The sequence below is a fragment of the Cricetulus griseus genome, chromosome 8 (genome assembly GCF_003668045.3).
Source record: "Cricetulus griseus strain 17A/GY chromosome 8, alternate assembly CriGri-PICRH-1.0, whole genome shotgun sequence".
Lineage (NCBI taxonomy): Eukaryota > Metazoa > Chordata > Mammalia > Rodentia > Cricetidae > Cricetulus > Cricetulus griseus.
Window position 1 is genome coordinate 24,342,341 of NC_048601.1, and position 69,620 is coordinate 24,411,960.

At 48.8% G+C, this 69,620-nt stretch overlaps 3 protein-coding genes and 1 long non-coding RNA gene across 6 annotated transcripts in view; 2 read left to right on the plus strand and 2 right to left on the minus strand.

Moving 5' to 3' along the window:
* Positions 1-6,488: 6,488 nt before the first annotated feature.
* LOC118239238 lies at positions 6,489-8,142 on the minus strand. The gene is made up of 2 exons (XR_004770971.1): positions 7,717-8,142; positions 6,489-7,445 (listed from the first exon to the last, which is right to left on the minus strand). It is a non-coding gene; the product is annotated as an uncharacterized LOC118239238 (long non-coding RNA).
* Positions 8,143-8,266: 124 nt separating this feature from the next.
* On the plus strand, positions 8,267-27,722 carry Hdhd5 (haloacid dehalogenase like hydrolase domain containing 5). Of its 2 annotated transcripts, none has more exons than XM_027429311.2 (8): positions 8,267-8,422; positions 13,018-13,221; positions 15,665-15,777; positions 18,294-18,401; positions 19,913-20,007; positions 23,054-23,228; positions 26,803-26,991; positions 27,158-27,722. In XM_027429311.2, the coding sequence occupies exons 1-8, from the start codon at positions 8,297-8,299 to the stop codon at positions 27,483-27,485; spliced, it is 1,338 nt and encodes a 445-aa protein (XP_027285112.1). In that variant the 5' UTR covers positions 8,267-8,296; the 3' UTR covers positions 27,486-27,722. The 2 variants fall into 2 exon arrangements, with proteins under 2 accessions (XP_027285112.1, XP_027285113.1); XM_027429312.2 differs by having other exon boundaries at positions 18,294-18,387; positions 19,977-20,007.
* Positions 27,723-39,208: 11,486 nt separating this feature from the next.
* LOC113837055 (transmembrane protein 121B-like) lies at positions 39,209-43,904 on the plus strand. The gene is given in 8 exon segments (XM_035449025.1): positions 39,209-39,233; positions 41,832-42,290; positions 42,293-42,319; positions 42,322-42,354; positions 42,357-42,418; positions 42,420-42,519; positions 42,522-42,580; positions 42,582-43,904. Coding segments are annotated over 8 exon segments (2,088 nt in total).
* Positions 43,905-53,044: 9,140 nt separating this feature from the next.
* The window catches only part of Il17ra (interleukin 17 receptor A), a 20,079-nt gene continuing 3,503 nt past the window's right edge, over positions 53,045-69,620 (minus strand). The window contains exons 2-13 of one of the 2 annotated variants that reach the window (XM_027429309.2): positions 65,445-65,469; positions 64,501-64,647; positions 63,705-63,817; positions 63,075-63,201; positions 61,433-61,480; positions 61,158-61,321; positions 60,107-60,190; positions 59,480-59,564; positions 58,611-58,622; positions 58,312-58,413; positions 56,991-57,032; positions 53,045-56,092 (exon numbers count right to left, since the gene is read on the minus strand). In XM_027429309.2, the coding sequence (XP_027285110.1) occupies positions 54,582-56,092; positions 56,991-57,032; positions 58,312-58,413; positions 58,611-58,622; positions 59,480-59,564; positions 60,107-60,190; positions 61,158-61,321; positions 61,433-61,480; positions 63,075-63,201; positions 63,705-63,817; positions 64,501-64,647; positions 65,445-65,469 (2,460 nt within the window). In that variant the 3' untranslated portion in view covers positions 53,045-54,581. The remainder of the gene's footprint in view (positions 56,093-56,990; positions 57,033-58,311; positions 58,414-58,610; positions 58,623-59,479; positions 59,565-60,106; positions 60,191-61,157; positions 61,322-61,432; positions 61,481-63,074; positions 63,202-63,704; positions 63,818-64,500; positions 64,648-65,444; positions 65,470-69,620) is intronic. The other variant, XM_027429310.2, reaches the window with a different exon arrangement.

Consider the following 69,620-nt stretch of genomic DNA (forward strand, 5'->3'; position numbering starts at 1 on the left):
AAGAAATGGTTACTGAAGAGCAGAGACCCACTATAGAATGGGAGAAAATCTTTGTCAGCTGTAAATATGATATAAGGTTAATATCTAGAATATGGAGGCTGGAGAGATGGCTCAGTGGTTAGAGTACTGGCTGCTCCTGCAGAGGACCTGGGTTTGGTTCCCAGCACCCGCCTGGTGGCTCACAACTGTTGGGTCCCAGCCCCTATGGGGTCTCTGTGAGTTGTTTGTCAGCCAATAACTGTTAGACCCCCGGAAAACTCAGGTATCCGGGGTCCCAGGCCACGACCATGGTCACCCCAATCACCAGGTGGATTCGAGAGCTTGCTGCAAACTGCATGAGGCTTTATTTAACGAGCTAACCCCATGTTAGCTCGGGTCTTTTGTCCACCCGCCATGTCGGATGGCTAGCAAAAGACCACTCCTAGGGGCTCCCGAGAGATCTTATAGGGCAGCATAAGGGGAGTGTCTAGGGGTATGCACAGGCTCAGGATTGGTGTGCCTCCAGGCTTGGAGGGCTTGCCCTGTGTTGATTGGCCAACTGGTTGTTATGGCCCATAGGCCCTCCCAGGGTGGTTGCTATGCTCTGTGTGTCATTGCTGTGCGCTTGTCTGTAAAGTACACCAAGGGTTGTAAAGCATAGCACCACCAGCTAACTTCTGATTGGTTCCTTGTCACGAGGCAGGCATCGGACCTCTAAGTGACCAAGGCAAGGTTACTGTCATGGCTGCCAAAATGGGGAGCTGGTCCCTTCATAACCACAAGCACATCCTGTTTTCTAGTCCTGGTTTACAGCCCCGGCCTTGCCCACTGTCATAAAAAATGAGCTCTTACACCTGGAGTGTCTTCACAAGTTCTCCACGAGCTCTTGCACCTGGGGTTTCTCCACCGTGCTGTACGTGTATATAAGGCTGCTCTCTGCCTGGAAAATGGCAGACGAATAAAGATGGAAAGACGCACATAGCACAAGTGGCCGGACTTCTCTGTGTTTAGCTAAATCTCCATGCTTTCTCCCGATACTCGGGCTTAGTCGTGGCCCGGACACCACACACAACTATCTGTAACCCCAGTTCCAGGAAATCTGGTTTCCTATTATGACCTCCTCGGGCACCAGGCATGCAGGTGGTACAGATACATACATGTTGGCAAAACGCTCATACACATAAAAAGAAATTGATCTAATTAAAAAAACTTTGAGATAGAGTTTCTCTGTGTGGCCCTGGCTGTCCTGTCCTCTGTAGGCCAGACTTTCCTCCAACTCAGAGATCTGCCTGCCCCTGCCCCTTAAGTGCTAGGATTAATATGCCACCACACTAGCTTTAAAAGAACAAAAACAAAAAACCTCATAACAAGAAAACAGTCTAGCCTGGCGTTGGTGGCGCACTCCTTTAATCCCAGCATTCGGGAGGCAGAGGCAGGCAGATCTCTGTGAGTTCGAGGCCAGCCTGGTCTCCAGAGCGAGTGCTAGGATAGGCTCCAAAGCTACACAGAGAAACCCTGTCTCGAAAAACCAAAAAAAAGAAAGAAAGAAAAAAGAAAACAGTCTAATGAAGAATAGGGGTTCAACAGAGAATTCTCAAAAGAGGAAATACACAGTTTCAATAAGTATTTTTTAAGTGTTTAACACCCTTGACTATCCGGTATTGACAAAGAAAAAATGAATTCAAATAAAACTACTGTTTGGGATTGGAGAGATGGCTCAGAGGTTAAGGGCACACGCTGCTCTTCCTGAGGACCTGAGTTCAATTCCCAGCAACCACATGGTGGCTCACAGCCATCTATAATGAGATCTGGTGCCCTCTTCTGGCCTGCAGGCAAACATGCCGAAAGAACACTGTATACATAATAAATAAATCTTAAAAAAAAAAAAAAATGGGGCATTGGTGGCGCATGCCTTAAATCCCAGCACTTGGGAGGCAGAGGCAGGCAGATCTCTGTGAGTTTGAGGTCAGCCTGGTCTACAGAGTGAGTTTCAGGACAGCCAGGACTGTTACACAGAGAAACCCTATCTCAAAAAAATCAAAATCAAATAATAATAATAAGACTGAGTCAAAGGAGACGCCAACAGCCACCGGAGAAGCAAGCCACGAGCTTCGTGCTAAAATATAAACTAATAGAAATGGGTTAATTTAAATGTAAGAGCTAGCCGGTAATAAGCCCGAGCCATTGACCAAACAATTATAATTAATATTAAGCCTCTGAGGGATTATTTTATAAGTGGCTGTGGAACCAGGCGGGACACAGAAAAGCTCCAGCTACAGCTGTGAGAGTACATCTCATTTCTGCCAGAATGGCTGTCACCAAAAAAACAAAACAAAACAAAAAACAAGCAAAAAACCAAATGACAACAAATGGTGGGGAGAGCACTATAGAAGAGGAACAATTATTTAGTGGCATTGTTAATTCCTTCCCAACAGAATGCTGTGGCACAAGCAGAGACAAGGGGCCAGGGGTGTGAGAAGCCAGAGTGCCATGGGCTGAGTGAGGATGACCAAATTTTATTTTTTTCATTTAACAGTCAAAAAGGGAATGGGACTTGAATGGGAGCCATTTTATATTATTGCCATCTACTTCCTATTGACAAACTACGAGCGTTATCATTTTTTCCAGGGCTGGATAACTATGCTATAAAATACCTTGAGAACTCATTTAATCAGGAAACGTGCTCTTCATGCAGTGTCTTAGGGTGCAAGTTCCAGTTATTATTTTCCATAATTTCCCACAATTTTCTGTAGATAATTAGTCCTAGCTTTTACACTAAGAAGTGCTGGCCACTGCTCCATAGCTACTCCAGATTCCATCTGTGTTAACATTTCTTGTTTTGTGTTTTCTGTTTTTAAGCAATACATTTTCACACAGTGTACAAATATCCCATAGCACAACCTGAATCTGAATCCTTTTCAAAGCCAGGTCTTTCTTCATTTGTAGTAATTTATTTTGACATAAAGTTACACTCTATTGTCTATATTTACAGCATGGTCTCTTTTGATTCTTGAATTTGGTAGATTTTGATGAATTCATGATGAATATTGCTGTCACTGGAGACTGTGGGCTTTTGGGGAAGGTTGGGGTTGGGGAGAGGACTGACATAGTCCTGGCTGTCCTGGGACTCACTATGCACACCAGGCTGGCCTTGAACTCATAGAGATCTACTTGCATGAGCCACCACAGCTTGCCAATTGGTTTTTTACTGGCAGGGTAAAAAGAGTCAGCCTAGGGACTGGAAAGATGGCTCAGCACGTAAGGGCACTTGCTGGCAAGTTAGAAGGAAGGAGAGAGCTGACTCTTGCAACTTGTTCTCTGATTTCCACATACATGCATGAGATACATACACAATTAAAAAATGCTCTAGCATGTTAAGAGAGTTAAGGTACATTTATGACACAATGCAACAAATTAAGATTACCTACTGTCTTAGGGTTTCTCTCCTGTGAAAACACCCTTTGACCACAGCAACTCTTATAAAGGAGACATTTAATTGGGTGGCTCACTTACAGTTTCAGAGGTTCAGTCCACTATTGTCATGACCTGGAGCATGGCAGTGGTGTGCACGCAGACGTGGTGCTAGAGTAGTAGCTGAGAGTCCTACACCTTGCAGGCAACAGGAAGTCGACTGAGACACTGGACGATCTTCTGAGTATAGGAAACCTCAAAACCTGCCCCGACAGTGACAGACCATACCCACTTCAAGAAAGCCACACCTCCTAATAGTGCCACTCCCTATGAGATTATTTTCAAACTACCATACCTGTCTACGTACTGCTATAAAACACAAAGGTTTTGTCTGCTGCAAGATATGCCTTTAAACCCTGCACTCGGGTGGCAAAGGCAGGTCGATCTGTGTGAGTTTGAGGCCAGCCTGGTTTACAGAGTGAGTTCCAGGACAGTCAAGGCTACACAGAGAAACCCTGTCTCAGAAAACAAAAAAACAAAACAACAACAACAAAAAAGAAACAACAAAAGGATTTAGGCAAACGGGTTTTGTTTATTTATAATTGTGTGTGTGTGTCTGTGTGTGTGTGAACACACATTTTCCAAAAGGGCGTTGGATCACCTGGAGCTCGAGTTACAGGCAGTTGGAAAGCACCCAATATGGCTGCTGGTACCATGGAGCCATCTCTCCTGTCCCGATTCTCTCTCTCTTTCTCCTTTCTTGTCCCCAAACAAGGTTTCTCTATGCAGCCTTGGCTGTCTTGGAACTCACTCTATAGATCAGGCTGACCTAGAACTCACAGAGTTGCACTTGCCTCTGCCTTCCAAGTGGCGGGATTAAAGAAAGGTGTGTGTTATCCCACCTGACTTATTTTTGTTTGTTTTTAAGGCTCTCGGGTATGTTTTGTTTTTAGAAGGGTCTCACTATGAAGCTTTGACGGGTCAGCCTCAAACTCACAAACCTCTATTTGCTTCTGTCTCTAGTGATGGGATTAAAATATGTGCCGTTCTGTCTGGCACATTTTTTTTTTTCTCTTATAAAAGTCTGAGAGCTTGGGCTGACGTGGTGGTTAAGAGCACACACTGATCTTAGGGAGGACCCAGATCCCAGCACCGTGATCCAGTAGCTCATAATGGCCTGTAACCACAGCTCCAGGGGGGTCTGCTGCCTCTGGCTTCTGCAGATGCCTGGACTCACATACAGACACCACACAGACACACAGACACATAACAAAAATTAATTTCTCTGTGAGTTCAAGGCCAGCCTGGTCTACAAGGACAGCCAGAGCTACATAGTGAGAATCAATCTTGAAAATAATAGTCAGTCCTTTAAAAAAAATTTAACATTGAGAGTCTCAAGGAACTTGCACTATTCATTGAGAATTTACTTATTTTTTTAAGTCTGAGAGTTGCTAGACATGGTGATTCTTGCTTTTAATATCAGCACTTGGGAGGCAGAGACAGGAAGATCTCTATGGGTTCAAGGCCAGCCTCTTCTACATAGTAAGGTCCAAAGATACACAATTAGACTTCATTAAGAAAAAAAAAAAAAAAGATTAGCCGGGCGTTGGTAGCGCACACCTTTAATCCCAGCACTCGGGAGGCAGAGGCAGGCAGATCTCTGTGAGTTCGAGGCCAGCCTGGTCTCCAGAGCGAGTGCCAGGACAGGCTCCAAAGCTACACAGAGAAACCCTGTCTCGAAAAACCAAAAAAAAAAAAAAAAAAAAAAAAAAAAAAAAAAATTAAAGCAAAGCATGGTAGCACACACCTTGAAACCCAGCACTGGGAACGCAGGGGCAAGCAGATCTCTGTGAGTTTGAGGCCAGCCTGGTGGACAAAGTTTCAGGACAGCGAGGCTGTTACACAAAGAAACCCTATCTTGGGAGGAAAAAAAAAAGCTAGTAAGAGTTTAATGAAACTCAGCAGAATCTGGCCAAGATAGCAGCACTTCTAATAACCTTGAACAGAGAATTATCTTATAAGGCAGGAGAGAAAATCCACAAAGCTAAAAGACTTTTTAATTAAAAAATACATTTATTTATTTATTTATTTATTTATTTATTTACTGAGTGTGCCAATGCATGTGTGGCATGTGTGTGAGGGTATGCATGCTATGGCACATGTATGGAAGTCAGAGGACAGCTTGCAGAAGTCAGTTCCTTCCTTCCACCATGTGAGTCGTAGGGATGGGACTCAGGTCAAAGGGAGAGCCAAAAATCTCACATGTTAACCCTCTCACTGAAGTTTTGACTACTAAAGGTATCCAAAGCAGGAGAATTCAGAGGCTTGCTGCCGGGTCCAGTGATGTCATGCTTTTTCGTAGCATGCATATCGTATCTAAAATACCTAATAGGTATAAACATAGGTAAAGCATGCTAATAGCTTGCAGACATTGATGAAAAATTTTCCTTACCTACAAATTTAACTATTCATTAAAGATTAAGGCATTGTTCTAACATGCACTTAGAAACTGTGTTTATCTGTTTTATTTTTTTATTTTATTTTCATTTATGGCTCTGCTGTTAAGAACACTGACTGCTCTTCCAGAGGACCCAGGTTCAAGTCCCAGCACGCACACAGCAGCTCAGCTGTCTCTAACTCCACTTCCAGAGGATCTGACACCCTTAAACAGACATACATGCCGTATGATGCCTTTGCAAGCTTTTGATCTGCCTAAGCAAGTTCTAAAGTGATCATTTTTTCCCTTTAGTGCATTAAAAAAAAAAAAAAGATTTATATAGCAGTCTGTCTGCATGAATGCCTGCAGGCCAGAAAAGGCCACCAGATCCCACTACAGATGGTTGTGGGAATTGAACTCAGGGCCTTTGAAAGAGCAATCCGTGCTCATTTATTTATTTATTTAGGTTTTTTGAGACAGGGTTTCTCTGTGGCTTTGGAGGCTGTCCTGGCACTAGCTCTTGTAGACCACTCTGGTCTTGAACTCACAGAGATCCACCTGCCTCTGCTTTCCGAGTGCTGGGATTAAAGGTCTGCGCCACAAACGCCTGGCCAGTCGGTGCTCTTAACCTCTGAGCCATCTCTCCAGCCCCCCTTTAGTGTATTGATCCCAGATTTTTTAAACTTTATTATAAAAATCATTACCAAAAACATAAACAAAAACCAATGAAATGAACCAGATCCAAAGTCTATACAATTCAATAAACGTCCAGACTGTCAAAAGTAGCCATTCAAAACTAAAGCTGTGGTGTTTCACATTGGGTTTTTGACTTTTACTCTCAAATATGCTTCTATGCGATTATCTACTGTTGGTTTCAGAGGCTCCCCATCATCATCTGCACCCCCGTTTGGGGTTGAGAACTGAGCTCTGAAGACTCCTATCTGGCGAAAGGTAACATGTATCCTTGGTTAGATGAGCTGTCACTAGAACAAGTGTGGACACATTCGAAAACCTAATTGCTAAATCGGTTTCTATTATTATTATTATTATTATTATTATTATTATTATTATTATTACTTTTTTGTTTGTTTTTCGAGACAGGGGTTCTCTGTGTAGCTTTGGAGCCTGTCCTGCACTCGCTCTGGAGACCAGGCTGGCCTCAAACTCACAGAGATCTACCTGCCTCTGCCTCCCGAGATCTGGGATTAAAGGCGTGCGCCACCAATGTCCGGCCTATTATTACTATTGTTATTACAAGGTTTTGAAGTAGGGGCGATTCTCCCGCCATCCGCTCAAGCGCAGGTTAGCAGGAGCCACCACCACACCCTTACCTAAGTTAGTTCCTAAGTAGCTGAATAGCAGGAAAAGAGATAAAATCATCCCAAACCAGGACAGCTGCGTCTCCTGGCTGGGTTTATGTGCTGTGTGCTATGGTGGGTTTGACTAATGACAACCCATCTTCCAAGTTCTCATCAACAGCTGTTGCTCTGATTTATGGTCTTGGCCTTCAAAGCTGAGAAGCAACGCATACAACCGATGAGAGTTAGCGGAGTCCTTGTCCTTTCCGGAGCCCCCTCCTTCTCTGGTGCTAAGTACACTGTAGGCTCACTCGATTTTCCTATGAATATATCCAGGGACAGGTCAAAGAGTAAAGAAGGGAGCAACCCATCCTACACATTCCACGTAGTGGGAAGAGAGATTTCTTCCTGCAGCAAGCTCCCCCACCCCTCGTACCAAGGATGCTCAGACCCAGTTCTAGTTTTCCTCGCTCACTGACCGGAGCCCATTCTCCCCGCTGCCTGACTTCTCAGGACGGTGATCTTTTCACCTTGTTTTGTACACCTATCCCAGCCTCTCTACCAAGTGTGTGCATCCAGGAGATCATTCACCTGTGGCCGGAATTCCAGGATCTGAGCCCCCAGGAAGGTAGGACTGCCTCGCTACGCTCGTTTACAGAGTGAAGGGTTTTAAAGAGTAAGAGCTCGCACGCCATCAACATTCTTGGTGTGGATGAGGCTCAGAGGACGCGGGCCTTAAAACAAAGTTCTTCTTCCCCAGCCCGGAACTCAAGGTTCAGGTGCCTTCTTCCACCAAGGTTTCTGGAACCGGGACTTGGGCCGAGGCACGCGCCCCCGGAAGTCAGCAGGTGCACAGACGGGTCAGGCGTCGGTCCTCCCAGCCCGTCGGCTGCGCATGTCCACTTGCTGACCCCAAGTCTTCCACCGGCGAAGCGAGGGACCCAGAGCCTCTCTATTTACCAGCGAACGCCGCCCTCGGGCTCTCGGATGGGCGAGGAAAACTAGAACTGGAACCGGAGCCCGCCACCGCAGGCTCGGACTACCTCCCCCGAAAGCCCCCGCGCCGGCGGCCGCTGATTGGCTGCCTCGCAGGGCGCGGGGAGGGGGCGCGGAGCCTCGGATGGGGTGGGGGGAGGCGGCGCGCAGTGTGCGCGTGCGCGCGGCGGGCGCGATGGCTGCGCTCAGCGGGCTGGCTGCTCTCCGTGCCGGGCGCGGTGTGTGGAGGCTTCCAGCGCGCCTGTCTGCGGGGCTCCCGGGCTGCTGGCTCCGGAGAGGCTACGTCGTGGGCCGCGCTGAGGTGAGAGGACGAGCGGGCTCGGCCCAGCGCGCGGGGCTGGCGGGCGGGAGGGCCGTGCGGGTCACTGAGCATCCCGGCCTCGGGGACGCCCTCCCGGAGACCGTGGAGCCGCTGAACCCTTCGTCCTTCCCGGAGCGCCTTCCGCCCGCTGGAAAAGTCCGTGTCCGGGGAGAACGACCCATGCCAACCCCAGATCAGCCTCGGGTGGGTGCGCAGCTCCTTCCCCCGCGCCAGAAAAGTTTCTTAGCAGTTAATTTGTTCCTCCTGTTCGAGGAGCCTGCGGATTCTTATTTCGGAAAAGGTAACTGCTTTGAATGTGACCAGTACACTCTGTCCAGCTCAGTTGTGCAGCCTTCGAGGCAAAAAGAGCCATTGATTTTATTATTATTACTACTGCCTACGTGCGAGATGCATATGTGGGCATACATGTCGGAGGTTAGAGAACAACTTTGGTGTTCTTGCCTTCCAGAGTGTGTTCTGCGGTTGGAACTCTGGTCATGAGACTTGCACAGCGAGCTCTTTGAACAGCTTAGCCATCTTGTTGGCCCTTAATTTTCTTTTAAACTATGTGAGTTTCCAAAAATGGAAAGAGAGTCTCATATTTTTTAATCTTCCAAATAACCAGTCACTGTATTTTGGTACTCCTGCTTATCTCTCTACCCCTTTGTGTCTGTAAGACTTTAAATCCCTGAGTTCTTATCATTTCAGTCCTGAACTCGGCGCGGACCTCCATCCAAAAACGACGTGGTTTTTTTGTTTTTGTTTTTGTTTTTGTTTTTTCAAGATAGGGTTTCTCTGTGGCTTTGGAGGCTGTCCTGGAACTAGCTCTTGTAGACCAGGCTGGTTTTGAACTCATAGAGATCCGCCTGCCTCTGCCTCCCGAATGCTGGGATTAAAGGCATGCGCCACCAACGCCCCTCAAAACGACGTTTTGAACCAAATCACAATGTTATTGTCATGCCTAACAAATTCCAATTTATGTAGAAATTATAAGTGAATGGATTTGTTGTTTGTGTGAGATGTCTCCCTATGTTCCCTGACTGACCTGAACTCACTCTGTAGATCAGGCTGCCCTCAAATCCTTGGTGATCCTCCTGCCTCTGCCTCCTCGGTGCTAGGATTTCAGTCAGGTATGTGCCACCAGGCCTGGTTTCAAGCAAATGGATTTTAAGCTTAAACTTACCCAGTGTTGTTGCCTGCATCCAGAACAGTGTTGCCTGAGTTCACAATGGGATAAAAGTGAAATTGAACTGCTAAAAGTGATAGGTTTTCTTCCCAAGAGCCACCACCTCTTTCTTTGGGTAGCATCGTAAGGTAAAGGTTTGCTATATTTCTCCCCAGCCATCCTTGGGGTCACTTAACGGTTGTTACTGAACACCTAAAGGGTCCTAAGCACAGTGCCAGGGTCATTCATGGCAAGTGTGTGGGGAAATCGTGTCCCCTAATCTGTTCAGACCTATGTGCTGATCCTCTCCTAGCAGAGTAAGATGGTGAAATCAGAAAAGAACTATGGGAAAATAAAAATGTCAGGGCTTTTATGGCCACTCTACCAAGAGTCCTAGTTTAGGACCCCATTGGGAATATGTAGAGCAAGAGGGAAGGGCTGCTGGGACCCTGAGGGCCACTGGGTATGAATGAAGTATGCTGGTTACAAGAAGTATCCTTGCTACTAGGGGTAGAATGAGCTAGAAGCTGACAGTAGGTGAGGTGAGAGTGTCCAGGCAGAGATCTCAGCCCCGCCCGGAACCCTTGTGTGCTTCCAGGAACTGCCCAAGGAGTAGGGTTAAGGGCCCTGACTTTGCTGCTGGCTCATTGGAAGTGGAGTTGTGGGTCCAGCACTTGTAAACCAGGCCAGGAAGCCTTTGGTTCATTTCTCTCAGCAATTGGTTCTTTGATCAGGGGAAGGAGCTGAGAAAAGAACCTGGGCCTTACACAAGTTATGTTGGTCACGTTCTTTAGTCTGCTGCTTTTTTTTTTTTTTTTTATTCTTACACCTTTGTGGTACAGTTTTGCAAGGTAATACCCCATTTGAAGATAGACACCTCCTCACAGCTTGATAGAAAGAATAGACAAAAGTGTTTGTTACATGTCTGGCTTGGAGCCCAGTATACTCTGTTAGGATAAGGTGCAGAGGGATCAGCCTTGGAGGCTTTTGGCTGTTTGCATATTTCCTGCATGCATGAGAGACTTGCTAGGTGTCTCTGGCTGCTGTTTTCTGGTGGTCAGAAGCCATGGTCTTACTGATTTATCTCCTGTTTTTCCGGTTTTGCTGCCCACCTCCAACTTGGCTGATGGGCTAAGCCTAGGAGGCTGTTGTAAGCTAGGTAAAGGAGCCAAAGACCTGGGAGCTCGTACCTGCTTAGTGGAAGGAAAATGGAGTCATTACTTAAGTCACTCTACTTCCTAGTTTACCTGATACAGAAAGTCTTAATTTATACCTTCTTGTTTTCCCATCTTACCTTGACTGCTGTTTCTCTGGTGTTTATGGCTGACTTTCATGTGTCCCATCCTTAAGTGGTAGTGTTCTTCCTAGTTCCCCAAGAATAGATTTTCTTGGTTTTTTGTTTGTTTGTTTGTTTGACTTTCTTGTTTTGCTTTTTGTTTTGTGTTTGAGACAGGGTTTCTCTGTATTGCTTTGGAGGCTGTCCTAGCACTCACTCTGTAGACCAGGCTGGCCTCAAACTCATGGAGATCCACCTGCCTCTGCCTCCCGAGTGCTGGGATTAAAGAATAGACATTCAAAGTAAGTGTGTGTGTGTGTGTGTGTGTGTGTGTGTGTGTGTATGTGTAGATGTATGTGTCTGCAGGTGTACCTGAGTGCACGTGCCTTCATAGACCCGAGACATTGATTGGATCCCCTGGAGCTGAAGCACCCACTGTTGTGGGTGCTGTGAACCAACTTGGATCCTGTGGAAGAGCAACACGTGCTCTTAACCACTGAGCGTCTGTCAGGTCCTGACTTCTCCACACCTGCCACCACAGGTTCCAAACAAGATGCATCGGTTATCCTTCCCTTGCCTGTCTGCTTGCTGCTCCTCTTTGGTTCACTTAGTGTAGTGTCAGCATCAGTCATTACTTGCTCAGAATTCTTTTTCAAGAAACTGCCTGTTTAATTTGATCCTTACATTGTATGTAATTATCAAACTCAGAATGTTCAGGGCTGGGGATATAGCTCAGTGGTAGGATGCTTGCCTATCATGCATGAGGTCCAAGGTTGGTTCTCTGTCTCTGTCTCTGTCTCTGTCTCTCATTCTCTCTCTCTCTCTCTCTCTCTCTCTCTCTCTCTCTCTCCCCCCCTCTCGTTTTCCTGAGAACTTAAGAATTTTAAATGTAATGCTGCTGTTTTAGTGGCATGTTTTCTATGCTTGCTGCTGGTTTCGTCTTGTCAACTAAGAAATGGGGGACTAGAGCATTGTTCATCTGTGTTGGTGTTTTAGTCATTAAGACAGGTTTCAGCCAGGCTTTGGTGGTATGCGCCTTTAGATGGGCCTCATTGTATATCCCTGGCTGGCCGCAACCTCCCAGTGCTAGGACTAAAGGCCTGTGACACCATGCCTCTTCCTATTGTGGTTTGGATTGATTACCACTAATAGAGCTTTATGCATAGACTATGTGTATTCTAAGGGTGACTTGACCTAGTTGGCACCAACAAAAGAGAAGTGGAAGACAGGTTAGGTTAGTTCATTTGTTTTGATAATTAGGCAAGTTCACTTACCACTGAGGTATATTCCCAGCCTCTAAAACAAACTCTTAAAAGATGGCTATGGCCAGTGTTGGTGGCGCACACCTTTAATCCCAGCATTTGGGAGGCAGAGGCAGGCGGAGCTCTGTGAGTTCGAGACCAGCCTGGTCTACAAGAGCTAGTTCCAGGACAGCCTCCAAAGCCACAGAGAAACCCTGTCTTGAAAAACCAAAAAAAAAAAAAAAAAAAAAAAAGATGGCTATGGTGCCAGGCAGTGGTGGCTCTCGCCTTTAATCCAGCACTCGGGAGGCAGAGGCAGGTGGATCTCTGTGAGTTCAAGACCAGCCTGGTCTCCAGAGTGAGTTCCAAGACAAGCTTCAAAGCTACACAGAGAAACCCTGCCTCGACAAACCAAAAGAAGAAGGAGGAGGAGGAGGAGAAGAGGAGGAGGAGGAGGAGGAGGAGGAGGAGGAGGAGGAGGAGGAGGAAAGAAAGGAAAGAAATCCCATGCCTTGGTGTAGCTGAGTGGTGGAGTTCTTAGCTTCCCTGTGCAGAGTTTGATTCCTAACACTGCCGGACAGGAAAAGGAAAGAAAACAGGCATGCTTTCCTCTCTTATTCTTTCTGACAATGACCCTTTCTTTTCTTTTCTTTCTTTTCTTTTCTTTTTTTTATTTTTTTTGAGACAGGGTTTCTCTGTGTCGCTTTGGAGCCTATCCTGTCACTCGCTCTGGAGACCAGGCTGGCCTCAAACTCACAGAGATGCGCCTGCCTCTGCCTCCCGAGTGCTGGGATTAAAGGCGTGCGCCACCAATGCCCAGCTTGACGATGACCCTTTCTAAATGAGGCTCTTTTCCCTTCATTTCCTCTGTCTCTCATGCAGTGCCAATTCTCTTCTCCTCCCCTCTGTACAGAGCCCCCCCACCTTTGGCTTACTATTTGACATTGATGGAGTGCTGGTTCGAGGCCACAGAGTGATCCCAGCTGCTCTGGAAGCATTCGGGAAGCTGTTAAACTCCCAGGGGCAGCTGCGGGTACCTGTGGTTTTTGTCACAAATGCTGGGAACATCTTACAACAGAACAAAGCCCAGGAGCTGTCAGGCCTGTTGGGATACAAGGTAAGAGGCAGCTAGAGCTTTGAAACTCAAATTCAGGCTCCTGTTGTAACTTCCAGCCTTACATCCCCTTCCTTAGGTTGTGGTTTGACTGTGACAGTTGGGGTCTTAAAGTTCCAGCCTAGACCTGTGATGACATCAATAGTCTTTACACACAGGTGTACACACATGGTTGAGTGAGCATCGAAACCCTGCCCTTGGGACTGAGGGTGTAGTTCAGTGGATAAAATTTGGACCTAGCATGCATGAAGCCCTAGAGGCAGGATCCCAGTATGGCATTACTGGCTGTGGTGGTGCACACTCATTACAGACCTTTTCAAAACTAGGCTGGGCTACACTCCATGACACCCTATTTCAGGGAGGTGGGGAGAGGACAGGAGTCTGCTGCCCTTTATATTTTAGCATTTGTTTTTGAGACAGTGACTTGTGTGTCTGTACTACTGGACACCTGGCTCCACTTCACTAATTTCTAGAATCACATCTGTGCACTGCCATACGTGGTTTATGTGCTGGGGATTAAACCCTGGGCTTCATACATGCTAGGCAAGCACCCTGCCAGCTGAGCCGCATTCCCAGCTCAGGAGTTCAGTGTATTGTCTTCATGACTCTTCTGCAAGTTTGGCCCCAGAAAGAAAAGATGGCATTCCAGCATTCCACAGTACAGGTGGGGCTGTTCGATAACAGTAAGTATAAGCTGATGACAGGTACCTGAGAAGCTGAGGCAGAGGGATCGTGAGTTGTTGGTGGCTTGGGCTGCATAGTGAGACCTTGTGTCAGAGAAATAACAAAAATCCCACCCATCCACACAGCTAGCAGCTGTGCAGCTCCGTAAGTGCTGTCCTCCAAAAGCCGAGTGTCTTCCCCCCTTTGCAGTTCCTCACTGTATCCAAGATGGGTACCTGCTTGGTAAGGGTGAACTAAGTTTTGAGAAGGGGTTCTTTGTAAACAAGAGAGTCAGTAAAGGCTGATTGGTTAGGTAGTGCTGACTGAGGTTGAATCTGGGGTAGAGGCACCTTGAAACTCTTTCCATAAAGGGCCCCAAAAGCATTCTGAGGAACCTGGTGTGGTCCTGCACACCTCTAATCTTAGCACATAGGAAACTGAGGAAAGAGATTAACCACAAGTTTTAGGCCAGCCTGAGCTGTTTAGTGAGACCCCCATCTCAAAATAATAATAATTCTGGGTAAAGACTGCATTGTTGAAGATAATATAGATGTTGGAAAGCTAAATCTTGGGAGCTGAGGAGGTGGCACAGTGGGTAAAGTGCTGGGGTTTGATCTCAAGCACCCATCTAAAATGCCAGGCTTGGTGGCACTTCTGTAATTCCAGGATTGGGGAAAGGATGGAGACAACTGTATCCCCGAGGCTCACTGGCCAGCCTGTTAGCCAGTCTGGCAAAACAGGGGCCTCCAGGTGAGTGAGAGACTCAATAAGGTAGAGAGTGACTGAGAAAGACACCCAGCGCTGACCTCTGGTTCTCCACACATGCATCGCCCCACATACATATGCACACACATACACACAATACACTCTAGATTCTGGGCTGGCAGTATGAATCAACAATAGAATACTTGCTTTACCCAGCACTGGAAAGGTAAGAAAACTGGCTGGGTGTTGGTGGTGCACATCTTTAATCCCAGCACTTGGAAGGCAGAGGCAGGCAGATCTCTGTGAGTTCGAGACCAGCCTAGTCTATAAGAGCTAGTTCCAGGACAGCCTCCAAAGCCACAGAGAAACCCTGTCTCGAAAAACCAAAAAAACAAAAAAACCTGAAAACTGTTAAGGTCCAAGACAGTTTTTTTTTTTTTTTTTTTCTTCTCTTTCTTTTTGACAGTAACAAGGACAAAGAATATGTTTCCAAGTGAGGGATTAAAAAATAGTAGGGGTGGGATTGGAGAGATGTTAAGAGCACTTACTGTCTGCTCTCCCAGAGGACCCAGGTTCAATTCCCAGCACCTACATAACAGCTCATAACTGTCTGTAACTCCAGTTCCAGGGGATCTGGCACCCTCGAACAGATATACATGCAGGCAAAGCACCAATGCACATAAAAATAAATAAATCTTTAAGAAAGAAAGAAATCTCAGTAGGTCTCCCAGCTGAGCCCAGCAGTGTTGGTGGTCAGATCTTATGTCTGATAATGCTTCTCTTGTATGTTGAGAATTAATTTAGGTACCCCCCACCTCCTCCCAGGGACTGAGCCCATGCTCTCATGCATGCTGGGCTAGCACTGTGTCACTGGGCTGTATTCCCAGCCCAAGGTAAGTTCTTATGCCTATTTGTCTAAGTCTTAGAAAGTGCCATGTGCTAGGAAAAGCTTTCCAACTTTGTTTTTAGACAGCGTGCCCTCCATCCCCAGTGACAGAACCCATTTACCTGTCTGCCTGTTACTTTCTCTCAACTCTATATCATCCCCTGCTTTCCTGTTTCTTGGTTGTTTCTGTAGGTGGATCCAGACCAAGTCATTCTCTCTCACAGCCCCTTGAAACTCTTCTTGCAGTACCACAATAAGCGGATGCTAGTGTCTGGGCAGGGCCCCGTGGTGGAAAACGCCAGATCGTATCCTTTTTGTTCTGAATGGAGAGGAGAGTGTGGGCTTGGGTGCCAGAGATAGGAGGTGGCCTCTTGGGGAACAAGGATAGATCCTTTGTGCGGTCAGTCCTTGTGCCTGGTGGTGCCAGGTCTCATACCACCACATCAGAACCATCTGCAGAGGTTAATATACAAAGTCCTGTGTCTTGATCTGTTATGTCTTAAATTAAAAACTCAGGAACAAATCTCGAAGTGAACAAACACCTCCTGAGGTGACTACATGTGGGAGTTTTGCTCTGGCCTTTATCCTTTTCAGCTCCCTTTCAGTCACATGTACTCAGAAAGCAAAGGACATAATCTCTGTTCGCAGGCAGCTTGTTCATGTGCCCTGGATGCTTCCTAGGCACCATGCTGGGCTGCGCTCTAAGGCAGGTCAGGGACTCAGGTGAGAGCATTGGGAATGTGACTCTTAATCTGGGAATTCATACTTGAGAAGGGAAGAACATACCCACAACAAGTAAAAGAATGTTTAAGCTAGCAGGTGTTATTGGATTCTCTAGATGAACAGACCCAATAGAATGAACATATATTATAAATGGAGATTTATTCACTTGACTTACATAGTAGAGGCTGGGTAATTCAACAGTGGCCACCTACTACTAGAGAGCCTGAGAACTCTGTAGCAGCCCAGTCCCTAACACTCGATCCTCAGCAGTCCCCCAGTCTGGCACTGTTCTTGGAGAGAGCTTCAGTACAAGCTGGAATTCCTCAGACCTCTTATATCTGGGCCACCTCCAAAAGGTGCCCTCTACTCTGGGTAGCACCCCCCACCCCACCCCCAGTTAATTTTTTCTGATTCATGTCTCTTAGTTGAATGTAGGTCCAGGCAAGATGAGAGTCATTGAGGACTGGGAAGCTAGCTCAGCTGTGAGGGCATTGCCACCATGCCTCACCACCTGTGTGTGCGGATCAGGACCCATACAGTGAAAGTGGGGCACTGACACCATGGATTTGTTCTCTAGCTTCCATAATCACCCAAAAATAAATGTAATTTTTAAAAAATTAACTATTACAGCATGGGGGGCCGAGATGAAGCTCAGTTGTAGAGTATTTGTCTGTCATGCATGAGGCCTTGGTTTGAATCCCAAGTCCCACAAAGAAGAAAGGATGACATAGGGCCAAGGAGATGGTTCAGTAGGTAAAAGCATTTGCCTCTAAGCTTAACCAGTTGAGTTAGATCTCCAGGTCCCACACAGTGGAAGGAGAAAACTGACTACCGAAGTTAGTCAGTTAGAAGTCCACTGACATCCACATGTGCCCCATCCCCAACTGTATACATGTATTTTAAAAAATTGAAAAGATGGGGTACATCTGAAGACTGCAAAGAATGAGATAGGTTGTAGGTTCTAAGTGTCAAAGTGTAGAGGGGAACTACCTCTGCAGCAGGAGGGGCCTGTAGCTTCAGAGATAGTTTGGTGGTGCCCTAGGAGATGGTTAAGACTTCCTAGGAAGTCAAGGTAGGCAGTTGGAGTCGGGCATTAGAGAGCAGAAGGGTATGCTGGGGCTGAAAGTCTGGAGTAAACTCAGAGTAGTGTTAAGCCAGTGCAGCCTCCATTGCTGCAGGAAGAAGCCGTTAGAATAATCATCTGGGGAGATTGGTTTGAGTCATCTGAAAAATTGTGTCTAGTTAAGATTTCGGGATGGAATTAGGGACAGGAAGATGGCAGCAGATCTTAGAGAGCAGGTTGGAGTCAGCTTGGTCTTGTGCATGACAGCCCCTTCCTTGCTGAATGTGTTTGACTGACTGTTGGAGGGAACTAATTCTTTGTGGCTGTTGTGTGACCTTTCCTCCAGTGGCTTAATGAACCAGTCAGTTCACTGGGTTACCTTACAGGAGTGTGGGTGAGAGGCAGTCACTTCACCAAAGGCCCACCCAAGGAGAGCCTAGGGTAGCATGACTGGTGAAGCCGCACCCCAAGCTCTGCATAGCTTGCAAGCAGTGTGGCTGGTGGGTGTCTCAGAATGCTTATATAACCTCACAGGGGAGGGAAGTGTGAGGGGATGAGAAGGGAGCTTGTGGCTCTGGTAACTTTCAGGGATTGCCACCTCCCTCCAGGAGAGAGCATTTCAGTTCAGTTACTTGACTTTGCCCAGCTCCCAGCCACAGAGAAATCTCCTGTGAGTCCAGTATGTGGGGCTGCAGTACTCATGGAGCACCAGTTTGAATGGCCCTGAGGGAGCCATCAGCTCCTGGAGTATACAGTGGGGTTTGGCCTCTGTTCTCTGGGTCTTTAGGTCTTGCTGGTGTAGGATCTGGTACCTGGGAGGTGCCCTATTAGAGACACAAGGGATTGCACGGTTATTGCATGTATCTGCTCTGCTTATGCAGTCACAGCCTGCCACTTGGTTCCTGTAGGATTTATGACAGCTGCCTGCCTGCCGTGGTCAGGACTGGGTCTGGTTCTGCTCATTTGTGACCTGATGTGTCTATAAAAGCATCTTCCTCAGAACGGTGTAGCTTTGCTTCCCTGATCTTACTCCAGACTAGGCTTCCAGAACGTGGTGACAATAGATGAACTTCGACTAGCCTTCCCAGAGCTGGACATGGTAGACCTTGCGCGGCGGCCGAAGAACATGGTAATAAGGACAGGGTGGGTCACTTCACCCTCCACAATATTCCTAGGGTCTTTGTGTGGTTGTGTTCTTATTCCTTGTGTTGGCTCTGCATGTTGGCTCTTATGCTAGGGGCATGGGTGCTTCTGCACTGGTCTTCTTGGACAGGTGTGTCTGACCAAGGATTGTGTTCTCTGGGTAGATTAGAATGGCCCCACACCCTTAATCCCAGCACACGGGAGGCAGAGGCAGGTGGATCTTAGTGAGTTTGAGGCCAGCCTGGTCTCCAGAGAGAGTTCTAGGACAGTCAGGACTGTTACACAGAGAAATCCTATCTTGAAAAAACAAAAATTAAAAAAATAAGAATAGAAGAATGGCCGAAAGAAGCAATGGTCTCCACACTCTTGCTTTCTGCTTTGCTGTAATATTTCCTCCAGTTAGCAGTGCTGTTAGTGGTAGCTGTCCCAAGTTTTCTTCAGGGAATCAGTAACCTTTGTCACTGCTGTCCCTTTACCCTGAAGCACAGTCCAAAGAGGCTGCCTTGTGAGGAAAAAAATTGAGTCTGTGTCTTCCCACTGCCCTTGGTATCTAGCTTATCTGAAAAAAAGTAGCTTGATTTCTTTTTGCAGTTCTGGTGGTCAAACCCTGGGTTGTACCTGCTTGGGAAGTCTGTCGCTAAACCATGGCTTCTTGTTTCTTGAGATCATCAGTTCCAGGCCACTCATTAACCCTTTGGAGTATGGCTCCCCTCCCATCCCCCCCCCCCAATAGAGTTTCTCTGTGTAGCTTTGTAGACCAGGCTGGCCTCGAACTCACAGAGATCTGCCTGCCTCTGCCTCCCAAGTGCTGGGACTAAAGGTGTGTGCCACCACCACCTGGCTTGGAGTATGATTCTTGGATTGCCCCTTGACCTGTTCCTTTTGAAAAAAAAAATCTATATCTATATCTATATTAACTTATGTCAGCAATTTAGGATTTGATGTACTACAACTATAAACAAATAAGCTTACTTCATTTATTTAATAGAAAATGGATAATAAGTTCTTCCTCCAAAGCTTTCTAGTTGTAGAACAGATCCTTCGAGAGCTTTCTCTTGAGTCACTAAAATTCTGAGAAGAACTAGACTATAGAATGGGAACACATCTTGGAATTGCTCCAAGGCTGAGCCCCACACAGGAGAGGTGACTCACCTCAGAGCCAAGACTGCAATGACTCAGAGAAGAATGGCCCCAAGGTTGTCAGAGAGAAACCCTCTAGAGCTGGCATAAACATAAGAGAGCCCCTCTCTCACAGGGCACTTCCTCCTTCAGCACCCTGATTCTAGAGATCCCTGCTTGAGCAGGGCCTTGTTTTCCCGTCCTGACTGGAGACGCACAGCTGACCACTGCCCTCCTGGCCAACTTCCCTCAGCCTGTTGAGCCCAGTCTGGGCTTTGTCTTTCCCTTTGCTCATCTCCTTCCTAAGTTCTCTCTACTTCTCGGCTTGGGCTGGTCCTTGGAGGTGGTCTCTGACCTGTGTGGAACCTGTCTGTCCTGCTACTCAACTCTAGAGACTGGATACTCCAGGAGTGGAGAGTGACTAGCATTGATGGGCCTCTTCTTGTCTTTTGGCAGTGCCTGAGGAATGACTTCGCTGCCATTGAAGGTAAACGAGGCGTGTGCCTGGCTAGATGTCGGTTCCTTGTTTTCCCTCTCTGCTCTCAGATTCTTAGGCAGATGGTGTTGAGGGTGGCACTGCATATCAGGGCCTGGACACCTGGGTTCTAGCCCTGGCTGTCCTCTCAGTATCTGAGACAAGTATTGGTAATTTGTCTGTCTCCACAGTGCTCACGGTATTGTGTTGGAGAATTGTAAGCTCAGCAGCTCCAGAGTAGATAGGTACTGACAGTCTAGTCCAGTGTTGCTTAGCTCTGCCCTTGGACAACAAAGACATTGAACATCTTGTTGCCATCCTGAAGTAAAATAACTTTCCCATGACCCATATCAGAAAGTAATCAGTGGCCAGTGTGGTGGTGCATATTTGTAGTCCCCTACTTTCGGGGGCTGAGTTTTGAAGGATTTGAGTTCAAGGCTTCATAGTGAGAATCTTATCTCAAAACCAAACAAAGTATTTAGTGAGTATAATACCCTCACTGTACCCAGAGTGAAAGGAGAATGTCCTGGTGAGAAGATTGTCAATGTTTCAATATGTTATAGTTATCTGAGAAGTAAAATGATTGCTCTAAACAGAGTGAGCAGGAAATGTTCCAGCAATAGATACAGGTTGTGTTTACAGGTACAGTACAAGTATGTGGGTGGAATTACCATTGGTGCATTGTTTTCTCAATGAAGAACAATTCTTGGTAATTTTTTGTTTGTTTGTTTTTGTTTTTCGAGACTGCATTTCTCTGTGTAGCTGTGGCTGTCTTGGAACTCTCTGTAGACCAGGCTGGCCTCAAACTCAGAGATCCCACTGTTTTCTCTGACTCCTGAGTGCTGGAATTAAAGGCATGCACCACCACTGTAGATTTTTAAGAATTATTAGGAGTCTCTTGATTATATGATCTTTTTTGGGGGGGGGGTTTGGAGACAGGGTTTCTCTGTGGCTTTGGAGGCTGTCCTGTAACTAGCTCTTGTAAACCAGGCTGGTCTTGAACTCACTCGCCTGCCTCTGCCTTCCAAGTGCTGGGACTAAAGGTGTGTTCCACCACCGCCCGGCGATTATATGATCATTTAAAAGAATTGTTAAACTGTACAAAAATATTCTGTGAGGCTGGAGAGATGCCTTAGGGATTAAGAAATCTGATGCTCTTGCAGACCTAGGTTTGAGTCCCAGTACCCACATGGTAGCTCACAACCATCTGTAAATCCAATTCCAGGGGATCTAATGCCCTCTTCAGGTGTCCACAGACTTGTACCAGGTATGCACATGTATGCACATACATATATGCCAGTAAAACACTCATACACATAAAATTAAAAATAATAATCAATTAAAATGCTTTGTGATTAGATATTAGATGGAGTTGCTGACCAGGCAGTGGTGGCACATACATTTAATCCTAGCATTTGGAAGGCACAGGCTGGTGGATCTCTTGAGTTTGAAGCCACCCTAGTCTACAAGAGCGAGCTCCAGGACAGTGAGGGCTACACAGAGAAACCCTATCTTAAAAAAGAACAACAACAACAAAGCAAAACAAAGCAAAAAAAAAAAAAAAAAAAAAAAAAAAGATGGAGTTGCTCTAACAGTTATGGAAGTGCTAGTTTTCTCCATGAATGTTGGGAGGGACCGCAGATGCTGCTACAATAGGACAGTTTTTGACTGTGTAAAGTCCTCCCCTGCGGATCGTTCAATTGTGACAATCAAAATATGTCTTCTATCTTTTAATATTAACTTTATTTTTTAAACATTTGTTTGTTTTTGGTACAGGGTCTTTCTGCATAGCCCTGGTTGTCCTAGAATTCACTCTGTAGACCAGGCCAGCCTTAAACTCAGAGAGCCTCCTCCCTCTGCCTCCTAAATGGTGGGATTAAAGGGGTACACCCAGCTTTCATTTTTATTTTTATTTATGTATGTGTCTATGTACATGCCTCATGTTTTCAGGTTCCCTGGAGGCCAAAAGAGGGTATTGGGACCTTGGAGATGGAGTCACAGGTGACTGTGACCCATTGGACATGGGAGCTGGGTGTTGAATTTAGGTCCTCTGCAAGATCAGCAAGTATTTCAGTCATTGTGCTTTCTCTCCAGCCCCTTACTTTGTTTTTTTTTTTGTTTTTGTTTTTGTTTTTTTTGTTTTGAGACAGAGGTCTCCCTTTGTAGGCCAGACTGGTCTCAGCTCTGTAGTCTTCCTGCTTCAGCATTCTAAATGCTGGAATTACAGTTGTGAGCCGAGATGCCTGGCTTGAAACTTACACTTTTTTTTGGAGAAAAGATGTCGTGTAGTAACCACTGGCCCCTGATTTGTGGATAGCTGAGGGTGACCGAGCTGCTCATCATCCTGTCTCCCCCTCCTGAGTAATAGTGCTGTAGGTGTATGCCACCATGCCAGGACTTTGTTTTTATTTGTTTATTTTTTATTGCTAGGGCCGGGACTTAGGGCCTTGTTCATGCTAGGCAAGCCATACATACTGCCAGGGCCCATGGTCCTTTTCATTTCAAGTGGAGTTGAGTCAACTGAGGTTTAGCAGTGAGTAACTGCTACAGTTCCACAGAAAACTTGGCTGAGTTAGGATTAGAGCTCAGGGCTTCCCTCATTCCCAGTTCTGCGTGGCTATGAGGTTCAGAGATGTGACTGAGAGAGAGGCAGCCCCTGGAGAACAGCAGGGCTTTGTGGGGTGAGGTGAGGTGAGGTGGGGTGGGGTGGGGTAGGGTGGTGGGGTGGGGTGGGGTGGGGTGGGTAGAGTCCATTAGCAGAGACAGCAGCAGGGGATTTGCTGTTACTGTGAAGCAGCAATGGACAGAAAGCACGGTCTCAGGGTGCTCCTTGCTGGGCCCTGCCTTTGTTCACTCAGGGTGTACTGAGCCCGGCTTGGTCAGGGCTGTTCAGGGAACCGTACTCTTGCCCAGATGTGCACCTTAGTGAAGACCTCTCTCTAGCTCTGGGCAGGAATTGCTAACTGGCCTCTGTTGTCTCTGAAGGGCCTTCCACCTACCCACTACAAAGGGCAGGCCAAGTGCCCTGCTCCCTCATCCCTGTGCATTTGATTTTTAGGGATTCTCCTTCTTGGGGAACCAGTCCGCTGGGAGACAAGCCTACAGCTGATTCTGGATGTCCTCCTTAGCAATGGAAACCCTGGGACTGGCCTGGAGACAGCTCCATATCCCCACCTCCCTGTCCTGGCCAGCAACATGGACCTCCTGTGGATGGCTGAAGCCAAGATGCCCAGGTGAGGACACAGTATCCCTGATTTTTCCCTCATAAGCCCTTAGGTACCACACTAACCTGGCCTCTGAGAGCAAGAGCTTTCAAGAGTTAACTTCATGTCAATTATGAAATTAAAACTACAGATTGCTGATCATGAAGATGTGTTGAGTGGTTTTTAAGATGTGTGCATGTACCCATACATTCATCACACAGGTAGTTACATCAGTGGGGATGAATTCAAGATTCTTCCTTCTGGTACTGACTGGTTCTTTCCCGTCACTGCTTTCATATGTGAGCTCTAGGATGGGAAAGCTGGGATTATAAATCAGGGTTATTCCCATGGTGTAGAGCCAAGAACTGAGACCTAGCTGTGCGGCACCGGTGTCCTGCCCTTTTCTGGGGCTGTGCCTCTTTTTTTTTTTTGGTTTTTTTTTTTTTTTTTGGTTTTTTGAGACAGGGTTTCTCTGTGTAGCTTTGGAGCCTATCCTGGCACTCTCTCTGTAGACCAGGCTGGCCTCGAACTCACAGAGATCCGCCTGCCTCTGCCTCCCGAGTGCTCGGATTAAAGGCCACCAACGCCCGGCCTGTGCCTCTTTTGTGCCCCTCAGGGTGCCTTGCTGTGAAGCCCGCTGATAGCTGCTCTGACTGTGAGCCCAGAATCTAGTGTCTTCCTACTACTCTTCCAGAGACTGTGCATGGTCAGCAAAGGGTGTTCTAGACCCAAGATAGCCTCACAGAAAGAAGCAGGGTTTCCTTCCTGTGATGTTCTCTCTTCTATGATTGGATGGCACCATGTAGCTCAAGTTGACTTCAGCTCACTGTCTTCCTGCCTCAGCTCCCCCCAGTTCCCGTCACATTTAAAGTGTATTCTGTAGCATGAGGCTTGGTGATTTCTCTCTCGCTCTTTCTCTCTCTCTCTCTTTTTTTTTTTTTTTGGTTTTCTAGACAGGGTGTGGCTTTGGAGGCTGTCCTGAAACTAGTTCTTGTAGACCAGGCTGGTCTCGAACTCACAGAGATCCACCTGCCTCTGCCTCCTAAGTGCTGTTTAAACGATTTTATTTCTTATGTATAGTGTTCTGCCTGCATGCCAGAAGAGGGCACCAGATCTCATTCCAGATGGTTGTGAGCCACCATGTGGATGCTGGGAATTGAACTCAGGACCTCTGGAAGAACAGTCAGTGCTCCTAACCTCTGAGCCATCTCTCCAGTCTGGTGTTTTCTCTGTTATTGATAGAGTTAGGGCATGTTGATTCTATATGGGATCAGATGGGAGTTTGGGTATGTAGCTGTGAACTGAAAAGCAAGGGGAAAACCACTTTATAGACCTGAGATGAGCTTCCCAATTCAAAGAAGACAGATTTGAAGGGTTTTTTTTTGTTTGTTTGTTTGTTTGTTTTTGTTTTTGTGTTTTTCAAGACAAGGTGTCTCTGTGTAGCTTTGGAACCTGTCCTGACACTTGCTCTGTAAACCAGGCTGGCCTTGAACTCACAGAGATCCAGCTGCCTCTGCCTCCCGAGTGCTGGGATTAAAGGCTGGCACCACCTGTTGCTGGTTTTCTTTCCCACCAGGTTCCGCAGCCCTTCAGCCCCAAATAAACACATGGGTGCTATATTAATTATGAAACTGTCGGCCGATGGCTTGGGCTTCTTATTGGCTAGCTCTCTCTAAATTATTAACCATATCTGTTAATGTATGTATTGCCACAAGGCTGTGGCTTACCCGTAATCCAGCATGTTACTCCTTCAGCAGCATGGCATCTCTACTGCAGCTCTCCCTCCCCTAATTCTCCTCGTTCCCTAGCCCCACCTATCTTTCTACCTGGCCAATCAGTGTTTATTCATCAACCAATAAGAGAAACATATATATGGAAAAACATCCCCATCAGCCACCACTGCATGGCATCACATAATTACTTTTGTATTATTGGAGACAGCGTTTCTGTAGCTTTGACTTGTCTGTGACTCATAGCCTTAAACTCGTAATTGCCCTCTGCCCGCCTCCTGGGTGCTGGGATTACAGGTGTGTGCCACCATGCCCGACTGTTTACTCAATAATCTCAAAGTTAGCTGGAGGCAGTGGTTCACAGCGGCAACTCTGGCACTGGGAAGACTGAGGCAGGAGAACCACACGTTTGACACCAGCCTCAGACCAGCCTGAAATACAGCAAAACCCTGCTTCACAAAATAAAACAGACACAGAAAGAAAATGGAATTCTTTTGTTGTTGTTTTGTTTGAGATAGAGTCTTACTGTTTAGCCTTGGTTGGCCTGGAGCTCCCTGTATAAGCCAGGCCAGACTTACAGAGATCTGTCTGTCTCTTGGCTTCCCAAGTACCAGGGTTAAAGGCATGCATCACCACACCCAGCCAGAAAATGGAATTTGTATGTAAATGAGTGATACTGAATGTAACACCAAGCACAGTGACTATTAGGTTTTGGCTTAGCACTGAGGATGGAAGACAAAAATACTTTTTACAAGGTAGTTTATTGCTTTCTCGTTAAAAGAAGTCAGGTTGACAGTGGGGCCTGCATTCAGTCTCTCCTTATTAAGGACACACATGCCTTCCTGAAGCATAATCTTGAATCCTTCTGTGTAGAATCCAGAATGACTGCCTAAGCTATCGTATTTGCATTTCAGGTGGCAGGAAGCAGTATGTAGGGCTGTTAGCTTGCAACACTGACAGAGTACCTGAGTCAACAACCTAAAAGGAGGAAGATTCATTTTGGCCCTGTTGATTTGGAGCCTGTGGGGACCGGAACACTGTGATGGGTAGAACATCATGGCACAAAAAAACCCAAAAAACCCTGCTCCCCTTGTAATAGCTGTTGAGCAGGAGAGGGAGACAGGCAGGTGCATGCTGCCAATGACTTGTTTCCTATTAGGCTCCACTTTCTGAAGATTCCACCACCTCCCAGTGTGTCATCAACTAGAGACCAAGCCTTGTTGAGTTATAGAACCATGTAAGATCCAAACCATAACAAGGACAGAGAGCAGCATGCCTTCCCTTGTTTTAAGGGCACTGAGTCACAGCTAGTCCAGCACTCCTGCTTCTGATGACTGGTTAGTGGAGCTTCCTGGTGTCTGAGACATACCTACTGTCAAGGGAGCCAGTGAGCACTCTATACCTAGTAGCCAGTATGCTCTGTTGGAAATCGATGTTCACAACAACGGGAAGGGTGACAGGCGGTGGTTATAGAAACAGCATCTAATCCCACTTAGGGTGTAGGGGCCTGGTGAGGTGGTGTGGTGGTTAAATGCCGGCTACCAAGCCTGATGACCTACCAAGTGTGATCCTTGGGACCATGTAAAGGTGGAATAAGAGAATTGATTCCATACAGCTGTCCTCGGAGGCTCCTAGCAACACGTGTATGTAAGTAATAATAACTAGAAAAACAAAACAAAACCAACATCTAAATTGTAAAAGTGAAGCTATCAGGGTTTTGACCCTAGTTTTACTACCCTGGGAAAATTGCTTGCTCTTGCCTCAGTTCATGTGTAATGGCTGCAGAGAGGGGAATTGTGGTTGGATGCATGAAGACAGCTCAGAGAATAGCAGGTGGCCTGAAGGCTGGATTGCTGAGATCTCTTCTTGGGCAGGTTTGGTCATGGCACATTTCTGCTGTGCCTGGAAACCATCTACCGGAAAGTAACAGGCAAGGAGCTGAAATACGAGGGCATGACGGGCAAACCCAGCATCCTCACTTACCAGTACGCTGAGGACATAATCAGACAGCAGGCTGAGAGATGGGGCTGGTCCGCCCCCATCAGGAAGCTCTATGCTATAGGGTAAGCCCACTCTATCTTCATCTTCTATTGGCTTCCTTTTCTCGTCCACCCACACCACCCTGGCTTCCCTACAGCTGAGTCACACCACCCCAAGGCTGATCTCTGCTCTGGTGGCTTTACAACATTAAATTTGGGTTTTCTCTTTTTGGTATTGCTGCCCTACCAGTGATAACCCTGTGTCTGATGTCTATGGTGCCAACCTATTCAACCAGTACCTGCAAATGACAAAGCGTGGAGAGAAGGAGCATGGGGCTGGTGGACAGCAGAAGCAGCGGCCTTCAACAACCCAGAGCTGTGTCTCCATCCTGGTGTGTACTGGCATACACAATTGTCAGGGCCCAGGCCCCAAAGCGCCTACTTCTGGAGGGGCGGAGCTTCCGTTCCACGGTCACCGAGACTTCAGCTTCAGTCCAGAGCTCCTAGAGGCATCCCACGTTGTTCATGATGTGAATGAAGCTGTACAGCTGGTTTTCCACCAGGAGGGTTGGGCATGATAGCAAGGAGAAGGAGCGGAAGCAAGGGGCTGTTGGGACCTTCGTCTCAGGGACTCCTATGGGCCAGGTCACAGGCATCAAGTCCCAGCCTGGCCCCTTGCCACTGCTTCCTGGGATGAAGAAGACCACAGCTTCAGTAGCTATAGAATGATCCTTGGGCAGCATTTCAGAAGGGGGGATGGATTTCTGGCCCTTCCTGTGTGTCTCTTGAAATTTGACCTCATGTTGCTTCCTTTACCTCTGTGCCTCAGTGTCCTCCTCTCAGTAAGGACTTTCCCCCTCGAAAAACAGGGTCTCACTATTGTAGCTCTGACTGTCCTGGAACTTGCTTTGTAGAGCAGGCTGCCCTTGAACTCACAGACATCTGCCTTCCTCTGCCTCCTGAGTGCTGGGATCAAAGGTGTGTGCCACCACACCTGCCTCAGGGAGGACTTCTAAAAAAACAAGGCCAGTGTAAGATTATGTGGAAGCTTCAGGAGAGCCTTTGCTCTCGCTGAAGGAACCTCTGCGTGCCAGGGAGGCATGTACTAATACTCTTGATAGTTTTCACTGTTGTAGAGTTTTGTCCACAGACTTTGTGGGCTTTTTTTTTTTATTATTAAAAACTATCCTAATATTTGTTACGTTTTGTGTCAATGAAGCTTTGTCTGGGATATACTAAAAGTTCTGGGAGGGGGGTGGGGAGGGTACTGGATGGATGATGGATGGACAAGACTGGTACACATGGTACTCTTCCTGGAAGCAGAAAAGTTTGTGGCATTTCATTCCCTAAGTATGGTGTTTCCTCTTCTACTGCTGTCCTTGCTCTCAGGACAGGCGGGGCTCTGTCTAGGAATACATCACTCTGGCTTTGACATATGCTTGGCAACTTGGTGTCTGTGCTGAGGGCTCTTCCCATAGTGAACCCAGAAGTATGTCCTAGTATGTCCTGTCCTCAAAGCGTAATCCTACTCCAGTTCGGCCTTGTTTGTCTCTTCCGTAACCTTGATATTTGTCAAGTTTCCTGGTGCTATGCTTTGAATATTGACTGCCTTTCAAAGGTCCCCAGCGTGATGCTAAGAATTAGATTTGGTGGCACATGGCATTCTTAGCATTCAGAAGGCTGAGGCAGGAGGATTTTGAGTTTGAGGACAACTTAGGACACATAGTATAATACTGTCTCAAGAAGTAAAAATTACAAACAAGCCAGGCGTTGGTGGCGCACTCCTTTAATCCCAGCACTCGGGAGGCAGGTGTAGCCAAACAAAACAAAAAAACCCAACTAAGGACCTGTCTTACTACAATAGTCACTTGCATAGGACACAAACTCCTGACTCTGTTCCCTCCCTTCCCTCTTCTCTCCCCTCCCTTCTCATCCTCGTCTCCCTGTCTTCCTTCCTGGCCTTGAAGCCTGATCACCTGCTTTCGCCTCCCAGGTGCTGAGGTTACAGAGGTGTGCCACTCTGCTCGTTTTTCTTAAAATACTGTTGGCTACACCTGACTAACTTGTTGACACCTCTGGGTGCTTCGTTGTTTATTGGTGAGGGGGCAAATGCTATTGAGGGAGTGACCAGGGGGGTAGGAGAATGGAGAGCTAGCATCCTACAGGCTGAATGAAGAAGTTGTTGCATGCTCACTCCCTGAGGACCAGGCTCAAGTATACCCACTGTGGTCCCTCACAAATGACCCAGTTTCCCCTGCTGGCTCCCCAGGGCTCCTCATTGCCAGGGCCAAAGGCTTGAAGTCATGCTTGCGTCTCTGTTTCCCACATCAGCTTTGCTCTGGGTGTGTCTAGTGTGGGAGTGCTGCTCACCTTCATCACCTGCCCCTACTGAGGTCCCTGGCTGCTTGGGGTCCAGGATGGAATGAGGAAAAGAGAAACGCACAGGGAAAAAGCTTGGGCTGGGGAACCGAGCTCTGTAATGGAGAAGCTGCAGCACTCGATAAGCACAGCATGTTTAGCAGAGAATTGGGTTATTGCATACAGCCGAGCAAGGAGATGGGGTTATTGCGTACAGATAAAGAGGCAGAGTTCCTGTGTGCAGCTGAACAAGCAGGCAGCTTTAGCTACTCTGGGCAGGAGCAGTCTTGAGGCTGAGAAAGCTATGAGGGACATTTTCTGCAGATGTGTGAAGATCTGCACGTGGAACAGAGGAAAGCTTTGCTATCCTTCAGCCTCACCTGGGGGTGGGGGTGGGGTTGCACTTTTCCCACGGGTCTGAGGCTAGGTGTCCTTGACATGGCCAATTCATGTCAACAACACACATTAACTCAAGGGCTCCACACATTCCGGGCTTCCTCCACTCCTCACACAGCCCCTCACCTGTCTTCTTGTCTATTTCCTCCCTCTTTACCCCCCTTGCACTGTTCTCTCATTGAACCATAAATCAGTCAGGTTATAGATTGGATCTATTTTGTGATCACAACCCTCCTGTGACTTCCTCTTTCATTGAGTAAAAGCCGTAATTCCTTACCACAGCACAGCCACTTCTCCACCCTGCCATCCACCGCCTCACCTCGTGGCCCTTGCCTGCTGTGTTCCCTCATCTCTTCATGCTTCTCCACCGTGCACACACAGAGGTCCTTTGCGTGTCCCGATTTAGGGCCTCTGTCCCCTGGTCTACATCTGACTCTTGACATTCCTTTTTATTTTTTTCCCTGCTTGTGGGCCAGTCACTGCATAGACTTCTGTGACTTCCTCTAAGAAATAGCTCTCTCAGGCCTGGAGAGTTGGTTCAGTGGGTAAGAAGAGCACTGGCTGCTCTTCCAGAGGACCCAGATTCAATTCCCAGCACCTACATGGCAGCTCACAACCCTTTTACCTGTTGAGTTTTTCACAGGACTTACACTCCTTGACCTAAATATATCCTTCCTTATTTTATTCTGCTAAGGTAGAAGCTCCATGGGTTGGGGCTCCCACACAGGCATGACTGGCACCTAGCAGAATTCAGTCTAGATACATGTCCAATAGGTGGTCCTGCTGACCCTGCATGTTTACCTGTGAGGACCCCCTTTTCCTTGAGTATGCAGAAATAAAGACTGTAGGCCACCAGGAATGAATCTCAGCTCAGCTAACTCTCCAGCTGTATGATCCTGTACACTACTTAACTTTTTCAAAACTTTGTTTCTCTCAATGTGGGCTTTGTGTTCACAGTGTCTTTGCTGTGGCTTATGTCAGAAATAAATGACTTGTTGGAGGGCCTGGCATGCCCCTCCTAGGGGCTGGGCTCACTCCCTGGCTCCACAAACCTGGCATGTACTGTAACCCCATCACTCAGGAGGTAGCAGCAGGAGGATCTGAAGTTAAAGGTTATTTTTTACTACATTAACAAGTTCAAAGCCAGCCTTGCTACACAAAACCCCATCTCAAAGAACAAAGAGCTTTTAAAGTACAGAATTTCTCATATAGAGCCACTTTTCTAGGAAGTCCAGGCTCAGCATTTTGTGACTGCAAGAACAGCTCAGGGCTGTCCTTGAGGACTTGGGAGTTTGTCCCACCATCCTTGGTTCTGCACATTCCACGGAGGGGGTGGGGATGGGGTGGCGGGGAGAAAAGGGAACTGTCCAGAAATTCCCAGGACTTGTCATCCCGTGACTACAATGTGGTTACCTGGGCACCACTAACTTTAAGGGACAGGAACAGAATACAATGAAACTCCTAAGATTCAGGCTGTGGGACCAGAGAGATGGCTCGGTGGGTAAAGGTGCTTGCTGCCAACTCTGACAATCTGAGTTCCATCCCTGTGTGGGGGCCATGTGGTGAAAGGGGAGAACTGACTTCCTGCCCTGCCGTACATGTCCCTCACTCCCAGGGCTCTGGGATACAGAGTACAAAAGTACTTGTATCATTTTTAGCATGTTAAAGAGTCAGGCTCTGCTTAGCAAGAATGACAGTGAAATGCATTTGGACCAGAACCAAGCAATGCAACTACAGCACCTGGCACCTGGACAGCACTGAACTGATACTACTGCTGTTTATGTTGCAGGGGGCAGGGTCTGGTTGTGAATTCAACAATTCTTCTGTCTCAACATCCCAAGTTCTAGGATTAGATGAATGTGTTGTGATATCTGGGCTGTGATTATTTCTTTTTTTTCTGTGTATCTCTCTCTCTCTCTCTCTCTCTCTCTCTCTCTCTCTCTCTCTCTCTCTGTGTGTGTGTGTGTGTGTGTGTGTGTGTGCTCGTGTGTGTGCACTTGTGAGTGGGCAGGGGCATGAGTCTATGTGCATACCTATATATTTCCATGGATTTGGAAGCCAGAGGTCAATGTCTGGTGTCTTCCTCAATCTTTCTCACCTTATTTGACTTTTATTTCATGTTTAAATTTTTATTTATGTGAATGGTTGTTTTGCTTACAGCATATCTGTGTGTACCACATACCATATTTTTGTTTGGTGCCTGTGGAGGCCAGAGGATATCAGATTCCCCTGGAACTGGAATCACAGATGTTAATTTCCTTGTGGGTACTGGGAGTCAAACCTGACTCTTAACCTCTGAGCCACTTTATTTTGTAATATGGGGTCTCTTACTGACCTGTGAGCTCATGGATATGGCTGGTCCGGCTGCTAGTGAGCCCTGGACTCCTATCCCCACCTTCCCACTGCTGGTTTTATAGACAGAAGCCACCACACCTGGCTCCAAATTTTGTGACATTGTATTTACTGTGTGTGTGTGTGTGTGTGCACGCGGGAGAATTGGGGAGTTGGTTCTCTCCCACCTTCTTGTAGGTTGTAGAGATTGAAATCAGGTTGCCAGGCTTGTATGGAAAACAGTTCCCTGCTGAGCCAGCCCAGTGTTTTTAAATGACCATCAGTGGTCGTATGGTTTGGAGTCTCACAAACCCCAGTAAATGAGGCCATTCTTTCCTTTGTGTGTGTGTAAGGGGGGGCGGGTGTTACACATGGTTTCTCTGTGTAACTCTGACTGTCCTGGAATTCTCTGTAGACCAGGCTGGGCAAAAACTCAGAGATCCACCTGCCTCTGCCTCTGGAGACAGAGGCAATTCTTACCTATTCCATCTCTTACAAAGGCAGAAGCCATTCAGTTACTCATTTCAGAAATGCAAGGCATGCCATTTGGCCATGCAGCACTGGGCATCATGGTCTTTCTCCGAGCAGTGCCCTGTGGAGCCACAGTTGGGGAGCTGCTCCTTGGGCCCAGAAAATTGAGCTTGTATGGAGTGCAGCTGGATATTCAAGAGAACAGAAGGGCAAAAAACCAAGAGTGGCCATGTGAGGGCGCCAGGACTCTGGCTCAGATCCTTTGGCACAGTCCCAGGGACTGTTGTAACAGTGGTCATTTCTCCTCTCTTACTTGCTTGTATTTTGTAAAGACATCATACATGATTCCTGGTTAGGTACAGAGCTGTAGCATGTGTACTGACACGGATCTGTGGGGAAGACAGCACCACCACTCAGCAGCAGGTCAGTCCTGTCCCCAAGGGGCTTTAGCCAAAGGGAGGTGGAGACTGGAGTCATAACCATCTGCCTTCATATGTGACCCGTACATGTTTTGACAAAGTGAGAAAACAAAAGACCTCGAGGACAGCCAGGTCTATTAGATCCTGTTTCAAAAAAAACAAAACAAACACAAAAAACAACAAAATAAAGCAAAAGGGCCATATATCAATTTGAATAGCACACAAGCCTTTTAAAAACTATTTTTTGCATTGCTGAAAGTGGAACTCATTTAGGGTTTTGCACGTGCTAGGCAAGGGTTCCAACACTTGAGTTTTGTTTTGATTTTGTTGAGTTAGGGTCTTGTATCCCAGGCTAGTTTCAGGGGAGGATGACCTTGAATTCCTGAGCTGCCTGCCTTCACCTCATCAAGTGCAGGGATTGTAAGGATACACCACCACACCTGGCTCCCATGACCACCCCTCACCCCACCTGAGCACTCCATTCCACCCCACCACCTCACATCACCCGACCACACCACCTCACCCCACCCCTCCACCCCACCTCACCACCTCACCCCATCCCACTTACCTGCTTTAGCGTTGGGATCAAACTTAGAGAATCATACATGGTAGGCAATGAGCCTGCAGCTTGCTCTTATTTTATTTGAGGGGATGTGTTTCAGTATGTTGTCTTTACTAGTCTTGAACACCTGAACTCAAGTGATCCTCTGCCTCTACCTACCCAGAGCTAGGACTACAGGGTTGTGCCCCCATGCCTGATGAGCCCGTATTTTTCATGAAATTGTCAGCCTAGGACAAAGCTGCTGTCGGGCATTCACAGTGAACATATGTGATCCAGTGGTCCACTGACACTAGACCCCAGAGCTGCTGAGGAACACCTCTGAACTGCCCAACGCAGGTGCAGGGAGTATGTTGGTAATCAGGACACCCTACAGAGCCGGGGTTGCTGTAGCAACCGGATGCTGCCTTGAGGGAGGAATTTTAAAATACATTGGCTAAAATAATTTCGTGCTTTTTTTTTTTTCTTTCTTAAACATCATTCTGTCATTTCCCAGTGCTTCCTGCTCTGCTGAGGTGGGTCATGTTAGGATGCCTGTTTCTCTGCCTAGGGCTCTTGGCAGCTTCTGGGGCCTGGAGGTGGGAAGATGTCACAGAGTGTGAACCACTAGGAAGTTGACAGAGGTTTGGCAGCACTGGCTTCCAGGTTCCTTCAGCCCTTGCTTCCAAAGCCTGCCACACTTTCTCTTTGGAGGACAGGAGTCTAGCTCGATGCTCTCCCATCCCTCCCTGCATAGCCACAGTGTTCCTTGAGCCCGTCTTTGGAGGGCAGGACACATTCCTTCTTCCTCTGTGTCTGTTTCTTACTTTGCTCCTCCCGGTTCTTCATTTACTCACCCAGCAGATGCTGCAGGTGAGACAGCTAGTTGGTAGATAGATGGGAGGCTCATTAGCCAGCTCGTAAGTCAAGCTCCATATTAAATGAATATTAAGCCTATATTTGTTGTAGAAGCATCTGGTTTTAGATGGGTTTTGTGCCAAGCCCATCTTTATGTGCTTGCATTCAGTTGTAATGAGCCTATGTGTGATGGCCGTTCTTGGTTGCCAACTTGACTACATTTCAGAATTAACTAAAAACCAATCAGCTAGATACACCTATGAGGAATTTTTCTTAAATCATCTGAAGTGGGAAGACCCACCTTTAATCTGATCTTTTGAGGTAGAAAGATGCACTTTTAATCTGGGTCACACCTTCTAGTGGCAGCCTGTACAGGACATGGAAGAAGAAAGTGTTTGCTCTTGGACTGCTTGCCCTTGCTCTTGCTGGCAAGTCCATTCCTTCACTAGCATTAGAGCATATTTCTTTGGAATTCTGGCATATACTGAAGACCAGCTGAGATATCCAGCCTTGTGTACTAAACAACTACTGGATTCTTGGATTTTCTATTGGTAGACAGCCATTGTTGGACTATCTAGACCACAGCCTGTAAGCCACTCTAGTAAATTCCGTGTGTGTGTGTGTGTGTGTGTGTGTGTGTGTGTGTGTGTGTGCATTCTATCAGTTCTATTCCTCTATAACTGACTAATGAATACTCTATGCATGTCAAGTTGTTGGAGGCCCTATGTGCTGAGCCCCAAATCCACCTAACCGATGACAACAAGAAATTAATGCAATGAACAGGCCTCTGCAAACTTGGTGGAAAATGGAAAACCCTGTAAAAATGATGGGTTACAAGTTGTGCAGTGGTTAAGGATTATGGTGAGGAATCTCAGGCCAATGGTGTCATTGGAGGATACTTCAGATTCAAGAAATGAACATGAAAAATGGGTTAGTTTTCTTTAAGAGAAGAAAGGAAGGGCAGGGCCTGGAAGCTCCTGGAGAGTATTGAGTTCACATCATAAGGCCGAGAAGCTGGTGTCTGATGTTTGTGGGCCATGGCAGCGGCAAGGAGACGTATGGCTCCAGAAGAGTGGAGCTTGCACACATCTGCTGGTTTCCTCCCACAACTTTTCCATTCCCGGCCCCAGCCCGTTGTTCGAGCCATCTGCATCGGGGGCAAGCCCCCTCACTCTCAGTCACTGACCAACATATTAGTCCTCTCTGGAGATGCCACCACAGCCCTCTCTAGAGATCTTAAAGTTGACAGCTCAGACCAACCATCACACATGGCTTCTCTGATGGTTTATGCTGTCAGTTTGACAAGGTGCAGAGCCACCCATCAGGTGCTCATCAGCTTGTACTCAGGGCATGTCTGGAAGGGCTTTTCTTGGTTAGGTTATTTACAATTGGAAGACCCACCATAAATGTGGGTGGCACCTGCCAGTGGCAGCAAAAATAAAAGGCAGGGGCACCTGCCTCCCTGTCTGCCATCCTTCACAGATAACAGAACCAATCTTCTTCATTCCGTGTGAACTGGAGACCAAGTGGCTCTCCAGGAATCCTTCAGTCTTCAGTTCCAGACTGACTGCTGAGGCATCCGGCTCCATGGACTAAGCAGGTAGAGGTTCTCAGCCTCTGCAGTTTGAAGACATTCATTGTTGAACTACCCAGACTGTACCGTGCAAGCCAATCTAACAAATCCCCTTTCAGAGACCTGCAGCTAATCAGTGTGGTAGAGGCAGGATTTGAACCTAGGTGATCTGCCTTTAGAATATACTTCACTGTGATCAAATACTCCAACAAAAGCAACATACAGGAAAAAGGATTTTGCCTCACAGTTTAAGTTATAGTCCATCGTGGTATCTTATCACAGCAGTGAGATGAACAACCAATACAGAAAAATAGTATAGACATGTGGGTTGCTTGTTTCCACTGTGCCAAACCAACTGTACTTAAATGTTAGCCATTTGTGGTGGTTTGAATATGTATGGCCCCCACAGACTCACGTGAGTGTGAATGTGTGGCCCTCAGGGAGTGGCACTATTAGGAGGTATGGCCTGGTTGAAATAGGTGTGGCCTTGTTGAAGGAAGTGTGTCGCTGTAGGGGTGGGCTTTGAGGTCTCATATATGCTCAAACTACACCCGCTGTGACAGTCACTTCCTCTTGCCTGGGGATCAAGATGTGGGACTCAGCTCCTTTTCCAGCACTATGTCCTCCTGCATGCTGCCATGCTGTCACCATGATTACTGGACTAAATCTCTGAAACTATAAGCCAGCCCCAATTAAATGTTTTCCTTTAGAAGAAGAAGAAAAGAAAGAAAGAAAGAAAAGAAAAGAAAACCAGTATAGACAAGTGGGGCTGCTCACCACACAGCAGCTCCTGACTAGCTGTAACTCCAGTCTTGGGGATCAGATGCCCTCTTCCGGCCTCTAGGGCATATTCATGCACATGGCACACAGACAAGCTGAAGATAAGAGCTCAGGGGTAGAGTGCTTACTTGTCTAGCCTGTGTGAAGCCCTGTGGTTCTATCTCCTGCACCACAGAACAACACCAACAAAAAGAGCCAGGTGAAGCCGGACGTTGGTGGCGCACGCCTTTAATCCCAGCACTAGGGGAGGCAGAGGCAGGTGGATCTCTGTGAGTTCGAGGCCAGCCTGGTCTCCAGAGTGAGTGCCAGGATAGGCTCCAAAGCTACAGAGAGAAACCCTGTCTCAGAAAAAGAAGAAGAAGAAGAAGAAGAAGAAGAAGAAGAAGAGGAGGAGGAGGAGGAGGAGGAGGAGGAGGAGGAGAAGGAGGAGGAGGAGCCAGGTGTGCTGGCTCACACTTTAATTCCAGAACCTGGGACACAGAAGCAGGCAGATCTCTGGGAGCTAAAGACTAACCTGGTGTACATAATGAGTTCTAGGATAGCCAGGGGTACAAAGTGAGGCCCTATCTCAGAACAAACACAAAATTGTCCCTTGCCTTCTCATTAGAGTAAGTATACATTAAAGTGTTGTTATATGATGCCGGCAGTGGTGGCGCACGCCTTTAATCCCAGCACTTGGGAGGCAGAGGCAGAGCTTAGTCTACCATCCACACCTCTCAGTGCTTGGTGGCTTGCCTGCTTTCTCCAAGAGGAACTTGCTTCCACTTTTCAGAGGAAATCCGTGGAACCTCGGATCTAGCTCAGGGGCTGATGCATAGGGACACTGTCCCCGTGGGTGGTGCCATCACTGTGAAGCCTCCCACTGGGCAGCTCAGGGCACACCCAGGCTCTGTAAGAGCTCTGCTTTTAGGGAGATGCAGCATCAGTCTGTCCGTTCCGTTAATCCTCTGAGAGTGCTGAGTAGTTCTGAGGCTCTAAGTCCTCAAGAACTGAGTTGTATGGGCTGGCTTTCTGCTTTGCTCTCACTCTCCTGCTAGGTTTGCTCTATCTGAGCACAGTGTTTGCTAATTGTGACTGAGAACCAGAGAACTCCACCTGTCTTTCTTTTCTCTCTCATGTTCACACAGGGAACCTCTGTGGGCTCCTCAATGCTCTGACAGCTCCTTTGAATCTTGCCTTTATTGTTGCTCCAAACATGAGAGGCAGTGATTCCCAACTGAGAAAGAATCAGCTGGGAACAGGGCCCGTGGTCAGTGCAAGTAAAGGCTGCCTCATCCCACTGACCCTCCCTCCACTGCTGAGCTGGACAAGGTCACTTCTTCCTGCTGCTTTGCCTCTTGTTCCCTAGGAAGGCCACCAGCCATTGGCTTTGTAGTTCAGAAGCACGGGTGTTAGGTTGCCAGAGGAATTTTCTCCAGTGTCTAACATGTGGGGAATGCTTAGGGAAAGGCTTTGACTGACCCCTTCCTCCCAGGCCTGTGAGCTGCTGACATCCGGGTTTGTGAGGAGAGTGGCAGCCAGGCTGACAGGTAGGAGTCCAGTTAATCTGCACTTCTTCAACTAGTAGTATGACTTGGATAGATTGGGTTTGCACTCTCCATTTCAAGGTGTTGTGTGCAAAGTGTCCAGCATAGACCCCCAGGTGCTTATAACGGCTCTATGACCGTTTCTTTCCTTTTTCTAGATCCTTCTGAGATGCTTATAGTTAACTCCCCCTACCCCTGTGTGTGTGTGTAGAGAAGGCTGGATATTATCAAACCTAAAGGGAGGAGAGATGTCTCCAGTACTCTGACTACTGACATTCCGTTGTTACACCGACTTATCCTGATTATTGGTGTTTTTGTTATTCAGGGTCTGGGGTCTATGGGAAAGTCAGATGAAGAACCCCTAACAGAAAACTAACTCTATGTGGGGGCTGGAGAAGTGGTTCATTAGTTAAGAGTGCTGGCTGCTTTTCTGAGGACCCAGATTTGATTCCCAGAATCCAAATGATGGCTCATAACCACCTGTAACTCCCATGCCATGGGATCCAACACTCTCTTCTGGCCTCTGCAGGTACCAGGCACACAGGTGGTATGTAGAGATACATGCAGACAAGCCATCCATATACATAAAATAAGTTAATAATAAAGAGAAAGTCCATCCCATTGGATGATAGTACACTTCAAAAAAGATCTTGAAAATAAAACAATCTGGTCTTGGTGGACAAAAAGGTTCATCCTGGTGGGTGGGTCTGTAGCGGGAGCACCAGTGACAGGGGGACTAGCTCTTCACTTCAGTCTCCTCAGGAGTCCCAATGTTTTTTTGTTGTTTTCAGCTGCTTTTACCTCTTCATCCACCTCATTGGCTTAAGAAGGGATCTCGGGCCAGCGTCCACCTTCAGTTTCCCTGGGGAAGACTAAGACTGGCTATAATTGCTCCCATTAGAACCTGGCAATCCCCCAATCCCTTTTTCTACATGGACTGGCTCGACCCAGACATCTGTTGGACCTGGCAGGATGTCTACACATGGAGGCTGCATCTTGGAAGCTGTTATTTCTACCCTGCCCCAAGTGAGTGGCGTGGGCACCAGCTGGCATGGCGGTGCTGCCATCCATGAGGCGTATGAAGGCCAGATTTATGAGCCACTGCTTTTTTGTTGTTTGGTTCTGTTTGGTTTTTGCTTCTTGAGACGGTTTGTTTTTGACACAGAGTTTCTCTGTGTAACAGCCATAGCTGTGGTGGCTGGCATCAAACTCACAGAGATCTCTCTGCCTCTCTGGCTCTTGAGTGCAGGGATTAAAGGTGTGTGCCACTACCGCCAGGCAAGAAGCAGCAAGAAGCTCTTAACAATAGCAGCTTTCTCCCTGGTACTCGCTAAAGGGTGTAGCTGACTGCCTGGCTCAGATGACCGCCACCAAGCTATGAGTAAGTGCTCCCTGGGAAGCAAGGTGGTGGGGGGCATGACTTTAGTCCCAGCACTGGGAGGCAGAGGCAGGTGGGTCTATGTGAGTTCGAGGCCAGCCTGGTCTAAAGAGCGAGTGCCAAGACAGGCTCCAAAGCTACACAGAGAAACCCCATTTTGAAAACTAAAAAAAGGAAAAGAAAAGAAAAAAAGTGCTCCCTGAGAGGCTGAGGTGTAGACTGAGTAAGCTGAACACCAGCTTCTTTAACCGTGTCTACACTCCCAGCCAGCACAAGCCGCTCACACACATGATCTCTCAACACGAAATTCCCTTAAAGTAAGCGCTGGTCCCTTTGTTCAGATCAGCGTGAGGAAATTCAGAGAGCTGAGCTAACTGGCCTCAGCTCCCCAGGCTGTGTAGTGAATCCGGGGCCGTGGGTCCCACACTTACACCTGCTCTGCCTTCTGGACGTTAGGGCATAAGACCTTTCAAGACTGCACAAGTCATAAAGTTCTGAATTCTATATGTGCCATGGATTTGTCTGAACCATCCTTCAAGAAGCTAGAAAAAGCAGCTTTGGCTGAGGCAGATTCTTCTTTGAAAATTTTCTTTTCACGGGATGTGGTGGCACATGCTGCTAATTCCAGCACTCAGGAGGCAGAGGCAGGAGGATCTCTGTGAGTTCAAGGCCAGCCTGGTCAACAGAGTGAGTTCCAGGACAGCCAGGGTTACACAGAGAAATACTGTCTTGGGGGGGGAAGTAGAAAATTTTCTTTTTGGTTTATTTGTTTTACTTTCTGTACACGAGTGTTTTTGCTTGCATGTACATCTGTGTACCACTTGCATGCCTGGTACCAGCAGAGGTCAGAAGAGGGCGCCAGAACCGGAGTTACAGATGGTTGTGAGGCACCCTGTGTGCTGGGAACTGAATCTGGGTCCTTTGCAGAAACAGTAGGTGCTCTCCTAACCCATCTCTAGCTTCAATTCTTCTACTTAAGAGGCATATTTAAGGAAAAGGCTGTGGTCAGAAATATGGTGGTTCCCCCCCAGGCAGCAAAGCAGCAGCTTTGAGGCAGGGGACATACAATCTGTGGGACTGGGGAGTAAGTCGGGCAAGCTCCTAACTTGCTCCTATGGGCTGGGAGTAGAATTACACAGAAGTCCCAGAACCTTCTTGAGCTCCAAGTGATACAGTAGTTTTCTTCTCCCCTACCCCTAAAAGCAACACTCAGGAACTGTCCAGGCTGTCCTTGAACTTGGGATGCTCCTGTTTCAGCATCCTGAGGAGTTGGCCTGCGGAGCTCCCATATCTCTAAAGACCCTTTCCCTTCCTTGTTAAACACAGTTTCCTGTTATTTCAACTCCTGCTTAAGCGTTTTTGTTTGCCCAAGATGGCCTCAAACCTGTTATGTAGTTGAAGATGACCTTGAACTCCTGATCTTCTGCTTCAGATGTGGGCTACCACATCTAAGGGGTGTTGGTGAGGAACCCAGCACGTCATGCAAACTAGGAAAAAAAAAAAAAAAACTTTGAGAATACCAAAGATGAGCTTGGCTAAGTAAGCAAAGACTTCTCTCCGAACCACCCCCAGCCCTGGCAGTCTCCAGAGCCCTTGCATGCCTTGGCTCTAGCTTCTGCCAACTCCAGAGCTAGGCAATGGTAGGTGCGCGCGCGTTTCCTAGGCTCTCTTCTCAGCAATTATATTCAGGGAGCTTTTCCATCTACTGGAAACTGAGATCTCCCCGGGGATCGTGTTAGACGTGTAAATGTATAGTATTTGTTTGGGATTGCTTTCTGAATAATAGAGTTTGGGTATCTATCTATCTATCTATCTATCTATCTATCTATCTATTTTGGTGCTGGGGATGGAACCCAGGACTTAATGCACGCAAGGCAAAATTACTCTGCCAATTGATACACGTCATCCCGGTCCCCTTCTGGTTCTTTTTTATTTTTACTTTTTAATCACTTCCATTGAGTTATCAGGGTCTTAAGGGGAGTAGATGTAGGGTGGCCGGTGGCGCACAAGAGGGGGAAAGTTGGCCTGGCCGCGCTTCCTCCTACAAGCACTATGCAGATTAGGGGCAGAAATGAGCTTGGTTCTTGGCAAGAAGGTGTGGTCTACCCTTGAGAGCAAGGCCACCTAGCAGTTTAAGTTACGGAGTTGGCGGCTTCAAGAAACGTACGTCCTGCCAGTCCCGCTGCGCTCTCAGCTCTACTCCAGCGTCTCAGTTCTCACTCCTTTCCTTCCTGCTGATCCAGCCAGCCAGGCTTTCTCCTCCTCTGTTCTCGCCTCCTCTCCCCCTTGAATCCAGTCCTGGTTTCCCCGCTGCCAGCTCCTTCTCCTGCCTGCTGGGCTCGCTCCCCCGCCTCCGCCCCCGCCTCTCCAGTCCCGGCGGTCCGCTCGGCTCCCCGGCTCCCCTCTCGCACCCCCCACCCCGAGCCCCCGCGGCTCCGCTCGCCCAGTCCGGCCGCTCCAGTCCGGATCCCGCTGCCGCCCGAGCCGGGTGCGAGTTGCAGCAGCTGGGAGGAGGCGGCGCGGCTGGCCCGGTTCCCTCGGCCGCCTCGTCAGCCCGAGGTTGGCGGGGAGAGAGCGGCGGGCCAGCAGCCCCGGGAGCCCCTCCGAGGACAATGCACCGGCGCTGGGCCACCTCGCGCGCTCTCGTCCGCGCCGCCTCTTCCGCCGCCCCCCGCCGCCCGCTGCAGCCCCTTTTTCCTCCGGGGGGGCTCCTCCCGCGGCCGGAGAGGCTCGGGCGACAGCAGCACCAGCACCAGCCCCAGCGCGGGGGGGGCGGCGGCAGGCGCGCGGGGGCGGCGGCTCCCCGAGCAGCAGCACAGGCGCGAGCGAGAGGACGACGACGAGAGCATTAGCATCAGCAAGCCACTGGTGCCCGCCGCCGCGGACTCCCGGGCCCCCGGCTCAGGGGGGCGCCCCCGCCGCCCCCGCCGCCGCCGCCGCCGCGCCGGCCACCGCTCCTCACGTCACCGCCACCTCCTCCTCCTGCAGATGACCGCCGCGACTTCGGCGCCCGCCGCCGCCGGGGCCGTCGGGGGTCCGCGAGCCGCGGCGCGGCGCGGGCGGCGGCAGCGGGAGCGGTGGCGGCGCCTCCGCTGCTCGTGCTGCTGCCGCTGCTGCTGCGGCGGCCGCCGGGCGGCCCGGCCGCAGGGGTCGTCGGCGCCACGGCTGCTCCTCGTCAAGTCCCGGATGCCACTGGGGCTACCAGGCGCTGTCTGTGGTGCTGCTGCTGGCCCAGGGTGGTCTGCTGGACCTGTACCTCATCGCCGTCACCGACCTGTACTGGTGCTCTTGGATCGCCACCGACTTGGTGGTGGTGGTGGGCTGGGCCATCTTCTTCGCCAAGAACAGCCGGGGCCGTCGAGGCGGGCCAGCGAGCAGCGCGCACAGCCACCACCAGCTCCACCACTCGGCGCCGCCGCCGCCGCCACCGCCACCGCCACCGCCGCCGCCGCCGCCTCTGCACCTGCCGGCTGGGGCGTCCGCGGGCCGGGGCCAAGGCTCGCGGGGCCGAGGAGGCTCGGGCAGCTCCGGGGCCGGGCCGGGGACAGCCGGGGCCGCGGGCGAGTTCGCTTTTGCGTACCTGGCCTGGCTCATCTACTCCATCGCCTTCACTCCCAAGGTCGTGCTCATCCTGGGCACGTCCATCCTGGACCTCATCGAGCTGCGGGCGCCCTTCGGCACCACGGGCTTCCGCCTCACCATGGCGCTGTCCGTGCCGCTGCTCTACAGCCTGGTGCGTGCCATCAGCGAGGCGGGTTCGCCTCCGGGCTCGGCGGGTCCCCTGCTCCTGCAGCCACAGCAGCATCGCGCCGCGGGCTGTTTCCTGGGCACGTGTCTGGACCTGCTGGACAGTTTCACGCTGGTGGAGCTGATGCTGGACGGCCGCGTGCCGCTCCCCGCGCACCTGCGCTACCTGCTCATCGCCGTCTACTTCCTCACGCTTGCCTCCCCAGTGCTCTGGCTGTACGAGCTGAACACCACCGCAGCAGCAGCTCCGTCCTGGGGCCAGGCCTCCGGACCTGGAAGCTGCAGCCGCCTTTTGCGCTTGCTGGGCGGCTGCCTGGTGGACGTGCCCTTGTTGGCGCTGCGCAGCCTCCTGGTCGTGAGCTACCAACAGCCTCTGTCCATCTTCATGCTCAAAAACCTCTTTTTCCTTGGCTGCCGTGGCCTGGAGGCCTTGGAGGGCTGCTGGGACCGGGGGAGTTGGGTTTCCCCAAGTCGGGCCAGAAACAGCTATGGTGCTCCTCCCTCTGCCCCCCCACCACCTCCACCGCAGCCACCTCAGGGAGGCTCCCAGCGGGGCCACTTGGAAAACGAAGGGGGGCCTCATGGCTATGTCAACACTCTAGCTGTGGCCTCTCAGAATTGAAAAGGGTGAAGGGCAGGGGCTCTGATCTTGGTTTGAGAGTGTTGGGCCCCCTTGGCTGTGTTTTTACTGTTGTTAAGGCTAAAGGTGACGTCTTCTGCCCGCAATGGGTAGAGACTAACTTGGAAGGAGACCAGCAATGTATCGTGAGGGAGGGCGGTCCATGTCCATCGTGGTCCTTCTCCATAGTCCTGCCTGCCCTGACATACAAGGGACTGGATAAATGTGCCACCTGCTTTTCTTGCCTTCCATCCTATGTGGGAGAGTGGAGGAAAAGGGTTTTAGGCAGAGATGGTAGGTGTAGGTTGATGAAGTAAGTGTGTGTGTGTGTGTGTGTGTGCGCGCGCGCGTGCGTGTGCGCATGTGTGCAGTGTGTTTCTGGGTGTCTGTCTCATGCTCCTTGCAGTGGGAAGGAGAGGAGGCCTTGCTGCCACCACACACGACACCACCATCCTTTCCTGCCTGAATTTATGACTGGAATCCCCAGGAGTTGCTCCGTTGCTGTACTCCAAGGGAGAAGCTCACCTAGGGCCGTCCTCACTCCTGCTCCTCTGTTCTCAGCTTGGGGAGGAGAGGGTCTCTGCTGTAAGGACCAAACAACACCCTTCCTTGGGTGAGTGCGTATTTCTACCTCTGTGCTTTCAACTTTCATTGCATCACACAGTGATGCTGCTCGAGAAAAAAAAAAAAAAAGAAAAAGAAAGAAAAGAAAAAGAAAAAAAATTAAATCACTCAGAAATTGTATTCACCATGGCCACTGGATCCCTTTGGGGTTTGGTACCAGATATTACAGGGTCTGTGGAGTATCAGCCATTGGCTTGCTCTCTTTTGGTTCCTCCTCCTGCACAGGGTACTTAATCCTCTCTGTGTTGGTACTGGCTAGGTAGGAACTGGGTTCAGAGCGACTGCTTTAGTGGGTTCAAAGGGATGTGAGGTCAGGCCCCTTAGGAGCACCCTTGGGAGCACCACCTGCTCTGTTACAGAGCTCAGCATAGAGCAGAGAGGGTGGTGACCTTTCTTCTCTCTCTGCTCTGGTCTCATCAGGGAGGAGAAGGCATGCTGCAGGATCCTCCTTCCCAGCCTTCCCCCACGGGAACCTCTGGAGTGGCTAGGTTAGTCTTGACAAGATGTCACTCTTGGAGTCTCTAAGGCAGGATAAGTATTCTGAGGGGAGTCAAGGGTCGAAAACCTAGGGAGTATATGCTCACCCCCACAATGGGATTGAGTGGGGGGGAACCTTAAGAATTTTGGTTCCCTTCCCTTCTGTTTTGCAAGTTTTTTTTTGTGGTGTAATAAGCCTAGACAAGGGACCAGAAGACATGATCTATAGTTCTGCCTGTTATTTGCTAGATTTGAATGCCATGTCACTTTTGCTTTCTAGGCCTCAGTTACCTTTCTTTCTTTCTTTCTTTCTTTCTTTCTTTCTTTCTTTCTTTCTTTCTTTCTTTCTTTCTGGGCTTCTCTGTGCAGCCCTGGCTGCCCTGGAACTTTATTTGTAGACCAGATTGGCCTCGAATTCACAGAGATCCACCTGCCTCTGCTTCCTGAGTGCTGGGCTTAAAGACTTGCACCACCAGGCCCAGCTTCAGTTACCTTTCTAGGGTGGTATTCTTTGAGTTTGGGGATTGAAAGCTCTGGATATTATGCTGCCATTAGAGTCAGACATAAGAGGAGCTATGCAGGGTGTACTTGAGGACGGCTCTGCTTCTGCCCTGCATCTGCCTTGGGAAAGCTCAACGGAGGTTTGTTGTAACTAGGTTGGGGGACTGGCATTGCAGGGCCAGTTGATGGTGACCTCCTCTAAAGCCCACAACACAGGGACAGGCCCAAAGTGCCAAGCCACTGACTACTAACTCAGCCAGGCCCAAATCCCTCATCCCCTTTGGCTCTACAAGGACCTCCTGAGAACCGAGGGCTACACAGGGCCTCTTTCTCAAACTGCCTGGGGCTGTGAGCTGGGGATATCGATGTGAATGGAGACCTGAGCACTGGGGGCCTGCTCACTCTTAGAGTTGGCCCTGTGGAGGATGTTTACAGTCGATGTGTTCTTCGCTCTCGGTCTCTCGCCCTCAGCCAGTGCTGCCTGGCTGCTTTGCACAACACACCTGCCTTTTTCCCTTGCCCTGGACGACTCCTCTTCTGATTTGACTCGAGGTCCTGAACCTAAGCCCTGGACAGGGCTGGAGCTGCCCACTGTTCTGTATCTTTTCTCCAGCTTTGCTGTTTCCCGCTACCTAATTTCAATGACTGTGAAAAGAAATTGTGTCTGAGCCATGGCCAGCTCTGGCTGGCCCCAATCCACCCTCTTTCTACTGTTTGGATAGCCATCCCTCTACTGTGTGACTGCTGTCTACTGCTGAGAGACTGCCACTGGATTTAGGACGGAAGGCTGCCATTTCCCTAGTACATCAAGACACATGATCACATGGCCATTTGTGACAGAGGCCAGGACTGATGAGGGCCCAGCACTCTGCAGCCTGTCTTCTGTGAGGGCTTTGTGCTCAGGGGGCTGGTCCCTTCCTTCTGGTGTTTTTATTTTTCGTTTTTTCGCTCATTCTCCTGTCCCATTTGCACATGACCCTTAAGCCCCCCCCCTCCGCCCCTGTTGTTTAGGGTACCTATAGGGAGGGATCAAACTTGAGATATCACCAAGGTGTCATGACCAGGATAGTACACTGCCCTGAGGCGTGTGCCAGAATAATGGATCATGGAAAAGCAGCCTGGGCTCTGAATTTAGCCTTGCCTGCTCCGAGCATTTGAGTGTGATGGGGAGGGCCTATTACTCGAGTTCCAAATGGCCCCTGTTTTTTTAAAATGAGTTAATTACTTTGCAATGCTGAGGTCTAAACCCAGGGCCTCAAGCATGCTGGACAAGTGCTAGCCAACCTTCTGAGCTGCATCTCTGACACGAAGTCTTACTCAGTCTGAAGATGTTCTGTCTAAAGACATGCACCCCACCTCTTAAACATTTCTCTGTGTGTGGGGTTTCACTCTGTTCCCAGGGCTGTCCCAGAGTCTTGGGGCTCAGGTGACCCTCTTACTTCAGCCTCTCCCAAGGAAACAGGTGTGCAGTGCTATGTCCAACCACGGCCATTCCTGTTCATCATGCTGGGAACTGGGCCCGGGTGTGTGGGGCGCAGAGCTGGGAATTTGAGCCCAGAAGGAATAGAGAAGCGGCACCTTGCTAGCATTTATCACATTTTTTCTCTTTTTAAAAATAAAACCAGACTCTGTTCTGAAAATAAAAAACTTGAGACTTGTGACAAGCTTCCTGTGTGGTTTAAGACCATTCCTGTCCTGATGTCCCCATTGAATTCTTAAATGTCACTGTGACATTTGTCATCATTTTGTAGGTTGGTGTTGCTGTGATGGGCACACCTTAGCTAAGTGCTTGGTGTGTGAGTAGGGGAGGCCGTGCACTGTAGCCTAGGACTGGAGATGTCTAACTGGGCCTTCCCCTGTTCACTGAGGAATTTCCCAGTTGTGCTGGCTTATCAGGGCAGAAGGCAGGAGATATGAATCTGCTTGTTTGAGACAGATTCTTTTTTTTTTTTAAAGATTTATTTATTTATTATGTATACAGTGTTCTGTCCACATGTGTCCCTGTAGACCAGAAGAAGGCAAAAGATCTTCATGTTAGATGGTTGTGAGCCACCATGTGGTTGCTGGGAATTGAACTCAGGACCTTTGGAAGAGCAGCCAGTGCTCTCAACCTCTGAGCCATCTCTCCAGCCCCGAAACAGATTCTACACTGCTCAGGCTGGTTTCAAACACCTAAATTCAAGGAATCCTCCTGCCTCAGTCCCCAAAGTGGGTGGGACCACAGGAATGTGACCAGAAAGAAACCAACTTTAAATACTCTTTCCTATCATGTCACTCTTTCCTCAGCTAGAAGCATAATTTCCTGGTTTAAGTGAAGTCATTGTTTAAAATAACAAACAAGCTGGGCAGTGGTGGCGCACACCTTTAAGCCCAGCACTCAAGAGCAAGAAGCAGGTGGATCTCTGTGAGTTCGAGGCCAGCCTGGTCTACAGAGTGAGTTCCAGGATGGCCAGGACTGTTTCACAGAGAAACCAAATAAATAAATAAATAAATAAAACAAACAAAAACAAGAAAACAGGAGATTATTGAGTCTTAGGTAGACTGTTGGGTTTTCGCCCAAAGAAAGCTGTAGGGCTGGAGAGACGGCTCAGTGGTCAGAGTGGACTGCTCTCCAAGGGTTTGCTTCCCAGCATTCACACTGGGCAGTTCACAGTGTCCGTAATTCCAGCCCTAGACGATCGTGTATCCTTTTCTGCCCTCCTTGGGCATTGCTCTCATGTGCACAAGCATATACAAATACACACACCCATAATTAAAAGTAAAAATAGAATCTTAAAAAAAGTAAGTACTAGTAATTTTTCTTAGTGTGGAGGCAGCCAGTATTATTCAGATCACACTGTGTTGTCACCAGCAGGACTCTGGAGGCAAATGAGAGCACAGAACAGCAAGGAGCCGGGCCTGACCTCTTCCTAATTGTGACTGTGAGCAATTCTGTGCCCTCCTGGAACTATTTCATCATTTCTAACATAGCAGTTAGAAGGGGCATGTGGCACTACAGGCTTGCATTCCTAGCACTGAGGAAAGGCAGAAGGGCGAGTATTCAAGGCCAGTTTGGAGTACAGAGCAAGACGCTGTCTCAAAACAGCCTGGAGAGGAGGCTCAAAGTCAAGAGCACTGGCTGTTCTTCCAGGGGACCCAGGTTCAATTCTCAGGACAACCCTCTTCTGGCCTCCTTGAGCACTGGGCACACAAGTGTTATACAGGCATACACATTAAATAAATAAATAAAAGCTTAAACACACAACAAACAAAAAGCAAGAGCTATGGTAGCCACCTTGAAGGTATATGTTAATAATGAAATGAGAGCTGGATTGTGGTGGCACATGCCTTTTATGCTGGCACTCAGGAGGCAGAAGCAGGTGGATCTCTGTGAGTTCAAGGCCAGCCTGGTCTACCGAGCAAGTTCCAGGACAGCCAGGGCTACACAGAGAAACCCTGTCTTGAAAAAAACAAAACCACACACCACACACAAACAAAAAAAGAATGAAATGACATGGACTAGCAAGATGGCTCTGAGGGTGAAGGCATTTGCCTCTAAGCCAGGTAACATGAGTTCACGTCCCTGGCCCCACATGATGGAAAGAACTGCCCCACAAGGTGTCCCAGATCTGACTCCACAGGCTCTTACACATGCTTTTCCCTGAACTACACAGAGAATAAATACACAAATAAGAAAAGTAATAACATTAACATTTTTTAAAAGAATTAAATGAGGTGACCTATGCCAACACGGTTCTTTTCTTGAGCCTGTGATGACTCTCACAGGTTAAAACTGCATACAGGCACATGGTCATTTCTTCCTAAGTGGGGCCAGGCCACTCACACACACACACACACACACACACACACACACACACACACACACACACACACATCTTCCTGGTGAGCCAGCAGTGCCTGTTGGCTTTGATCAGCTGGAGCACCTCGGAGACACCTGGGAAGCTGGAGGAGGGCTCAGTGTGGGGACAGGGAGGCCACCAGAGGTCAAATGAAGCTGTGGTACTGGCGCCAAGGGAGAGGACAAAATCACACCTTAGGTCACCAGGTTTTTATGCACACCAGCTCATTTCCTCGACATGGTCACCTGTAAGGTGGCTTCAGTTCCTTTTCCTGAAGCACTGGAAGTAGCCGTGAAGGCTGCTAGCAGGCAGCAAGGAAGCCACTTGAAACCTGGGTCTGTCACCTCTCAGACCTTCACTCTTCAGGAGCCTTCAGATGTCAGCTGCTCAGTGGGGTCAACTTTCCCTGTGGTAAAGATCAATTGTAGCTGAAAGCAGAACTGATTCTCACTTTCTGAAAAGATCTGGTGGAAGATGAGAATAATGTCAACCAACAGGACAGTGTGGCAAAGTATCCCTTCTCAGGCCAAGGTTGCATCACTTTCCTCTCCAGTCTGAGATGAAGAATCTGGGTGCCAGCTCCTACTTAGGTATCCATGCTCAAGGGTGATTCTCTAGGAAACGTATCCAGGTGTGTGGGGGAGGGGGTAAGACTTCTACTCACCCGTAAGCAACAAAACAGAGGACATCAAGTTCCACTAACAGACAAAGGCTGGCTCCATGGGATGATCACACTTTCATTACCCAAAATGGACAGGGCTGGAGTGGGGGCCTGGTGCCAGGAGAGACCCCAATGCAGAAAGCAGGGGAAAGAGCAGGAACAAAGAGGTGGCCCTGGAAGCCACTTGGGTATGAAGCGATGTGGCAAGCCTGGGGCATGCTACCCTGCCAGCTCCTCCCACAGGCTTGAGGAAGGGTGTGGCACTTACAGTCTTCACAACAACCTTCCACAACTATCGAGCTGTGGATATCAACCTATCCCACACTCATGTATCACTCAGTCAGTAGGAGCCACTACTCACACTAATCTCAGAGGGAGAGGGCAGTAAACAGCAGGAAAAGAGGCTAAACAATGCCTCAGGAGTCACAAGCTGCTCAACCCCAGAATCAGGTCATAGGCACAGACTGAGAGAGCTGGGCTTGTTGGGAGAGGTGGCAGTGCAGTAAGGAGCCACAGAGGGGCCCAGTGGTGGTTAGCGTGTTTTTAGCACTTCCTGGGTGGGGAGACCTCAGTGCCTCTCATGTGAACTTCACCCATCTCTTACAGACCACTATGAGGGAGGAGCTATGCTGTGCCCATTTTAGAGATGGCAACCTGAAGCCTAGGAAAGATGTATCTAAAGCTGCTCAGCCGGTGAGCAGTGGGGCCGCACACTCTTTGTAAGGCACATTTATCTGACTGGTGAGATGGACTGCACCAAAGAGCACTTGGGCTGTGGCTCTCTCGCACTGGCTGAGCCCACGGTATCTGACAGCCCTTGGGTGAGCACATTTTCTCAGGAAGCATTGGTGTAGCACACAGATAACCCTGTTTATCTGCTTACTTAGAATGGGAGTCTAGGCACTCTGGAGTCACAACTGTCCACTGCATCCTAACAGCCCTTGCCTGTTTCATTTTCTAAGGTTAAGTAACAGCTAAGCAAACCCATCTTAGCCTCCATTCACAGACGCCGGCTAGAAGGGACTGCACTGGGCCTTCCAAACTAGATCTGGATACTGAAACAACACTGTAGCAAGTGATGCCCAGGTCACCCGCTAACTGTCCCTTCCTTATTCTTTCCTTGTTTATTCTGCCCACTTTCTTTCTTGATTAGGCTCAAGATAGAAAGAAGGCAAAGCCACCTCCACTGTCAGGAGTTTGCCTGGGATGCACTGAAGTACCAATTTTGAGTACATGCCCCATGTGAGTGGTGGTCACATGCTTACGGATGCTTTCAGCTCACCAGGCCTCCCCTGCTACTTTTTTTTTTTTTTTTTTTTTTTTTTTTTTTTTTTTTGGTTTTTTGAGACAGGGTTTCTCTGTATAGCTTTGGAGGCTGTCCTGGATCTAGCTCTTGTAGACCAGGCTGGTCTCGAACTCACAGAGATCCACCTGCCTCTGCCTCCCGAATGCTGGGATTAAAGGTGTGCGCTACCACCGCCTGGCTTCCCCTGCTACTTTCTAGGAGATGCCCAAGGAGCTAAGAAAGCAGAACATGGGGGCAGTGGCTTCTCTCGGGGGTGGAGGGAGCTCTTCTTGCAAATCAAATCTTAAAAAGACTTCTGTGTGTGTTTTACCTGCATGAATGTGTGTGCACCATACACATGCCTGGTGCTTGAAGAGGCCAAAATTGGGGCAGTGGATCCCCGGGACCGGAGTTATTTATAGTGGGTGCTTGGTCCTGAACCTGGGTCCTCTGCAAGAGCAGCAATGCTCTTCAGCCAGCTCCAATCCCAAGTTTTTGTGTTTTTGCTGAGGACACTCGTGTGCTAGGAAAGTGCTCTATCACTGAGCCACACTTAGCTCCCTACACAGGGTCCCGCTTATTCCTGTTGATTGATGTGTGTGCCTTGTGTCATGAAATGCCTGGTGACATCAGACTCTCTCCTTTCAGGTAGGCCCCAGGGATTGAATTCAGAATAGCAAGCTTGGTGGCAAGTTCCTTTACCTATGGAGCCATCTTTTTTTCATTTCTTTTCTTTCTGTTTTGAGACAGGGTCACTATAACCGATGCTGGCTTGGAAGTTCTCCGGTCTCAGCCTTTCAAGTGTGCCGCCCGCCACTGCAGGCCCAAGTGGAGAATATGAATGCATAGGAATGATTTTAACGTTCTTGACGATCTTGGCATTCCTCTGACAGTGGACATCAGTTTATAGAATTTCTAACGTTCATGATGAGCAGACCTCCAAGGAGCAATAGGGTGTGAAGAACATGAAATGGTCAAGAAACCCAGAGAATTTTGATTCTGTTATATGGAAAATCCAGAACACACAGGTCTAGAGAGAGTGAGAGAAAACTGCCCTGGTGCTGCTGAGGTGGGAGTGTGCAGAGGAGTGCCAAGGTTCTTTCTGAGGTAATAGATGATAAGACTGATGGTCAATAAAGACGTTAGGGGAAATAAAGGGGCCAAAGGACCAATTAATTTACTGATACCGTCTAATGGGCAGTAGCTGGCAGCTGAGGGTTGTGAGTACTGGGTCAAGCTGGAGAGGACACTGTGGGGGCCAGGTCTGTGCTGCTGGGGGGCTGTTTGCTGCTGGGAGAACCTCTTGATGCTTAGTCCATATTTGAAGCTGGGGGAATGTCACAGGCTTGACTGGCATCCAGACCCAAGGACCCTTACTGCCAGAGCTGGAAAAGGCTGATGGGTGGAGGGCTTCTTTCTCTCACCTGGCCCTGGCCTTTAGCTGCTGAGGGCTGGATATGGGCCACAGTCTGAGACTTGGATCCTGAAGGGCTTGCCAATGCCAGGCAAGATTTTCTGTAAGAATCTAAAAAGTAGCCGGGTGTTGGTGGCGCACGCCTTTAATCCCAGCACTCAAGAGTCAGAGGCAGGCGGATCTCTGTGAGTTTGAGGCCAGCCTGGTCTCCAGAGTGAGTTCCAGGATGGCCAGGCCAGTGCTGTTTCACAGAGAAGCCCGGTCTCAAAAAACAAAACAAACAAAAACTCTAAAAGCAGGAACTTTTTGACCTATGGGGACAGGTGATTTAACAACTATGAATTCTTACCAACATAACAACTTTATTAGGTTTTCATTACTGTACACACATATGTACACAAGCGAACACTGTTTCTGCTTGCCCCACAGCATTGCACCGTCTTTTCTCCCCCGAAGCCTGAGGCATTGGCAGTGGACAGCATGGGGCCCAGGGCATGCACACCTGTGTATTCTCTAGGACCCAAGCCTGCTATCTGCCCCAAGAGGGTGCCCCCATGAGCTACATTCAACAACCTCTCCTCACACCTAAGGTATAGAGTGACATACTTTCCTCTGATCTCAGAGGGCCTGCTGTGTTTGCCACTGCCATGCCCCCATCACACTGCCCCTGTATCTTACTTTACTCCATTACTATACCCTGAGGTAGAGCCGAGGGGTCTTGGGCCCCAAGCTGCTGGGATCAGTTGACTGCAGTCCATGAAGAATCACACGCCACAGCCCTCCCACAGACTGGCTGCCAGCACTCTGAGTGCTGTGAGCTCAGGATTTCACACACCACAGCCCTCCCACAGACTGGCTGCCAGCGCTTGAGCTCAGGATTTCGCACGCCTCTTCCTGCTTCTTAAGTTTTGCATTCCCCATTTCCATCCTGACTCTTTCTACAAAACTGATCTGAGAAGACTTCTGGGTATATTTGGCACGCAGTTCCCTCCCCCACAGGACAACAGACCTGCTTGTGAATGAGTCCCCAGCTGCTCCCACCCTAGGCCCACAAAGTTCTCTCCACCCTGAGCGCTGGCTCCTTCATAATGCTGGATCCACAAGCTGCTTCCCTCCCAGGAAAGCAGTTTCTCTGCCCAGACCTCACCCCTCAGGCTCTTGTGTTTTGTTTTGTTTTGTTTTTGCAGCCCAGGGCAGCAGCGCCCTCTATTCAGCCTCATGCCTGAGATTACCATGATGGCTAATTTTTCTTTTCTTTTCTTTTCTTTTTTTTTTTTTGGTTTTTCGAGACAGGGTTTCTCTGTGGCTTTGGAGGCTGTCCTGGAACTAGCTCTTATAGACCAGGCTGGTCTCGAACTCACAGAGATCCGCCTGCCTCTGCCTCCCGAGTGCTGGGATTAAAGGCGAGCGCCACCACCACCGGCGATGGCTAATTTTTCATCCTTGCTGGTTCCTAAGCTTCTTGGTGGCCAAGGCTGTGTCATGTAACTCGTTTTTTAATCCCAAGTGCCTGATGTACAGTAGGTACAGAAAAGATGCTCCAGGAATGAGTGACCCACTTGGCTGGAAGCAGGCTGTGGATTCTTGTGTGATAATGAAATGACCAGATGTTCATATGAAGTAAGTGGGGCGGGGGAGTTGCCCAGGTATCAGAATCAAAATGTCCACATTTATTTTTTTGAGTTCTTGCTATGTTGCCCACACTGGCCCCGAACCCCTGGGTTCAGGAGATCATCAGGTCTCAGGCCCAAGTGCTGGGACTTGGGGTATACACCACTCTGTCAGACTTAGAGAGCCACATCTCAAAGGCAGGAGCTGCCCACACACACATACACACACCAGCACAACACACATCCTTTAGGTACAGCATCGGGAGGCCCTAGGAGGGAGCCTGCTCTTCTGTGGCTGGTCTCTGTGGCTCCAAGCTGTCCCAGCCAGGGTTCTTCTCCAGCTCCCAGAAGAAGAGCTGCCGCTGGAGGCTCCTCAGGTTCTGCAGGGCCTCAGGAGACAGAGGCTCAGCTGCCTCGCCCACTTCTAGCTCTTCCTCCTCTGTGAGCCAGTCAGGGGGCTGAGGGGAGCTTCTGGAGATGTAGCCCTGGTCTGACTGCACTGACTGCCGCTGCTCCTCCTCAGTGGGCGTGCAGGGGTCCTTGAGGACCACCGCGGGCCTCGCCCAGCTCTCCTGGGCCTGTCCACTCAGACTCTGCTGCAGCACCGAGAGCATCAGGCTCTCCAGCTGCTCTCTTGCATCACTGTGGCAGTGGTCAGGGTCAGGTGACATCACTGGGGTGCTACACAGAGGCGAGTCATCAGAATCCGCCCCGGGGAGGCAGAGGATGCTGCTCCTCTGGGCCCCCAGCAGGGGGCAGGCCTCGCTGTCCTCTGCCAGGGTCAGCTGGGTAGCAGCTCCATTGCCATCGGGAAGAGGGACAGGCTCCACCACGTGAGCTGCAGGCACTTGTTCTGTTGGTAGCACCATGGTTTGGAGGGTCTGAGGCACTCGTTCTCTCTGTGGCGGCAGCTGCAGATCAAGCTTTGCTGCTCCACTTTCTTCCTCACTGACACAGACATTTACCACCAGGCAGCCCTCAGAAGGCTCCTGCATCAGGGGCTGTTGTTTGACAATTCTTCCCCCTGGTGGCAACAGTGGGTCTTCAAACACTTCTTCATCCAGGGATGGGAGATCTTGGTCACCTGCTAAGCAGAGGTTCTCCCGCTCAAACCAATCAGGGTGCTTGGTTTGCCACTCCTGGAACCTAACCACAGCCTCCTTGAGCTGCCGACCACTAGGGTTCTGCAGGTAATTTCCCCCGGTGAGCTCTTTGACATGGTGCATCCGGCCAGGTTCAAACATCTCCAGGTCCTGGATCCGGAAGTAAACCTCTTCAAATTTGTCCATGAGTGGGTACCTGGAGGTGATGTTGAAGAGGTCAGGGACGTCGTTCTCGCTACTGATGCCACTGAAGTAGCAAACAATGTAGGTGCCAAAGCAGGCTGGCCTCTTGAAGTCGGGCAGGATCATGTTCATGGCTGCTGTGAAAAGGTCCCCAGCAGGCTTCCAGTGGTCACACCGTAGCTGGACAGCAGGCTCAGCCCAACCCAAGATGGCCTTCCACTTGGCCTGGGTGCCTCGGGAGCACAGGATGATGATTTTGGAGTTGCTCTCCACCATTTCCTGCTTCTGTCGGCTGACCCAGGTCATGACCCCCATCTCTGAGATAACCTGCTCTTCCAGGAGGTCCAGGGCTACTTCAGTGCCGCAGTCAGTGATTAGGAACTGGGCGAACTTTAGGACCACCTCCACATAGAGGGGGTGGTCAGCAGAGTAGACAATCCAGACTTTCCTGGGCTTCAGGGGCGGGGGAGTCAAGTCAGCTCCAGGGGAGACGCCTGAGAGAAGAGAGGACATATGCTGATTGTCACCTGCTGGACCGGGGCAGACCCCTCCAGAGCAGTGGATCTCAAGCCTTTGGGGCCAAGTGACCCTTTCGCAGGGACTGCATATCAGACACTTATATCACAATTCAGATAATAACAAAATTACAGTTATGGAGTAGGAGCAAAACTAATTTTATGGTTGGAGGTCACCAGACCATAAGGAACTGTATTGAAGGGTCGCAGCGTTATGAAGGTTGAGAACCATTGCTCTAGAGGCAGCCTACGAGCTACCTGCACCAAAGGCAGAGTTTGGTTTTCTATCTTCAGCCAACAGCCTTCTGGGTAGGCTGTTGTGCTACACTGCCTTGTGATGTGTGAGAAATCATGCATGAAGAAGAACCAATCTCCCTCCCTCTTTCACCCCGAGTCCTCCAACCCCCAACCCCCAACAAGTTCTGTCTGGTTGTTGGCTGCTACTTTAATTATCTTAAATAAAAACAGGGTAAAAGGCTGGATGTGGTGGTGCACTCCTTTAATCCAGCACTTGGGAGATGGAGGCAGGAGGATCTCTATGAGTTCTGGGCCAGCCTGGTCTACAACCTGCATAGTGAGACCTCCTAAATCAAGATAAATAAAAAGACTAAAAGGCACAAGGATCTAACTATGGGAGAGAAACACCTGCTCAGGGAAGAGTGTTCTCTGCAAAATGTTCACCTTGCCTTCTTTGTCTAAGCAGTTAGAAAAAGGAGTTCTGGGCCCTGTGTTCGGGGTACCCTCAAAAGCCCTCTCTGCATGAGATGGGGTGGGGCCTTCTGGAAGTCTGAGCAGAGACAAATCCTATTCATCTACCCCAAGAACCCACAGCCAGGCTTTAGAGAGAAAGGCAGACTCCTCAGAACGCACTACTAACCGTTGCATTTAGAGTCATCACCATGTTTCTCATGAGCAGATCCTGCAGGGAAAAGAAACCTACTGAGTGTCTTATTCATTCCAAAGAGAAACAGGGACCTGCTCACATGTGTCAGAGGGAAGTGCTGCTGAGGGACAAAGGGATCAAAGGAGCAGCCCCTAGCTGGTGACTCTGGGCCTCTGCACTCCTGAGTCATGCAGCTGTGGGAGTGTGAACCCCAGTCAGCTGTTCCAGGGAGCTGTATCAACAGGGAGCTACAGCTACTAAGGTCTCTCTGACACTCTAATTTTTCTCTGAGGAATGGGTCCATGGTGGTACACTCTAGAGAAGTGCCGGGCCCCTCCCCTCCGTCAGTCAGCCAGGTCTGAATTATCTGTGGCACTCACCAAGTTGGGAGGCACAGACCTGAGCTGGGGTGCTCCATGGCCCCTCTCCTACAGTTGTGCTTCCCAGGCCTCTGTGAGCAGACTCCACTGCAGGGAAGGGCAGTCCACACAGGAAGCAGACATCTTACAACACTGCCTGCCAGAAGCAGCCCCCATGGCCCTTGCAACATTTCCTCCTGGTGTTCTTGAGGTGAGGAAGGGGAACCATAGTCTTAGGTAATTGTTTCCCTTGGACTGACATGTGACCAGGGGGATTATTTCTCTTTGGTCCAGGGAGGGGACCCAGGGCCCAGTGCATATTATGCAAGTGCTCTGCCTCTAAATTACATCTCAGCTCCTGAAGAAGAGACTTAGAATCTTAACTTCAATGCTCATTCTTTGGGCCTTTGCCCAGAACTGACAAAAGACAGTGTGATGACTAGTGAAACGTAATAGCAGCTGGGACATAGTTCAGCATTACCGTGAGATATCATGTGATCCTCCCCAGACTCTTGTGGACCCCAAAATTCAAGATGAACCATAATCCATATGAATGTTGGCCAGTGTACAAATAGCTTCCCAGATGACTGAAGACGCATTTTGTCATAGGATAGGGAAACTTAGCCCTTTAACTTGTCAGCATGCGTCCTCCTGATTAAAATCCAGCGTGGGGAAAGAACTCTAGGCTCTTGGAGGCATCCCATCTTACAGAAAAGGAAATGGAATCTAAGGATAAGTAATTACAAAGCGGGTAATGAGCAGGGGTTTAGGTTCCTGGCAGCTGAGATCACCAGGTCACATAATGGAAGCCACATTTTTGTTTCATTTGGCACTGAAGGGTGGAGTGAAGGGTACCCCTTAAACACAGCATGACAAAGGTCTAGACTGTGAGACGGGGGCAAGAAGGGAGGACACGTGAGCAAAGAGAAGAACGGGAAGCCCTGCCCACTCCTTACCAGAGAGCCTCCAGGTCATGCAGACGATCACCAGGATGACAGAGCCCACTAGCAGAATGGCGATGACCGTGATGAAGCAATACACCCACAGGGGAATAGAGTCTGTGACAAACAGAACAGTATGAGTCTGGGGAGGGGCCCCATGCACCCCAGCCCAGGCTCTGTCTATACCAGGCTACACTAATGATTTCACCCTTTGGCTGCCTGTGGCTGTAGTCTGCCTTCCTGGATTGGCTCAGGGATCAGCATAGACCTCATGTGGTCCCTTGGGAATGACCTTGACTGTAGGGAGGACTTACCTGCAAGGAAAACTGTAATAGAACAAAAGGAAACAGGGACAGGGTTACTCTTAATGATTAGTAGTCACCCAAGCCCATCACAGATGCCCACTAATGGCCTTAACCCGTTACATATGCCCACCGATGTCTTAACTCATTGGAGACACCACAGATGGCCTTAATCCTGCAGTCAGGCATAGCTATACTTGATGTAACCTTGTCCCTGGAGCCTCTTGAGCTGAAGCTCTAAGTGACAGCATTCTTCCCATGGGGGCCAGGGCTCCTTCCACCACATGTGTCCCCATTTGATCTGCATATGGCAGAGGCTGAGAGTCAGGGACATGTGGCTGCCAGCCCCTGCAAGCTCAAGTAGGAATCTGGGGCTATGTCTTTGGTGTGTGAACACGGGCAAATTATTATCTGTGTCTCAGTTTTCTCATATATAAGCTTGGCATGTTAAAGCACTTCTGTGGTACATATTTCTAACTTTGTGAGAGAGACTAACTATCTTGTTTTTCAGTCAAGGAAAATGAGTTGGTAAGAAAAGTTAAGTACTGGCTAGGTGGTGGTGGCACACACCTTTAATCCAAGCACTCTGGAGGGGAGGCAGAAGCAGGCTGATCTCTGTGAGTTCGAGGCCAGCCTGGTCTACAAAGCTATACAGAGAAACCCTGTCTCAAAAAACAAACAAACAAACAAAAAGTTTAAGTCCTTGCCTTCAGGTGCAAAGCTAGTGAAAGGCAGCAAAGAGTCCAACCTGGGAGTGTCTACCTTGGCTTCCAGCATCTCAAAGCTGAATCCTCCTCTCCCCACAGTCAGGACTCCTCTCTATGGACAACCTTCATCTTCTCTTACCCCATATATACAAATGACAACTCTTTCTCTCCTACCTGGAGCCTCTGTGATTTCTGGGCAGCGTACAGTCACAGCGTGTCTCAAGCAGTCATTCAGGCAGCTGTTGAAGAAGGGCTGGACCTAGAGGAGCAGAAGAGTGAAGATGGTTGGCCAGGCTTGGGGCTCCACATGGCTGTTGAGCTGCATGTGGTAGTGTGGACCTATATCCCAGCTGCTCAGGAAGCTGAGCTAGTCTCCTCAAGGCCAGCCTGGGAAATACAGGAAGACTATTTCAATTGGGCCTATGTGCCTTCTTTCCTTTTCTTTTCTTTTTAAAGATTTATTTATTTTTCTTATGTATGTCTGAGTGCTCTATCTGAATGTACACCCTTATGCCAGAAGAGGGCATCAGATCCCACTATAGATGGTCATGAGCAACCACACGGGAATTGAACTCAGGACCTCTGGAAGAGCAGTCAGAGCTCTTAACCTCTGAGCCATCTTTCCAGTCCTGCTCTTTATTTTTCAGTGTGGCTGTTAGACCAGGTTTCCCACTCTGATGAGGCTGGGAGGACCAGGAGGAGAAAGGCAGCCAGAGGCTCCTAACCAGTAGTGGCTGGAGCTGCTGCCCTCTGCCTGCTGCACCCCCCTGAATGGAAGGAAGGCCACCTGCACGTGCTCACCTGCACATGGTGGTGGCAGCACCAGCTAGACTTGCTTAGAGGGAGCGTGACATTGACTCGCTGGTGGAATTCCTCTTGTCTGGGCTGGAGAAAGAAGTAGAAGCTGGGTAAGACCCTGGGGTTGTGCTGGGAACTGGACCAGTGCCCCTTACAAGTACCAGAGGGAGAAACGCTTTTCTGATTTCTGGTCCCGGAAACTTGGTATTTCTGCAGGGTGACAAGCCTATGGTGAGTGGGCATTTCCCTCTGCTCTGGCTGCCGGGGACGGGGGCACCAATCTGTGTATGTGTGGCAGGAGTACAGGGAACACAACACACTTTCTGCTCCCAGCTGACCTCATCTTGCCTATTTTCCTTGTCTTAATCTCCTCATTTCTTTTTACATTTCCAAATAATTTTTGAGAGAAAGTAGAATAAATACAGGGACCAGGCAAGAATGTGAGCGTGTGAAAAACATGGAGTGGATAGGGTGTGGAAATGAATGGGAAGGGGGGGCAATCTCATAACTACTTTACCAACTGAGGCCTCAGTCACAAGGAGATCCTCAAAATAGTTAACTACCAGGAAAACAGAAGGCGAAGGAGCAGCCTCGGCAGAGACAATTTTTCTACTTTCAACTGCAATCCAATAAGAACTTCGCCGAAAGGCTTGGTAAAAGGAGAACTTAAACTTCTGGGTTTAGATTTACAGTCTAAAGCTTACTCAACTATTCTCAACTAACTGCAAAGGCAGGCGGATCTCTATGAGTTCAAGACCAGCCTAGTTTACAAAGCGAGTTCCAAAAGCTACACAGAGATACTCTGTCTCGAAAAACCACACGGGAAGAAGGAGGAGGAGGAGGAGGAGGAGGAGGAGGAGGAGGAGGAGGAGGAGGAGGAGGAGGAGGAGGATACCAGACCCCTTTTGACTCCTGAGAGGAAAAGGCAACAGCCAGGTGCACCTGAGTGAAGTGTTGGACCCTGGCAATACGGTTATCTAGGACCAGCAGGGAGGAAGGTTGAGGATTTGAGTGTATTTTAATCCATGTCTGAGGAGGTAAGAAATACAGGTACCGCAGGTATTTGCTGGATGTCATCGAAGCAGTTTTGATCTCCTGAGTGTGGAAAACTATCCAGCAGGATCTGGTAGGGGGTGGATTCATTCCACAGGATGAAGCTCACTCGCAGCTGCTGGGTGTCCAAGGTCTCCACAGTGATGTTAGGATCCCACAGGCTGCCTGCCAAGGGTGCAGGGTAGGTTGGGAATTAGGAATGTAGGTGTGTCCGTGGGCATATGTATCATGCAAGTTAACATGACCAGGTCAAGATCTCCGAGGCCAGCCACTTACCTGAGCTCACACATGGCGTAGTCATCTTCATCCTGGGGTCCTCGCAGTCTGTCAACCCCAATAAAAGAGAAATCAGTAAGTCTCTGCCTTTAGTGAGTTTGCTCTGGAATATTTGAGGTTTTCATTTTGTTTTTCTGATACAGGCTCACTCTACATAGCCCTAGCTGTCTGGAAACTCACTATAGACCAGGCTGGTCACAAAGATCTACCTGCCTCTGTGCTGGAATTAAAGGTGTGCACCCCTACACCCATCCTATTCTTGCAGGGTTTTGACATGGGAGCCAAGATTGCTGTGCCTCTGTGGATCCTGTTCAAAGATACCCTTCACAGTCTGCTCCAGGCCCAGACAGCAGCCCCTGACCAAAGATCCCATCAAACCGGGGCAACCTGGTTCCTATCTTAGGGAGAACCCCTGATGCAAGCATTTTCCTCCCGAGCTTAGAGCTTGCTTCACATGGTCAAAAATCTCTGGTTTACCCCAGTGTTCTCCCATATACAGCTTCCTGCCTAGAACAGACTCTGCCTTTTCTTTTCTCCTTCTGTCCTCCACTTTGGCCTCTCTGACCTCTCCACACACTGTTACCAGGTTCTCATTCAGGAGCCCTGGCTGGGTGCCAAGAGTCAGCATCCATTCATTCATTCACTCATTTCATCTTCTTTTGCCCATAGAACTGAGGATCAAACCCAGACAGGCACCTTGCCACTGAGCACTTGGGAAGTTCCCAGGGCCAGGGGAGGAGGGCGAACAGTCACTTAGCAAGTACTTACTGAGCCTCCTGTGTGTGATGTGGCCCTGGATACAGCACACACAGTGGAAATTACTGCTTTTTGCAGACTAATTCTATAGCAGAGACTATTAAACGTGGAATGACAATATTCAGTACCTTGTGAGAGTAAGGGGTGTGTGTAAGGGAAGCAGGGGAGCGGATGGAAGTGCACCACCTGAGTGTGTGCTTCCGGGGGAGGAGTTGTCGCCATCTTTAACTAACATTTCTTGGGCTGGGCTGTGGCTAAGTGGTAAAGTGTTTGCTCAGTGTGTATAAGGCCCTGAGTTTTCTCCCCATAGTCATAAAACAAACAAACAAACAAACAAAGATAAAATTTCCTGACTACTAGGTACAATGGGAAATGACGTCAGTGATGCCCAAGGTTCTGGGAAGGCAGAGCCAGAAAGTGACACAGAAGAAATGTGGTCTCTAAGAGGTTAGCTGGTGGTGACCATAGATAGACAGCATGGACTGGTGGGACAAGAGAGTAGGATGCATAGGTGTGCCAGCTGGTGTGCCAGCCAGATGCAGGTGGGATGTGGGAGTGAAGAAAGCCAGGGAAGCCGTGTCCAGGCTGAGTGCACAACCCTTCCAGGGTCTGACATTTTCTGGAATGGAAGTACTTCTCTGCTCACAAAGTGGAGGGAGGGACTCTGGTTGCCAACAAAGCCCTGGCATCTCTCTGCACATTTAATGTTGTACAACAGAGGACAGATGCTGCCTTCAAAGCATAAAGGCTTTGGCTTCAGCTGGGGGATTCCCAGGCCCTGGATCTGCAACCACTGTGGAGCAGCTTGGATTCTGCTGTTGGAGCTCCTGCTGCTTTCTTCATGCAGAGCCCAGGGTCAAGTGGACACTTGGAGGGGCACTCTTACCAGGCACAGAGATGATCTTGGATTTGTGGTTCGGGTCTCCATCAGGGATGGGCTTGGGCAGGTGGTGAACTGTTACCTCATACTCCTGACCAGGATCTACCACAAAGTGGCTGAAGGAAAACCGCCACTAAAGACACAAGGGGATGGGATGGGTCACATAACACCCTCACTCACTTATATCCAAGGTCCCAATCTCACACCTCCCCACAATCAGCTAAAAACAAACAAAAGGAGAATCACAGAATCCAAAATTAGATGCATGATATCTTTGTCCTTCTACATGTTTAAAAAAAAAATCCATCAGTAAATGGCCATGCCATTCACATGCTGAAGAATGATAGGGGTACGGGACACACGCACGCACGCACGCACGCACGCACGCACACGCATGAACCAGGCTTTCAGAATGCATGGGTTCCACCCTCAGCACTCTGAATTTAAAAAAAGAAAGAAAGAAAAGAGAGGAAAGGAGAGGAAGGAAGGATGGAAAGAAGGAAGGAGGGAGGAGGGAGGGAAGTAAGGGAGGAAGGCAGGAAGCCATCTTAAACTCATCCTTTCAATTAGATGTACCTTTGGGGACACTGTACTGGTGTCATTTAGGAACACAGTGCAGTCAAACTGCCTTCTTACCCGCTTATAATGATGCTCCAGCTTGGTCAGAAACTCAAATTCAACACATAGCCGTTCGTTGGTGTTCAGCTGCAGGATGGACAGCTCTGCTCCTTTGAGGTACAGGATGCTGGCTGCAGGCCAGAGGGAGAGGGGCACACAGATACAGACCAACCCCACCCCCAGGGTGTAGCACTCACTTCCCCATCTGCTCTCTTACCTAACTCCCCACTTCCCCACTTGCAGAAAGTACCTTCTAGGGGGACAAGGACAAGGGACACTCTATACTAGGAAGTGGCAAACACTTTGGGACTATGTGGCCAGAGCCCTGGCAGCAGGACACAGTGTCAACAACAGCTACCTCTTCATCCTCCCAGAGACTGCTGCAGTAAGCATCTAGCACACCATCTAGGGACCTACGGGAAGCACTTGCTGCCACGTCCTTCACAGATCTGGGACTTGCTCTGTTCAGAAATTCTGCAGTCATTCACTCCTAAAGAGCTTTGGAGTATGTTTTAAAAAGTGCTGGCTTCTTAGCTAAGAGAAAAAGCAGTTGGCAAACTGCTACCTTTTTTCTAGTACATATTTGTAATTATTTATATAATTAACCACTTGCCTTTTCCTTTCCGTGTAATAAAAAGTTGATGCAAAGGAAGGCCTTTCATAAAGACACTGAGTAGAAGATACTCTGTGGGCACACCTAGCGCTAGAAAAGCTCTCGCCATGTAAACGATGGCGCTTTCCTGCACTAAACGTGAGTGCCAGCAGTGGTATCTTCTGAGAGCAAACCCAAGCCCTGGCTGCTGCGGCCACTCACCGTCTGTCTGCAGTGTCCATTCGACATGCAACACAGGGACCAGGTCTCCGTGCTGGGTGGACGAAAAGTTCAGCTGTACATGGACATGTTTGGGGGAAGATGGGGTCAGGTTTTGATGGTGGATCCAGCTGTCATGCAGGCAGGTACCTGGCCAGGAGAACAGCTTTTAGAGACTACAGCCAAGACCCTGAGATCCAGAGGGACCTGGGAACTGCTACAAGTTCCCACATGGATCAAAGTCTGCAGATGCCCTCAATCTTCCAGCTGTGACCTTGGCAACCTATCTGCCCAGCCTGCTCTTTCCTAATGCTGTCCGGGGTGCCCACAAAGAACATTTGTGGGTCTAAAGAACATTTGGGGAAAAGGGGTTTGAAAAGATACAGTCATTGGAAATGGAGCACAGGAGGGAAGGGCAGGAATGAGAGCTTCTTTGTTTTTATTTGTAATGGCCCCTAGTTAGCACTGACACCTGAAGTATGTGTCCATCATTAACAAACAATCAGGGGCTAGGGATTGTGGCTCAGTACTATTTGTCTATTGTGTCTGAGAACCTGAGTTCTAATCTAGCATAGGAAAATACTTCTCATATACCAATAAACAAACAGGTAAAGAAAAAAAAAAAAAAAAGCTAGCCATCTCCATGGATGCCTGTGACAAACTGAATGAATCAAGTACAAAGTCAGGTGGAGTAGGGTACCACCCCAGGCAACATCCAAAACCAAGGTGGCAGCTGGGTACTGCCTGACTTTTGCATAACGAATGAAGGTTTTCCACAAGAAGCACTGGTATCTAAATCCAAGATGACCCCAGGATGGTGACAGCACCCATCCAGAGTATGCAGGAGGCCCCTGCAGAAGTGAACGGGAGGCACCTACAGAAGTGAGCAGGAGGCCCTCACTTCATCAGCAGAGCAGTAATAAGTGGAACAAAAAAAGAGGACTTACTATTCTTGACTCTGCAGCTCAGCCCCTGTGGGAAGAAAGCAAGTGGTGATTACAGATGAGAAAGAGCAGGCTCACAGTGGCCCAGGCCTGCTACACCCCATGAGAACAGTTCACACAGTTCCCCTGTTACACCCCATGAGAACAGTTCACACAGTTCCCCTGTTACACCCCATGAGAACAGTTCACACAGTTCCCCTGTTACACCCCATGAGAACAGTTCACACAGCCCTCCTGCTACACCCATGAGAACAGTTCACACAGCCCTCCAGCCTCCTCACCTCTCCCTTTTGGGAGCAGCTCTGCCCTCAGGTAATGGAAGTCTCCTGCACTTTCCCCCACTCTGTCCAGTCAAGGAGAGGGTTGTGAGGGGCAGACAGCAAACAGAATTGGAGGCTTGTTTTACTTATTTTTATTTTTTTTGGCTTCTGAGACAGGGTCTCACTATGTAGCCTGAATGGCTCAAGGCTTGCAATGTGGACCTGGATGACCTGGAACTCACAGAGATCAGATCGCCTCTGGTTCCCTGAGCGCTGGAGTTAAAGGCCACCAAGCAGGGCTAGAATGGGAGGCTTTTTGAATAACTGTTATGAGATGGGAGTTTAAACAACAATAAAAACAAAATAAAGACAAATAAACAAAACAAAACAGAGAGGGTTTTCTGGCAAAGAAAAAATTTCGAGGCTTCCAATTTTCCTAAGAGGTGAAGGGTAAATTTACATTTTGTTTGTTCAAGACAGGGTTTCTTTGTATAGCCCTGGCTGTCCCAGAACTCACTTTGTAGTCCAGGCTGGCCTTGAACTTAGATATTTCGCATGCTCACACACACCTTACTAAAGAAGCCTCCACTTCAACATAAAATCAGAGTGGCCTAACACCAAGTTCACAGCACTGTTGGGCATTACCCAGGGCAGGGTGTGGGTGTGGGAGGTGGTGAAGGAGCCCCTTCACTTCACAAACACTTCAAACACTGGGCAGAGTTCTCAGACTGGGCATCCACTCGCAGCTCACTGAACCCAGAGAGAATCATTACGTGCAACTTGGCTAGCAGCAGTGCCCAAAGAGCCATTTTTGACAGTGTCTGACATGGGTGCTGGGAGATGACCTCTAGAGCTACTGCACACGAAGAGCTGGCAAGGAAACAAGGAGAATCCCTGGAATTCAGGCTCTGCCACTTCTGGGTCTTTGAAATACTCAGATTGGCCCAACCCGTCCTGTGGCCAGAGTCAGACGTGAAACTCAAGGAAGAGTTGGATAATGGGTACAGAGTGATGCACGAGGTGTAGGATGGATGCTGACTGATCCCTGCCTCCCTGGAGGGGGCAGAGTGCAGGACTCAGGGTTATGTGATGCCCCAGGGTTCACTCACAAAACGGGCCAAGGGACAATCCTGATGTTGTTTCATGTTAGGGTTCATTCTGTGTCTGCTATTTCATCTGTGTCCTACCTGTTTGGGACACCAGTTCACATACTCGTGGGGTCCAGACTTCTTGTACCTGACCCTGTCCTTCTTGACTCTCTCTCCCTGTCCCTGGACTCACACCACAGCCTGACACATGCTCCTTGCAGGTTCACAACAAGACCCATCTGGCTGTCTCTGCTCACTCTGACAGGCAAATGCCACAGTGTTTCCCGAGATTAGCTCCTTTCTTCCCATGTGGAACTCCTGTGAACTGGACACAGAGGGACAGAAATTGGCCTGGAGATCAGGAACTCCTACAGAAATGGCAAACATAGATACCCCATTTGGGGTAATTCCCTACTACCCACCACTAGCTACTTAAAACCCAGGGCAAGATGGCTCCTCTCCTGACAAGAAGAGGAAGTGGGAGGGGTTGAGAACCACTTGGTCAACAAGAGGGCTACAACTGACAGACTGACAGAAATAGCTTGATTCATCAGGTGCTGCCGTTTCTGTTTTGCCTGTTGATAGTGGGATTATGATCATCTATGAACACCAGAGACAACAGCTGCCTCGCTGCAACAATACTAAGCTGAAAACCAAAGCAATGGAGAGGAGAGATCAGGAGGTGAGTAAAACGGCACATTACAAAATGAGGGTGTCAAAAAAAAAAAAGCCATCAAAAGTGACTGCCTGTGGTGAGAGGGTATGGGTGTGTTATAGGGAGCTATTGTTTTAAATATCTCAGAATAATTTTTAAAAAGGAACCCCTATATTACTTGATAAAATGAATTTAAAAAGGGAAGTTTATGATATTAATCTAAACAAAATTAGGTAAGCAAAGGAAAATGTTATTTTAGGGAAGGAAAAAGGGGACTTTTTATAATTAAAAAGTTATTTCATGTGTATGGGTGTTTGCCTGCATGTATATCTGGGTGCCACATGCCTGCCTGCAGCCTGCAGAAGTCAGAAGAGGGAGTGGGGTCCTCTGGAACTGGAGTTACAAGAAGTCATGAGCTGCCATGTGGGTGCTGGGAATTGAACTTAGGTCCTCTGGAAGAGCAGGTGCTGGGAATTGAACCAGGGACCTCTGGAAGAGCAGCCACTGCTCTTACACTGAGCTAACTCTTCAGCCCCTGATTACTTTTTCCTTATCATTTAATTCCAATATAGAATCTACACTGATGTGTGTGAGACTTGGGTATGCATATGCACACGTGTGTAAGTGTGTCTCACTCTCTCTACCCTATTTATTCTCTCACTGAATCAGGAACTCACTGCTCCAAGCTGGCCAGTGGGCCCCCAGAACCCACTTGTTTGTTTTCTAGCACTGGGGTTATGGGCACAGCTGCCACACCCAGCTTCTTAATGTGGTTGCTAGGGATCTGAACTCAGGACTTCATGCTTGCTTAGCAAGCATTTTACCCACAGAGTCATGTCCTCAGCCCCTGCAATTTTCTCATTTGTATTTATTGTGTGTGTAAATGCATGTTGGCACACATATGGAGAGAGCAGAAGACAGCTGAGTCTCATGAGTTGGTTCTTTCCTTTGACCCTGTAGATCCCCACTGATGGCACTCAGGCCATCAGGCTTGGAGGCAAGTGCCTTTACCCATTGAATCATGACAGCCCCTGTAATCTCATTTATTTGTTTGCTTTTTGAGACAGGGTTTCTCTGTGTGGCCCTGGCCTCTTTAATCCTTTTTTTTTTTTTTTTCCCTGAGACAGAATTTCTCTGTAGCTTGGAGCCTATCCTGGCACTCGCTCTGTAGACCAGGCTGGCCTCGAACTCACAGAGATCCGCCTGCCTCTGCCTCCCGAGTGCTGGGACTAAAGGTGTGCACCACCAACACCGGGCTAATCTTAATAATATAAAATGCACTTGATATTATCTTTGGACACTAATAATATAAATGTTGTTCTGTCCAATAATTTTCTCTCCAGCTGCCTCCTTAACCCTTATAAAGTTCCTATCCCTAGAACTAAGGGTCTATCCCGTAGGAAACGTTCAGCACGTGTACATCCTGGTTAAATCCCAACAACACACATACAAGCATGGACACCACCCCAGACACCAACACCAACCAACCACTCATTCTTCCAAAATAGAAAGACAGGAATATCATTTATGACTGGGCAGTGGTGGCTCAAGCCTTAATTCCAGCCCTTGGGAGGCAGAGGCAGTCGGATCTTTGAGTTTGAGGCCGCCTGGTCTACAGATCGAGTTCCAAGACATCCAGGGCTACACAGAGACATCCTGTCTCAGAAAACCAAACCAAAACCAATACCCTCCCCTAAAAAATCATTTATCAGCTACTTCCTCATGAATGGCTTTGTTAGCCATTTTGTGGAAATTAGAGAACATTCACTGAACTGCCCCTGTTTAATCATTGTTTTTAATCATTGTACCTTAAACTGTGATGCTAACAGCCCCTTACAACATCTTTGGCTGCATCAAGAGGCTATGCAAAGCCACTGATGCTACCGTCCAGGTCTCCGTGTGTCTACTCGGTGATGTTCACATGAGGGTAGTCACCTACCAAGACAGTTCTCAGAACATCTCTCCACTGTTAGGCAATTCACACCTGTGGCACAGGGAAACTGGCCAGGTGGCTCCAGGTTCCAGAGCTACAGTGAGCTTGCTTTGCTCCAGAACATGCCCCAGCACCATTACCCTGCCTCCCAGTAAAGGGGTGTTTACAACAAACTGGCCTCGCCTCTGTACTCAAAGCAGGACGATTTAAAGAAGTGAAAGACTGGTTAGCTCTGGGCATTGA

What these genes read in the sequence shown, in the direction of transcription:
- Hdhd5 (XM_027429311.2), top strand. Translation starts at nt 8,297, where the DNA reads ATGGCTGCGCTCAGCGGGCTGGCTGCTCTCCGTGCCGGGCGCGGTGTG. An exon ending in AACATGGTAATAAGGACAGG is followed by an intron (nt 18,402 to 19,912) that starts GTGGGTCACTTC and finishes ACTCAACTCTAG; the next exon opens with AGACTGGATACTCCAGGAGT. An exon ending in GCTGAAGCCAAGATGCCCAG is followed by an intron (nt 23,229 to 26,802) that starts GTGAGGACACAG and finishes CTTCTTGGGCAG; the next exon opens with GTTTGGTCATGGCACATTTC.